Raw genomic sequence first — 72089 nt, forward strand, 5'->3', positions numbered from 1 at the left:
ATGCCCAGTAGAAAAAGGAGATGCAAGAGCAGAAGTGGGGAATCAGCAAAAGGAGGCTCTAGTCTCTGTCTATCGCAAAGAAATCAAGCGACAAAGGATTCGGTACATACAATCAGAAGAAGAGGTCGTGGCTCTAAGGAAGGAAAGACGAAGACTTCGAGCAGCACTTGGACAGAAATCTCAAATGTTAGAAGATGCCCATACCGAAGTTAAAAAGAAATCGCTCTACATACAAGAGTTGGAGAGGCAGGGGGATGAGCAGAGAAGCAAGTATAATCAAGTACTGGAAAAGATTGAGCCGTGCATAATGAAAGCGGGCTACTGGGAGGCCAAGTTTCGGGCTTTGCATAAAAAGTCGACACAGCAAAATGCAGAGATTGTGCAATCATGAGCAGATTTTGATTTAATATTCAGTTGGATTTGTTATTGTATGAAAGGATTCTATTAATGAAAAGCAGATTTTATTTTCTAAAAATGATGATGATCTCTTCCATGAACCTTGATTGGAGTGCATTAGGTTGCATACATATGTTTCATATTTGTGAAATTTACACGTCTTGAAAAGACCATTGCATTTCATGCATTCATATCTATGCATTCACGATTCTAAAAAGGGAAAGTTTTGGTTTGCAGTGCCTAGCGACAGAATTTGTCTAAGCAAGCAACATTGAGACTGTCACGCATCAATACAATACCAGGAGAAGGGCAAAAGAAATGAGTGAACAATTGGAAGGTAGAGTCCTGGGCATAGAGCAAGGACAAGAAGAATTAAATGAAAAAATGAGCAAGATCCTGGAATTGTTAACGAACAAAGGAAAAGCAGTGCAGAATGATCCGGAGACAGATATGGATCCTACTCATCCTCCAGGGTTTACCCCAGTACATGGGCAAACGTAAGTTCCACTACCTGGCGTCATGGAGGGTTCAATGCCAAGTATACCCCCGTTCATCCCTAATATACCAGCACAGGGGTTTCCAGTAGTGGGGACTCCCCCATTAGTAGCTTCTGATTTGGGGGTGAACAGATCTGAAACTGAACGTCGATACGATGTACTAGAGGAACGTCTGAAAGCTATTGAAGGATCCAATACATTCGATTCTGTAGATCCCAATGATTTGTGCCTCGTGCCAAAGGTCACCCTGCCACCAAAATTCAAAGTACCAGATTTTGAAAAATTTAATGGAACTAATTGTCCTCGAACTCACCTGCGCCTGTATTGCCAAAAAATGGCTGCCCATTCCGATAATGAGAGACTAATGATGCATTGCTTTCAAGACAGCTTGACAGGGGCAGCTATCAGGTGGTATATTCAACAAGATCGGACTCGGATCCGCACATGGAAAGATCTGGCTAATTCTTTTATAGCTCAATACCGCCATGTTATAGAAATGGCACCCGATCGTATAACCTTGCAGAGTATGCAAATGAAGCCCACCGAAACATTTAGAGAATATGCATATAGGTGGAGGGACATGTCTGTCCAGGTCAATCCTCCGGTGGAAGATAGGGAGGCTATTTCCCTATTTGTGAATACCTTGAAAGATCCTTACTTCGGGCATCTCCTAGGGGCAACCCCCCATGACTTCATGGACATTGTTTCTACCGGAGAGAGGATTGAGACGGCCATCAAAGTCGGGAGAACTAAAAGTATTAGTACAGAGACTGGTCTAGGCAAGAAGTGGACAAGCAAGAAAAAGGAAGAAGAGGTCCAGATGGTTCAAAGACAACAATATCAAAGAGAGCATGGCCAAGGGGCTAGGAGGAATTTTGTTTTCGAGCCCTCTATCAATCAGATAGTTCATACGGGAGGTAGACCCCAAGTTGTTCCTTCCGGGGCCATGCCCGCCCAACCGAATATGCGAACTCATGATAGAGGCATCCAAAGAAATATGAGAAGGATAGATCCTATTCCAATGAAATACTCAGAATTATTCCCACAATTGATGGAGAGGAACTTAGTTTCAGTCATTCCTGGAACGGTCGTTACGGCACCTTTTCCACAATGGTATGACCCCGAAGCCAAGTGTGCATATCATGCTAACACTCCCGGGCACACTATTGAACGTTGTTGGGCATTCAAAAATAAGGTTCAAACACTAAGAGAAGCCGGATGGCTAGCATTTGATGATAAACAACCAGGAATTCAAGGGAACCCTTTGCCCAATCATGGGGGTAACAATGTCGGAATGATAGAAGAAGGGAGGAATGAGGTGGATTTTGAACCAATGTCTTTAGATTGGGTGTTCAATGAACTTATTGCGGCAGGTCGGATAGGGCAAGAGGCTGTTTGCCCCACTAATGCACTTTGTTTATGTCAGAGTAAAGAAGGAAGATCTGTGAAAAAGTGTGTAACTTTTAGAATGTTTTTGCAAAAGATGGTGGATAACAAGTTTATAGAGATTGGTTGTACCCGCAAAAGTGGAGAGATTGCAGTCATTGGGGAAAACAGGCCGGTATATCATCAGTGCACTAATCAACCATTTATACCTACCATGAACAAGGCTCTTCCCACACAGGAAGCGCCAGCTCGCTTGGTGATCTCTACTCCCAGGCCATTCCCATACAAGAGTAACCAAGCAGTACCCTGGAAATATGAATGTGAAGCGTATGTCGAAGGAAGCACCAGCAATATAGCAGGGGTGAAAGGGATAACTCGAAGTGGTAGGGTGTATATGCCAGATTCTTCTAAAACAAATCGACAGAATGCAGGGGAACCAGACAGGGCAGTGAAAAGTCCAATATCTAATGGAGAGGCCGAAGAATTCCTGAAGATAATAAAGCATAGCGAGTACAACATCGTGGACCAACTAAAGAAAATGCCGGCTCACATATCTGTTTTGTCACTTCTACTAAATTCAGAAACCCATCGGGAGGCGTTACTTAAAGTCCTAAATCAAGCCTACATTCCCCAAGATATCAGCGTTGATAAATTCAATCATGTGATCGGAAGTCTAGCAGCCTCCAATTACATCACTTTTACTGATGAAGAAATTCCGCCAGAAGGCCAGGGGCACAACAAGGCGCTGCATATATCCACCAAATGTAAGGATCATATGATGTCTCGAGTCCTGATAGATAATGGATCATCCCTCAATGTTATGCCAATGACTACACTGCAAAGGTTACCCATTGACCCTTCTTATGTGACACCAAACAATTTGGTGGTGCGTGCCTTCGATGGGACACGAAGAGAGTCAGTAGGGTCGCTTGACATCCCTATTCAGATTGGACCCGTAACCTTCAATATCACTTTTCAAGTCATGGATATTACGCCTTCATACAGTTGTCTCTTGGGAAGGCCTTGGATACATAATACTGGGGCAGTTCCCTCCTCTTTGCATCAGCGAGTGAAATTTATAGTAGGGGGATAAACTGGTATGTGTTTATGGAGAAACCGATATAATGGTTACTAAACCTTCTTCCACTCCCTATGTGGAAGCAGCTGAAGAAGCCCATGAAGATTCATTCCGAGCATTTGAGATCATCAACGTCATTACTATAATGGAGGGATCTTTTATCCCTCAACCTCGGATCTCTTCTTCCACGCGCATGGTGGCCGTTGAAATGATTAAATCAAGGTTTTGCCCGGGAAAAGGGTTGGGGAAGTATCTTCAGGGCATCGCAATGCCTTTGTTACCAGAAGGCATGAATGAGAGATACGGCATCGGATATACTCCTACTTTAGCTGACCATAAGAAGAAGGCAGAAGAGAAAAGAATAATCCGAATCGAGAGGCGCACAGGAAGAGTAAGTACCAAGTGGGGGGTAGAAGTCCCGCCAATGAATCAGACCTTTCGAAAGGGCAATCAAGTCACTCTTGAGGAAGAAATGAAACAGATGAGCATATTGGCCTTAGAATCAGGGGACCACATGAATGACTCGAGTAGATGGATCTACCCATTGACAGGAGCAGAAATTCAGAACTGGACATCTTTTGATTACCCAATTCACTTCATGTAATGGCTTTTGCTCATTTTGCTTTCTTTTTGTAATCCGTGGACATTATTGCCTCGGACCGTTTGTCTTTTTCATCAATAAAACCAGTATGCATTTCTTTCGCATTTATTGCATCATTGGGTCATTTGTCAAAGAATTGTTTACCTTTGTTTTATGCAGGGATAGGGAAAATAATCGTACCAGTATTCAGGAGCCAGAAATTGATGTTAACTTTGAAAACTTAATCCTAAAAGCTGAAATAGAAGAGGAGACTGACTTATCACCTGAAATGCAAAGGATGTTGAAATCAGATGAAAAACCAACTTTAACCAGTAGTGACCCCACGGTCACAATAAATTTGGGGACTAATGAGGAACCAAAAGAAGTAAAAATCGGGGCACTGTTGGGAGGAAAAGAAAGATGCGAAATGATAAACCTTTTGAAGGAATACCAAGATGTTTTCGCATGGTCCTATCAGGACATGTCGGGTTTGGATACGGACTTAGTAACACATAAAATACCCATTTACCCAGATAGCAAACCGGTAAAACAGAAACTGAGGAGAATGCGCCCAGATATGTGGATCAAAATAAAAGAAGAGGTACAGAAGCAGTTTGAGGCTGGTTTTTTAGAAGTAGCCAAATATCCAGAGTGGATGGCCAATGTAGTTCCAATAATGAAGAAAAATGGAAAAGTGAGAGTCTGTGTTGACTATCGAGACTTGAATAAAGCTAGCCCTAAAGATAATTTCCCACTTCCACACATAGATGTGCTGGTAGACAATACCACGGGACATGCCCTGTTTTCATTCATGGATGGGTTTTCTGGATATAATCAAATTAAGATGGCCCCAGAAGATAAAGAGAAGACCACGTTCATCACCTTATGGGGGACCTTTTGCTACAAGGTTATGCCCTTTGGTTTAAAGAATGCAGGGACAACCTATCAGAGAGCCATGGTAACGTTATTCCATGACTTGATGCATAAGGAGATAGAAGTATATGTGGACGACATGATTGTTAAGTCTCGAGATGAGTATAGCCATGTGATGAACTTAAGGAAGCTATTTAGAAGGCTACGAAAATGTCAACTGAAATTAAATCCAGAAAAATGTACATTCGGAGCTTCTTCAGAGAAAATTGTTGGGATTTATCGTAAGTGAGAAAAGGGATTGAAGTAGACCCAGATAAAATAAAAGCTATTCGAGAAATGCCTAGTCCCAAAACCTGAAAAAGAAGTCAGGAGCTTCCTAGGCCAATTGACCACATAGCTCGATTTATATCTCAGTTGACTGCTACTTGTGAGCCCATATTAGAGCTGCTGAAGAAGGATAACCCCGAAAAATGGGAGTGAAGAATGTCAGAAAGCTTTTGAAGAAAATAAAGAATATCTATTGAACCCTCCAGTTTTGGTTCCCCCTGTACCTAGGAAGGCCTCTTATATTGTACTTAGTAGTATCAGAGAATTCCCATGGGGTGTGTGTTAGGACAACACGATGAGTCTGGAAGAAAGGAGCGCGCCATCTATTATTTAAGCAAAAAAGTTCACGGAATAACGAATCTAGGTACTCTAACCTGGAGAAGACGTGTTGCGCTGTGTATGGGTGGTTAGTAAGATTAAGGCAATACACCCTGTATTACACAACATGGCTTCTTTCTAAAAGGGATCCGATTAGTATGTTTTCAGAAACCTGAGTACAGGACGATGGCTTCGTTGGCCAATGCTGTGACTGAATATATATTACATATGTGACGGAAAGCCATCAAGGGAAGCAGTAGTAGCACTATTCTTGGCATGATATGGCGTTAAATGATTACCAATCCATGGAGTTTGACTTTCCCGGATCAAGATATTGATTCAATATGCTCAAGAAAAGGGAAGGTAATGTTTTGGGTGGTATGATGCTATTTGATGGGGCAACCAACGATAGGCATGGAAAGGGGCTGTACTCATATCAACCATAGGGTAAACTATTTACCCAGTCACAGCCAAACTCCCTTTCTGTGTACCAATAATATAGCTGAGTATGAAGCGTGCGTATTGGGCTTACAGGCGGCTATTGACCGAGGCATTAAAAAATTGATTGTAAAAGGAGATTCTGCTTTGGTAATTTATCAGTTGACTGGAAAGTGGGAAACCCAGGATTCCAAATTAATACCATATCAGGAGTTCATTCAGGAAATGATGCAGGAATTCGATACTATCAGTTTTTCGCATTTACCGAGAGAGAGTAACTTAATCCCTGATGCGCTAGCAACATTGGCGGCTTTATTTAAGGTTGAGTCCGGAATAGAGATTGAACCCATTCGAATAAGAATGCATAGGGAACCTGCATATTGTATAATGACGGAAGAAGCCGATGGGAAGCCATGGTTTCATGATATCAAAACATACATTCAATGGAAGGAGTATCCCATAGGAGCCTCTAATAATGATCGAAAGACAATTTGGAGGCTAGCTATGGGATTCTTCTTAGATGGGGAGATATTGTATAAAAGGAACCATGACTTGACCCTCCTACGGTACATGGAGTTGCAAGAGGCAAGACAAATCATTCAGGAAGTACACGACGGAGTTTGTGGGACCCATGCGGGAGGACACTCGTTGGCCCGAAAAATCCTAAGGAGTGGATACTATTGGATAACCATGGAACGGGATTGCATAGAGTATGTTCGAAAGTGCCATAAGTGTCAAATCTATGGAGATCGCATACAAGTCCCACCCACTCAACTCCAGGTTTTATCTGCACCTTGGCCTTTCTCAGCATGGGGGATGGATGTGATCGGACCGATAATCCCGAAGGCTAGTAATGGGCATCGATTCATTTTCGTGGCCATTGACTACTTCACAAAATGGGTAGAAGCAGCATCATACTCTAATGTCACTCAAAATGTAATCAATCGTTTTATCAGGAAAGAATTAATTTGCAGGTATGGGATCCCGGAAAGGATAATATCAGACAATGCTAAAAACTTGAACAACGAGGTCATGACAAAATTATGTAGTCAGTTCAAGGTCAAGCATCATAATTCAGCCCCCTATCGACCTCAAATGAATGGAGCAGTGGAAGCAGCCAATAAGAACATCAAGAGCATCTTGGAAAAAATGACAAAGACCTATAGAGATTGGCATGAGAAGTTACCTTTCGCTTTATTGGCCTATCGGACCACTGTTCGAACATCTACAGGGGCTACCCCTTTCTCTTTGGTATATGGAATGGAGGCCGTAATTCCGATAGAAGTTGAGATTCCATCGTTACGAGTCTTAAAAGAAGCAGAGTTAACCGAAGCAGAATGGGTGCAATCTAGATATGACCAGTTGAATCTAATTGAAGAAAAAAGATTGACAGCTATAGTTCATGGGCAGTTATACCAAAGGAGAATGATGAGAGCTTTTAACAAGAAAGTGCGTATTCGACGGTTTCAAGAAGGAGATCTAGTTTTGAAAAAGATTTTACCAATTCATAATGACCCCAGAGGTAAGTGGACCCCAAATTATGAAGGGCCGTATGTGGTAAAGAAAGCATTTTCAGGAGGTGCCTTATTGTTATCAGACATGGATGGAGCCGATCTGGTGCACCCCACAAACTCAGATGCGGTAAAGAAATATTTTTCTTAGAAACCCTGTAAACTCTCAAGGAAATTCAATAAAATGACGATTTGCTTCATAAATCTAATGACTGTTCATTATTCATGTTTTGATCAAATGATAGATGGCCATCGTTGGCTGATCTGCTTTCCTACAAAAAGCCAAATAACAATTTACCATTTGATAACCAAATTGAGCCTAAATGATAAACCAGTATTTTTTTTCAAAAGTCAGTTTACAAAATTTAACCTGGGTATGGGTCCTTTAGGGTCTGGCAAGTCATATGAGACAACAATTGGCTACTCGAAATGATGGCAGGCCATCTTTCTGCTACCCAAAAGAAACAAAAAGAGATCCCTTGCAAGCCTTTCTTGAGCCTGGAAAATTCAATTTTTGATTAACCCGTCAAAGGATCACACCCCACATTGGGGCAATTTCAAAGGATTAGTCCCAAATGAAGTCCAAACAAAAATGACCGAATCCCTTCATGAAAGAGAAAAACAAAAGGGAGCAGCAAAAGCAAATGGAAAAAGAAGAAAAGAGAAAGAAAATAAGGGACATACTACGCATGTGATCTTTGACCAAGTTACCCTTAATGAAAGTGCTGATTTTGAGCCTTATTTAACTCTTTCTTTCTTTAACCCGTACCCCTAGCCTATATTACAGTCCAAATAAAAGACCTGACCAAATTGGTATACATTGTTGTCTCTAATGATTTGTCAGACTCAATGATTGAGTCTGAACTACGTAATGACCTGATCCTGAAAAGGTACGTAGGCAGCTTGTTCAAAAGACAAGTTCGGTCAAAGCCAAAACAAAGTGCCTTAACTTAAACTGGGGCAGAGAATGTCATTATGGGTTGGGATTTTTGAGCCATAGTTTCCCTCTTCTTCAGAAAACCTATATCCCCAAGCCTACGTTTCGTCCCGAGTCTTAAAGACCATCTTGAGATCAAAACATGAACTGAACCTGAGGCAATAGTTTAACTTGAGAATTATAGGGGTTCGCAACAGAATAAGGCGAAAGGAGGGGGAAATGTTTGGGGTCATCGACGAAAAAGAAAAAAAAATCAGTCAAAGGGGAATTAAGCTTGACAACTTAACATTCATGTGCTTCGACTTTTTGAATACTGGTATAAAGTTTTTCCTTTGAACTGACATTTAAGTCTGGTAAACTAGTCATCTTGCATATATGATCTTTTGATATAGCAAAGGGATGTTACAATTACATGGTTGGATATTTCTCAAAAAAAAAAAAAAGAAAAAAAAAAGACCTTTTTCATTGTCTCAAGAATAGGGTAATCAAAAGAGTTCGCTAGTATGCTTCCTGTTTCAGGCATGATCAGCAAATATGACTTAGAGCTTTGGAAATGTGGTGTACAACCGATGAATAAGGCAGAATCTGAGGAGGTTGTGGCCTTCATATGAAACTGAGAGCTTTTACTGATGCATTTGCAATGAGGCAATTGTCGTGTCAAAACTTGTCTCCCTATCCAATTGCATTAAGCAAACAGGGTTAATATTGGTTGTAGATCCATTCAACTGAGGCAAATTTTTTTAGTGAGTTTCCTTTTAGCCAAGTCAATCGTCTCCATGACTGGGTGAATTAAGAAAATTGAGCCAAGATCAGTTACAGATGTGGCAAGTATCAAAAGCATGGCCAAGATGAAAGATGAGGTTATTGATCACAGACGCACCAGGGGAAAAGATTCAGGCATTTCCTTCATTCATTGCATGTAGCAACATATCCCCATGTTTTGGCACCACAGTAGACAGCATACATGCACTACTGCATTCCAGTCATACCCCTCTTGTCATGCATCTCTTTTGATCATTATCCAAACGACCTTTGTCTCACTAATGTTTGAGTTATTACTCCATGAACTATAACTCGGATTCCTACACCCAATGCAAGTCACCCCTCATGAACTATAGCTCGGGTTCCTACACCCGGTGCAATTCATCCTCCGTGAACTATAGCTCGGGTTCCTACACCCGATGCAAGTCATCCTCCGTGAACTATAGCTCGGGTTCCTACACCCGATGCAAGTCACCCCTCATGAACTATAGCTCGGGTTCCTACACCCGGTGCAAGTCATCCTCCGTGAACTATAGCTCGGGTTCCTACACCCGGTGCAAGTCACCCTTCGTGAACTATAGCTCGGGTTCCTACACCCGGTGCAAGTCACCCTTCGTGAACTATAGCTCGGGTTCCTACACCCGGTGCAAGTCACCCTTCCGTGAGCTATAGCTCGGGTTCCTACACCCGGTGCAAGTCACCCTTCCGAGAACTATAGCTCGGGTTCCTACACCCGGTGCACGTCATCCTCCGTGAACTATAGCTCGGGTTCCTACACCTGATGCAAGTCACCCCTAATGAACTATAGCTCGGGTTCCTACACCCGGTGCAAGTCATCCTCCGTGAACTATAGCTCGGGTTCCTACACCCGGTGCGAGTCTCCCTCCGTGAACTACAGCTCGGGTTCCTACACTCGACGCGAGTCGTTCTCATGCGCTCTCAAGCATACATGCAAATCGATTTTCACAAATCATTTTGGTCTCTTTTGTTATAATGGGCCTGGTCCAAAATCACCGTCTTTTATCTTTGCAGGCTTGTTGCCACAAATAACGTAGGAGAGATCTTACTTTTACTTTGAAGCAACGAATCCTACAAAGAGGGGCAGCTGTAGACACCCCATTTTTACCCAGGCCCAATATATTTATTACTATTATTATTATTATTGTTATTTTATTATTATTATTACTATTTTTATTATTTTATTTATTCTTATTATTATTAATTTTCATTAATCTTATTATTATTATTATTATTATTTTCTTTATTATTATTATTATTATTATTTTTCATTAGTATTATTATTATTACCTTTATTTTTATTTTTTTATTTTTACTTCTATTTATATTGTTTATTATTATTATTATTTATTATTTTCATTATTATTAATATTATTTTTAATTATTATTATCATTATTATTAGTATTTTTATCCTTATTATTACTATTATTATTATTATTATTATTTTTATTATTATTATTATATTATTATTTTTATTATTGTTATTTATTTTTTTTATTACTATTATTCTTATTTTGCTATTTTTACCTTATTATTATTATTATTATTATTATTTCCTTATTACCATAATAAGTAGTTATACTCATATATATTGTTTCCAAAAAAAAAATACCAATATATTTATTATCATTATTATTATTATTAGTATTTTTATTATTTTATTTATTCTTATTATTATTATTAATTTTCATTAGTTGTATTATTTATTATTATTTTTCATTAGTATTATTATTATTACTTTTATTTTTATTTTTACTTCTATATTATTTATTATTATTTTTATTTTTATTTTTAATTCACTTTAGTATTATTATTATCATTATTTTTACCTTATTATTGTTATTATTATTATTATTATTATTATTATTATTATTATTATTATTATTATTACCATATTAATAATTATTTTCATATATATTATTTCCCAAAGAAAAAAATACCATAAACTAAAAAGGAAAGGGGAGATGTAGGGTTTCTAATTTTTGCTCATAAAAACTTTTTCTTCTCTTCAAACAGGGGGGGGGGGGGGCAGCGCACACACACACAGCCGGGGTGGCGCTGCGCACAGCTCTACAACTCCTCTACAGCCTCCTCCATATCTTTCTCCACGACCACTCAACCCCACAGTGAGGTGCAACCATCCGCAAAGACTCTCTGCAACTCTCCTGCCGCCGCTGTCCAGCCATCCTCCGGGTCCTCCGCAACTCCGGCCGGCCACTACAGCCGAGAACTCCCTCAGCAAATCCCCCATCATCTGCAACCTCTCCAGTCTCCGGCAACACCATCACAACCCAGCTCCGGCACGGTATCTCCACGGCATCTAAGCTTCACGGCTAGCCTCCAGGATCTCCAGCGCCACCGACCACGGCCTCTCTGCTCCATCACACCGGCAGCAGGCCAGCAAACCCCGGCCACCCTTCCTCACCGCCGCAGCACCACCTCACTCCGGCAGCCCCTCACTCGCCCAGACTCTCTCCAGACTGCTGCGACAAAACCATCACTGCCAACCTGCTGCGGAACTCCCTTGCTGCCACGACTTCAGCCTCCTCACCAGCACTCACCCACGGACAGCCACCCCCGAGAAGACCAGCCGTAGCCGAAGACCACCGCCCAGTAACTCCATAGTCCCTTCGACACCCTCACGCACGTCATCTCGTCGGCAACCACAAGCACCATCACCTTTCCCCTTAGGTCGCGGCTCCGGCGATAGCAGCAACAGCTTCAACCATCACCGGCGTTCTCCATCAACACTGGACTGAGCCCCAACCCCAGCTGTCTCCTCTGCTCCATGACCCAGAACTCCGGCTTCTCCCAGGTAATCCTCTGCATGCTAGCCACAACGCACAGTGCACAAGTCTTGTTTATTTTGGTTTCACTTTATTGATTTTTTTTGCTATCACCTCCTCTGTTTTGTTTTTCTATTATTATTAAAGTTAATGCTAATTTGTTTGTTCTCTGTTTTGTAGGATTCTTGTTAGGGGCTTATTTCAATGTTCAAAGATTAAATCTTGTGGTCATGACTTTATTGTATATATATATATATATATTAAATAAGTTAATTTTATGATACTTGTTAATGTCTATTTATTCATTCATTTAGTCTTAAATATTAGACATAGTTGTAGAATCTTTATTGTGGAAACTCATTTAAATAGTTGAAGTTTGAAATCTTGTCGCATGAATCATATTGACATAAAAGTTTTGAAGTTATAATATGAATTTTGGTATTTAAATGTTGTATTTATTTGAGTATATAATATTCAAGTTACATACCTAATATTAGGGCTGTGGTTGTATTCGTTAAAATATTAATGTTCATGTTATAACGTGTATGTTGTTCATAATGTTTGATATTCGTTTCTAGGGTTTTCGTTTCTGTGTGTCCGTTATGTGTTTAATATTCTTATTGTCATAATACTTTTTTTTTTAAAAGGATGTTATTGTTTATTTAGGTACATATGTAGGGTTCCAGTTTACCATTGTGTTATGGTCCTCATTATTAATATGATGTTATATTACTATGATATTTGTTTGTGTTTTAGTATTTTAGTACATATATGATATTATGGTATTCTTAGTATTATGTATTGCGTATATATTGGTATACTCACATGATAGTAGTTATTATAATATTGTTTTTTTTTTGTATATATTTTTATTGATATTTTAGTATACGTAACTCATTATAGTATTTTAGGTATATATATGGTATTATTACTACATTTACATTTAGTATCACTTATCAGGATATTTTTAGAATTTTAACATATAGGGAGCTATTTAATATGGTATATTTAGGACATCTAATATTACCTATTAGGGTATTTTTAGCCTTTTAATATATAAAGTATTACTTTTTATAGTATCCTTAGCATATTAATATATATAGTATTATGGTATCTAGCTACTTATTTTGACATTCATAATATTGTAGTTATGTGTTGCTTATTACTTTATTACCATATATTAAACCTCCCATATTAGTATTTTCCTGTAAAAAAATTCAATATATTTTCAAAATATGGGAGTGTATTTTATTAAATATTTTTTTTTTATTATTTTTTATCCCTATGATTTTATTGCGAGGGTATGAGCCTTCGGGCATCACGTACCCTAAGCTCTGAGGGAATATATATATGTGTATATTATCTTTATTTATTTATTATTTTATTCATAAAAAGGAGTAATTTAAAGAATTATTAGATTAACTTAGGGATAATTTCAAATTAATTAGGTACCGTTCGTAAGAACGGGCGCGTAGGGGGTGCTCGTACCTTCCCCTCGCGTAACCGAACTCCCGGCCCCAACTCTGGTAATGTAGACCGATTCTACCCCTAACGGGGTAGTAATCACGTGTTCTAACCGCACTAAAGGATAGTGGCGACTCCAATATCCATGTTTTTTCATGAAAATATTAAATTGATTTTTTTAGTTCGCCGCCCAGGGCACACACGCTCCCGGGACGTCGCGACACCATTCATATGACCCGACCCGCATTGAGTACCAGGTTAAAAATTATTTCATTATACAACCTAACAGCAGAAAATAGTATATACATAACAGTCAGAATATAATACCCAGAGTATCAATATACAACTATATACATCACCATAATAGACTAAAAAACAACTCAACTCTAGGGGAATTACACCTCCCCTAGTCCAGAAACTCGCCCTGTGTGTGAGGGTGCCAGCTCCCTATGGTCCTGGAGCTTTATCACCTGGCCTATCCATATTCCCTGAAAAATTTAGATAATTGGGTGAGACATATCTCAGTAAGAAGGAATAAATTATTTACAGTGTGTGGCCAGATGAGTTTAGTTATAACATGCTTTAATTTTCAAAACAACATTTCATCTGAGAAAATATACTGATAAATATATTCTCATAATCGTATAGATATACAACACAAGCTTTTATAAGCTTTAAAACCATTTATCAAGTTTATTCATTTGCAACAACACACATAATTACCCGTGAAGTTTCTGAGAATAGGGAAGATTGCCCACCCATACAGGTAGCTTCCCTCTGCCCTAACATGTTATGCAGCTAGGAATGACCACATCTGATACCTATTAGGGCACTCACCTTACTCAGTAAGCCCTCAGGCGGAGAGTTTCACTTCGCCTCAATTATTTATTTTATAAAACACACACTCTTTCATTTCTTATAGTCATTTCCCATTTTAACTCATTACATATCTATGTATACATAAATTCACATTTATGTACTTTACATAATACATTAAATCACGTAATTCCAATTCTCAACACATTCACGATTTCCATACTGAGCATACCTCCCCAACGACATCAGTAGGAATCTCACAACACAATTTTCATACTGAGCATACCTCCCCAACGACATCAGTAGGAACTTCACAACACAATTTCCATACTGAGCATACCTCCCCAACGACATCAATAGGAACTTCACCACACAATTTCTATATTGAGCATGCCTCCCCAACAGCATCAGTAGGAACTTCACACACACACACAGTCTCCATACTGAGCATAACTCCCCAACGGCATCAGTAGGAACTTCGCACACACACACACAATCTCCATACTAAGCATACCTCCTCAACGACATTAGTAGGAACTTCACACACACACACACACACACACACACACAGTCTCTATACTGAGCATACCTCCCCAACAACATTAATAGGAACTTCACACACACACACACATACACAGTTTACATACTGAGCATACCTCCCCAATGGCATCAGTAGGAACTTTGCACACACACACAGTCTCCATACTGAGCATACATCCCCAACGGTATCAGTAGGAACTTCGCACGCACGCACACAATCTCCATACTGAGCATACCTCCTCAACGACATCAGTAGGAAAGGAATACCACCCACCCGCAATTATTGTACGGTATTAACATATCATCAATCATATTTCAATATATCTCAATTCAATTTAATATAAATATTCTCATCATTTTCTGTGCACATTTCATCATCTCATAATAATATATATCATATTTCACATATTTCCTCATTTCCTAAAATACTCATATCAGTAATTTGTACAAACTCATTTTTCACAAAAATAATTTCTACTCACGTATAAATATCACATTAATCATTCTCATTTCAATATTTTCTTAGAAAATACACATCATTATATTTCACATTTTTCAACACTTCTCATGTGCCACACAATTTTTATCCAATATTCATAATATGTTAATTTCACACTGCAAAGCATCACAATTTAATATTACTCAAATGCCACACAATTTATCTAATATTTATATCATAATAATTTTCAGGTAAAATACCATATGTTCATTTTCACATATTAATTTACACAGTAATTCTAAAAATACTGTTATAATTTATTCTCCTTACCTGACTTACTGAGAGTCTCGCTAGAACCCCAAATCTTACGCCCTTGGCACCCAAAATTCAACTCTTGCAATTTACATTTTCTCCAGATTAATTAATCTATTTCTCCAAAATAATACTCATATAACCTTTCCTAGGCTCCATATACCTCAAATTAATATTTAAACTAACATTTAACAGTCCCACTTAATTTTCTAAATTTGCCTGCGAGTCCCAAAATTACACCCGCGGCGCTCACTTGGGCCCTAAATTTTAGAAATCCTACTTCAACCCTAGATGCTCAATATTTTAGTATTTTCAAATTAATCCTAATTAATTAAAAATAAGCTCCTTAATAACCCTCGTACCCCAAATTTGGGATTTTGCCCACGACGACCCCACGAGAATTTCGTTTAGCTAGACTTGTAGAGAATCATTCCTAGATTTTCGTGGTGGTGTCCGTTCATCAATCAGACTTATAATTTGCAAAAAATTAAAGAAAAAAGGGAAAATTGGCTTACCCTCGGAGATACGTCTACGCCGCTCCTACCACCGATCCGCTCCGGTAGAAATGACGGTAGAGGAGAATGAAGTTCAACGGTATCTTTTGATTCTCGATCGGGCGAGAATCTGCCACGTAACTAAGGAGAGAGAGAGAGAGGGAAGAGAGAGAGAGAGAGAGAGAGAGAGAGAGAGAGAGAGAGAGGCGTGCAATTCACAGAATTCACCTGAAGCTTCAAAGAAGCTTCAGGTGAATAATAATAATAATAATAATAATAATAATAAATTAAAATTAAATTAAATAATATTAATAAAAATATATTTTTATTAATAAAAATAAAAATAAATTTTAATTATTATTATTTTTCTTTTTTTATAAATCATATTAATTAATTATTATTATTTTTTTTGGAATCACTCCACTAATCTTCTATATCCCTTTTTGGGGTTATTACAACTACCTCGTCCAATCGCACCCCTCAACCCAACGAACTGGGGAGTTGCATACTATCCGAGCACGATTGACGATATCTACACACTATCTAAGATATGTGGTTGCACTCTATCTGCATATAGCAACGATACCGTGCTCTAAATTCTGTATTTGTACTATATATGTCTATAATCTTTTCTCAGGGATCTAATACTATATATATACATATATACTCTTTTACTGTTTTCATCATGTTTCCAAAATTACCATAACGCTATCTTTTGTACTGTAAATACTGTAATCTTTGTATTCTATATCTTTAGCATCTTGATGCTATCTCTGTATATTTTTGTCTGTATACTCTATCTATATATTCTATCTACATACTCTGAATGCTATGATAATAAGAAACATGACATACTGTAAATACTGTATATATTGTTATGAATGAAGCTGTAATATATTGATCTTAGTAAAACTGTAATATGCTATTCTGGATAAATATTTATGATATACTAATCTATATAACATACTGATCTGAGTAAAACTGTAATATATTATTCTGGATAAATATCTGTAATATAATGTCTATATCTGTGTATTCAGTATAGTATGATTATTGTAAAAACTATATAAGTTCTTCATCACATAAATATCTACTCAGACCACACAAGCATTTAAAACTCATATTCTATAAAACTGGGTAATAAGCTGGTATATTCATATGTGTAAAATCTCTGATAACATTATAATAATTTCTAGCATAGCATATTTCCCTTACCTTAAATCTGAAAAGCCTCTCACTGAACTCTAGCCCTACACCTGCAGGGTTCTCCACTCAATATCCTGAAACAAACATCTCCTAGAACAAAATATCAGTATTTTTTTACCTATAACATTTCTTATAACTACAAGGAAGGCATAATCTGAATAAAATATCTTACCCTGGATTTGGGATGAATTCCATACCAACTTCTCCCACGATCAGCTCCTGCAGACTTGTAGAGAACTTCGCTAGGAGCGTCGTGGTGGCCTCGGATTTTCGATTCGGCAAGAAAAGGACCAGGATCGAAGAGAGAAGGAGGAAGAGGCGTTTTAGAAAGAGAGAGAGAGCCTTTTTGTGCCAAAATTCTGCTGAAAAATCTAGGTTTTGGCAATTTATAGCCCCAGATTCGTCGACGAGACATGTCATCTCGTTGACAAGTCTTTAAGGAACTTCGTCGATGAACTTCCTCCCTCGTCGATGAATTTTAGACTGCCCCCAAAACCTCTCTCGGTATTTTCTTGTTGACAAAACCTGTCCTCGTCGACGAGCTCCTTTTATATCCTCATCGATGAATCCCCTGTGTTCATCGACGAGATGCTGAAAATTCTTCAAGTTATTACATGAAAAATGAAAGGTCATTTTGTTCCTATAAATAGACCCTTGAGGCATTAGCACAAGATAAACCGATTATCTTCATTCTCATCTTATCATTCTTCTTTTGAGTCTAGAGAGTTTGATAAACAAAGAAAGGTGTTTTTTTTGTGGAGCTTTGGACTTTTCTGTTTGTGCATAGTTGGAGAGAGTCATACGATTCAGATCGGGCTGTTGTATCCTGAAGGAGACAAGTCTTGAGGAGTTCTGCTACACCGGTTTGTGGGTTAAGCCAATAAACTGCAGAAGACTTGAATCTCCTTAAAGAAAACTAGATATTCGTGTCTCAGCCTATCTGTGAATTGTGATTTATTTTTTTTATTTTTTATTTGTAAATTTATCATTTTATATTATTAGTTTTTCTAACACAATGTAGTACTAATACGCGCGCGCGCACACACACACACACACACACACACACACACACATATATATATATATATATGTGTGTGTGTGTGTGTGTGTGTGTGTGTGTGTGTTGTTGGATTTGTGGCTTATACTGAGTGGAACATATGTATTGGAAAAAAATGGTGAAGTAAAGAACAAGGAAGTAGGCAACAGGAAGAAACCGTCGACAATATTGTTCGGCGCTAAACACGAATTTTAAATCAGGAAGATCAGTAGGTTGGGGAATTTAAAGGATTTCCCTCCGGAATTTATTACAGGAGCATTTTAGATAGTTTATAAGTCTCGAGTACGTAAAAGGTTAATATACAAACAATATTTGTAACCCTTGATTGTAGTTTTTGACAATTGATAGTGAAAATCAGTCGTTTGCTCCTATGGATGTAGGCACATTGCCGAACCACATAAATTCTTGTAACGTATGTTTTCATTGCTTTCCTCTATTCTCTTTGTGATTGATTGTTTACGTATTGTTCATCGTTGGTTGCTGCATTTCATGTTTTGATTCAATTTGTGTTTCCGATGCGCATTGGTGTATACTTTGCACAACATATATATAAATAAGGGTGAGAAAAGGCTACAATGCATTTTTTTTATTTGGGTTTTCAATAATATTATGTTTACTTAGCATACCATAAAACATTTACAAAAATAAAATTTTCACCGTATTAAGTAAGCATATATCAAGTATATTACTTCTTATCGTTTATATCATAAGTTCTACTCGAATACACTTTTAATAATGAGACTTATTAAATGAATTGTCCTGACATATTATGCTCATATATACGAAAATATAAATAAATTTTTCTGTTACGGAGCAATGATTTTTCAACCATTTGTTATTTTTGAGTAAACATTTCTTGTTCTTAGTGCCCTAACTATGTATCATTGAAAAATGTTCTCTTGTTAGATATTTATAAGTATTTTTTATTTGCATTTAATTTTAGACAAAAAATAAAAAATAAAAAATAGTGCTTTTAGTTTGCTTTACTCAAATACAAAGTGATGTAAAATGATAGTGTGTGTCATCATACATGATTGAACTATAAGATGATGAATAAGTTTGGTTGACATTTTCTGTAATCATACAAATTAGGGTTAGGTTTTCCACTATACTTGTTTTGAAAGAAAAATGTGAAGTTGGAGAAAAGCATGTAAAGAAAAGGTGCATTTTATTCATATAGGAAAGAAAAAGTTGGCCGGAGGGAAAAACTAATAAATTAAAAAAAGAAAAAGAAAAAAAGCATGATGGTCATTTTTCAAAGCCCATCCTTTTAAGTTGATTTAATAAGAAAAAGAACTAAGAATTTTAAATATATATATATATATATATATATATTCAATTATTATTTTATCAGAATACTTGCCACGTCATTATTTTATAAAATTGCCGAAAGATGTTTTAGAATTTTTGCATAGTTTATCTCCATTTCTTTCTAATTCAACAAGCAAAAATATGCCGCTAGAAGCTCATCCATTTTTTCTTTCACTAATCTCTAAATTTTCTTTAGTTAAACAGACCTCATAAAAACAAACATAATTTTGTAGCACTAATCAATAAACGAAAAGACAATCGGAATAAAATTATACAAAATTTAAAACATATTATAACTATATTAAAAGTAAAAATTATACAAAATTTAAAACATATTATAACTATATTAAAAGTGTTCTTTAATATTTCATCATTTATACGAAATCATGATATGTGGTCTCCTTTTCTCACAATAATTTTTTTTTCCTTTTTTTATTATAAAAAAAGGGTAAAAGGGTCAATGGAAGTTGCTTCCTATGGAAGCTGGCAGTCCTTTAAAATCACGTGGCCACTACTCACAAAAATGGAGGAAAGCTCCATTCATATGCATCATACCCCTATTGTCCTTTTCATAAGTAATTGTCACAGCCCCACTACCAATTCATAAATAATTAATAGAATGAAAGAATGATTATTGCATTGCGTAATTCCTACCAAGGATGAGGAACCAAACAGATCCAACAATGACTTGTTTGGGGGGTTTTTGCTGGTGAGTTCAGATTTTAGGGTTTAGATTTATAATCATGTGAATTTATTAATCTTATATTTAGGACGAGTCTTAAATTTTATTATAGTATGTGACTCATATCGAGTGGAACTAATGTATAGAGAAAGCAAGTCGAGGAAAATAAGGAAGTTAGTCTGAAGAAAAGTCGTGGACAATTTGCGGAGTACATCGACGGTTTCTTCCAGTAGCCAACTAGGAAGAAAACGATCAACGGTTTGATGTTGGTACATCGACGGTTTCTTTTAGTGAAGGAAAACTGTCGACGGTTTGTTTGGCGTTATTTTTGAAATTTAAATTAGTAAGATCAATAGGTTAAGGATACAGAGGCAAATCCTCCGCAGATTGATACATGGGTATTTGAGGGATTCTCTAAAACCTTTGTACGTCTAGGGGTTAGTATAAATACAATGTTATAATCATGATTTTGATTGATAGTGAATTTCAGTCATCGCTTGCTCCCGTAGATGTAGATATTCTTTCGAATCACATTAAATTCTTGTGTATCTTTTTATTGCTTTCATTATCTGTGTGTTTTTGTATTATTTATCGTGATTGCTGCACGACACGATCATTTCTGCGCTTTATTGCACAATAGATTTGAATTTGTATAAATTTGGATAAAATATTTATAAATTTGTATTGAATTTTATCTAAAGCTACACAAATTTAAATTTAAGATCCAAAATTCATACTCTCAAATTCAATTTAAATTTTTAAGCTTCCAAATGTTAGATTAGAGTTTGATATTTTTGTTTTTTTTATTTTTTTTACCCTATGTTTGGCGAGATCTTATATTTGAATAAGTTATAATATAAAATTATATTAAAATTTCTTTAAATCAATCCAAATTCAAGCACAATTTAAGAGGATTTTTTTTTGTACAATTTGTTGAGAAAAGTCTACTTGTAGGGTTATTTCTCGTGAAAAAGTTTAAGTGAAGAATGAGTGGTTGTGTTGAGAATTTCACTTATGAATTTGTTCCACATTGAAAAATTTGAATGAATGATGGGTGCTTATATACATGGTTGGGTCCAAGACCCAATAAGCTTAAGCTTTTGGATCAAGTTAATACTCACCAATGTGTGTCAAGCCTACCTAGGGACTCCTCTGGTGTTAACAAGTGGTATCAGAGCCGACAATTCGTAACTCTTGGTGAGCGACATTGTAAAAGTCGAGACGTGGGAGGTAGGTTTGGTTCGGAGGCACGTGAAATGCAACCCGAGACATGTAAGACACCAGTAGTAAGGTCCACTTGAGCAACTATTGGGAAATTGAACTTACTCTCATAAAGAAGATGATTTCCGTTCAAGGGGTCAAGTTGGTGGTTACCCATGGACTCCTCCGGTGTTAACATGTTGTGTATGTGGTTTTGGTTTAAGCTTTCGGATAAAAGTTCAAACAAGTATTCACTCACATATATATACTCTCAATATTTTATTTTATTTTATTATTATTTTTTTAGTAAAAGAGGGCGGCACATCCATTTATTTATTAATATACCCTCACTTTTGGCGGAAGAATACCATGATTACAAGATAAAACAAAAGAGAGAGTACAGAAAAACCCTCCCAAAAAAACTAACACCGGCAAGCCAACCAAATTAAAACAACAAAACTAAAACATAACTAACAAAGAAGATAAAAACATAAACACAACCAAAATCAACACCAAGCGAAACTCTAAAGATGAACTAACGATGAACGAAAACGAGACCCTACCTATCCATCCGAAGAATACCTTTCAAATAACGTGGTAAAAGATGTTGTTTTTCGTAAGTTACATTATTTCCCATTTCTCATTCTTTAGCAAGAAAATTGGCCGCACTATTGCCTTCCCTATATTGATGCATAACCATGACATTCACTCCTTCTAGCTCCACCATGAGCTCCTCCCAGAATTCCCAAAGATACTACAAGGTACATCTACCTTTTCGAAGCCAATCAACTGCAATTCGCGAGTCACTTTCAATAATCACATTAAAATAATGCAAACTTTTACACAAACGAATTCCTTCCCTAATTGCTTTTAATTTCGCACTATTATTCGTACCATTGCTAAAATAACTTGAAAAAACCGCTTTTACCATGTCATGGCAATCCCAAATGATTCCTCCACCTCTTGAAGTACCTGGATTGCCCCTACAACTCCCGTCACAATTAAGTTTTATCCACCCTACTAGAGGTTTAACCCATAAACAATTTTTCCAGGCCTGTCGCAAATTCATTTATGCTTAATTTGAAACTCATTCAAAATCTTAATGTCCGACTTCTTCAATTTTTGAAAAGAATTGTTGCTCTCAGCAATAAAACTAACCCATAATCAAACATTTTTCCACATATGATCTGCACTTTGATAAATTCATTTCATTCTCGCTTTACATTTTCAATTCCAGAGGCACCACTTAATCAAACACGGAATCAACCCGATTAAAATACCTTTAATAGACGATTTTTTAGCATAGTGGAACCAATTTGCAATTTTGTTTTTCCATGGAAGGGATCATTGGAAAGGAATCCCCAACACTACACTAGCCTGACGCCAAACCTCTGAAACCACCTCACCTAAAGAAAGAATATGATCAATGTTTTCCTGACTTCTCTAAACGCAACAATCAAAAGTCGAAACCATCTGTAATAACCCCAAAAAGGGATATAGAAGATTAGTGGAGTGATTCCCAAAAAAAATTAATTAATTAATTAATTATTTGGATTTAAAAAAGAAAAAAAAAGAAAAAAAATTCAAATTTATTTTTTATTTTTATTAATAAAATATATTATTATTAATATTAATTAAATATATTATTATTATTATAACTCTCCTGAAGCTAGAAGCTTTAGGAGGTTTGTTTTTTTATTTATTTTCTTTAGTTTTCTTCTTCTTCTTCTTCTTCTTCTTCTTCTTTTCTTCTGCGAGACAAACTCTCTCTCTCTCTCTCTCTCCTCTCATTCTCTCCCTCTCTCCTCGATTTCGTGACGGATTTTCGTCCGATCGAAAATCGAAAGATACTACTGGACTCCATTCTCCGCTATCATCATTTCCACCGGAGCGGATCGGTGGTAGGAGTGGCGTAAACCCATCTCCTGGGGTAAGTCAATTTACTTTTTTTCTTTAATTTCTTGCAAATTATAAGCCCAATTGATGAACGGACACCACAACAAGAATCTAGGGATGATTCTCTACAAATCTAGCGGGACGAAATTCTCATGGGGTTGTCATGGGCAAAACCCCAAATTTAGGGTAGGGGGTTATTAAAAGGCTTATTTTTAATTAATTAGTATTAATTTAGAAATGCTAAAATATTGAGCATTTGGGGTTAAAGTAGGATTTCTAAAATTTAGGACCCGGGTGCGCGCCGTAGGTATAATTTTGGGACCCACAGGTAAAATTCAGAAAATTAAATGGGGGTATTAAATAATAGTTTAAATGATAATTTGGGGTCTATGGAGCTTAGGAAATGTTAGTTGAGTATTGTTTTGGGGGAAATGAGTTAATTAATTTAGGAAAAATGTGAATTTCAGGATTTGAATTTCAAGCGCCAAGGGCGGAAAATCTGGGTGTTAACGAGTCTCTCAGTAAGTCAGGTAAGGGGAATAAATTATAGAAGTATTTTTAAAATTACTGTTTAAATTTATATGTGAAAATGTGCTTATGGTATTTTGTCTGAAAATTATTATGATAAAAATATCAGATAAATTGTGTGGCATTTGAGTGATTTTAAATTGTGATATTTTGGAGTGTGAAAATAATATGTTATGAACATTAGATGAAAACTGTGTGGCACATGACATGTATTGAAAAATGTGAAATATAACGATGAGTATTTTCTGAGAAAATACTAAAATGAGAATGATTGATGTGATTAGTGGAAAATAATGAAATGTGACATTTATTTGTGAGTGAAAATTATTTGCATGAAAAATGAGTTTATACAAATTATTGATATGAGTATTTTTGGAAAATGTGAAAAATATGTGAAATATAATATATGTTATTACAAGATGAAATGTGCACAAAAAATGATGAAAATATTTATATTGAACTGAATTGTCATATATTGGAATATGATTGATGGAATGTCAATACCGCATAATGATTGCGAGTATGTGGTAGTAAATCATATTGGATAGTTATGATATTGAGTACGGTACCATTACTAGTGGTGTTAGTGCAACCACACGGACTCTTGGAGCGTGTGGCGTGATAGTCGACTAAGCCATTTTTTAGGGTTGTTGGGCCCCTTGAGTCCGGATCAGGGTTATAGACCGGTCAGTCGTACTACAGACGCGATATGTGATATGATACTTTTATTTAACAGGGTCGATCGACCGCGGTTAGGTCTAGCCTCCGGGCCGCACAACCTTGACTATGGGGGAAACATGATGTGGATAGAAAGATCCTCAAGGTGGTCATGAGTTACAAACACGATGTTGGTATTTGATACCGAAGATACTCATGAGCCAGAAAGTAAAATGAAAATGAAAAGTGAAAGAATGATAAAATTGGCTAAAATGAGAAATGAAAGAAAGAATGGAAATTAAGAAATAAAGAATGATAAAATTGAGAAATGGAACTGTGTGAGTTAATAATATAAATAATTGAGGCGAAGTGAAACTCTCTGCCTGAGGACTTACTGAGTAAGGTGAATGCCCTGATAGGTATCAGATATGGTCATACCCGACTGCATAACATGTTGGGGCAAAGGGAAACTACTTATATGGGCGGGTAATCTTCCCTATTCTCATGAACTTTGCGGATAATTATGTGTTAGAAATCATTGAATTTGAAAAATGATTTTACAGCTTATAAAAGCTTGTGTTGTATATCTATATGACTATGAGAATATATTTGTTAATGTATTTTCTCAGGTGAAATGATGATTTGAAAAGTAAAGTGTATTATAATTATACTCATATGACCACACACTGTAAATAATTTATTCATTCTTATTGAAATGTGTCTCACCCAAATTATCTAAATATTTTAGGAAACATGGATAGACCAGGTGATAGAGCTCTATGATCATAGGGAGCTGGGACCCTGACACACAGAGTGAGTTTTTGGATTAAGGAATGTGTAATTTTCCCTAGAGTTGAGTAGTTTTTGAGTTTGCGATAATGATGTATATGTGTGTATGTAGATACTCTGAATATTGTATTCTGAATGATATAAATACAATGTCTTCCGCTGTTAGGTTTTATAAATAAAATAACTTTTTATCCACCCAATGCGAGTCGGGTCATATGAATGGTAATATGGTGGTTGACGTGACCGATTTATGGATGTTGTTTATGACGAATGAATATTTATTTATTATTGAAAAAAAAATCGTACGAAGATCGAGGCGTCATAACATCGATATTCCTTTGGCCTAAATTCTATCATCTACAGCCAAACATCTAAACCAGACTCTCCATAAACACATTGAGATTCTTTTGGATAATAAAGAATGTCAAAACCAGTCATTCCACACAAAATTAACACTTTTACTCCTTACTACCTCCCAACCCATTTTTGTAGAGAAATTACCGTCAGAGGCAGGTTTCTAGACAAAAATATCCTAGCCACTTTTACCCGCCGGCACTTGGTATTAATAAGTGGTATCAAAGTCAAAGCACCGTTGGATTTAAAATTCATTTTTTTCTAATGAAAGAAAGATAAAACTAGGTTTTGAATCTTTAGCAAATCTATATATTTGTAATATATTCATAACTTAACCAAACAAATGTATCTAGGGATTTGTTCTTTCTTCAATAAAATCTTTAATTAAAATAGAAAAAAAAATTATTATTTCTCCCGCTAAGAAGGTGGTATCTTGCTTAATTTTTCTTTTAATAATATCCTCTTTCCTTGAATTAGTATGGGGACACATTCACCAAAAGTTTAGTGTGCAATTTTTTTTGTTTCAACAGGCTGATATTATGTCAGCATTGGAAGAGTTCTCCAAGACCCAAAATATCTAGAATAAGATTTACTCCTTTTTGTCCTTTATGTTCTTTGAGAGGACATATCTCTTGATAAGTTTGAAATAAATTTGGGACCAAATTAAAATTGCAGATATTATGTACATACCTACCAATTTCAACTTCTACACATCTTGTTGAACATATACATACATATATGTATATAAATTATTGTAGTATGTGGCTTGTATCGAGTTAAACACATGTAAATAGGTTAAAGAAAACAAAAAAATTGATTTAAAGAAAAATAGTTGACGATTTTCATAAGCACATCGATTTACATCGACGGTTTTCCTAAACGTGTCGACGATTTCTTCTAGTAGCCAATTAGGAAAAAAATTGTCAACAATTTGATATAAGTACATTGACTATTTCTTTCAATGAAGGAAAACCGTTGACAGTTTTGTTAGACATTATTTTTGAAATTTAAATTGAGAAGATCAATAAGTTGGGGATGCGGGGACAAATCCTCCGCGGATTGATACATGGGTATTTGATAAATTCTCTAATATCTTTATACGTTTAGGATTAGTATAAATACAATTATGTAACCCTCTTTTTTGTGATAGTAAATTTCACTCGCCGCTTGCTCTTGTAGACGTAGGTATACTATCGAATAATGTTAAATCATATGTGTGTTGTTTTCTTACTTTCCTTATCTGTGTGTGTTTCCGCATTATTCACCGTGATTGCTGCACCACACATTTCTTGCACAACATAAATCATATTTTCAGATATCGAACTCGAAAAGTTAAACATTATTTTGAAAAATTATGCACCGAAACTATTGAATTTTGTTTATTGCTCTCTTTATACCATTTAGCATTTAAATTAAATATTGATAGCCATAAATGTAACTATTATACATATATTTTTACTTAATAGACACCTAATTTAAAATACTTCTTGGTTTAATATATAAGTGCTTTTGCATGCGTGTGCATATATATATATATATATATATATATATATATATATATATATATATATATATACATACATTTTTATTTTTACTAGGGGATTCAAGTGCCACACAAAGAATTACTTATTTAAATATTTTCTTAGCAAAATGTTTTAATAAGAGAAGCTTATATCACTAAAAAGGAGTATTCTTTTATTTGTATTAGTGACTTATTAGAAATTATATGGTCAAGAAAGTTAAAGGAATGTTGTTTTTAGTTTCTTTCAACTAGTTTGATAATGTAATTATTTTAGGGAGTTATTTTTAAATTTAGTTTAGTTTAGAAGCTAATTATTTATTTTTAAAAATAATTATTTAGCAAAAAATTAGATAATGTTATCAAATGACAGAAAGATAATATCGCTAAAATCTTGACTATTAATGTTTTATATAATAGAGATACATTTTCATAAATTCAACAGAGTTAAATTAAAAACTTAAAATATAAATTGATTAAAACTAATTAATAATTCGATAGAATGTCTGAGTTTTCTTTAAAATTCAAGAAATTGTTATCTATCTTCTTTGCTTTTATTAAAAATTCAACCATTAATTATTCTGATTTTTCATTAAATTAAAATTTAATTATTAATAACCATTAAAAATACTAAATTATAAATCTAGATGCACAAAATCATATTACATATAAATTACAGAGAAGGGTTCATTTTGATGATTTAGAACAAATAAATAAAATAATAATAACTTTTTTTACATTAGATGACATGATTTTTTTAGGGCAAAAAATCAATTATTTTTTGACAATTTGAGTTTGGTGCCGCATACAAAAGTCTTGAGTTTGCTCATGACTTTTTCTTTCATTTTGGATAGACATCTCCACCTCCATCTAGAATTTAAAGCAGTGAACAGAAATGGAAATTATTTTAATTCACTTGTAGTTGGTGATACTCTCTCTCTCTCTCTCTCTTCCACTGAAGCTCTCGAAGAGTCGACCCCAAAAAGACGCAAAACAGCTCGAAGCACAGCAATCCTAATTTTCACTCATTGCATCCCATTTGTGACCTCCAACTTTCCCATCATATACGTTTCCCGGAAAATTCCCACAAACCCATTTGGATTCTCCCCCGTTTTCTGCCCGGATTCGAATTCTTTGCGTTTATATTCGTGATATTTGAACAGTCCATGATACAGGCTACGAAGAAGCCATGCCGATTAGAAGCATAATTCAGGACATGAAGGGCGAGATCAACAACATTTCCCGGAGAGGTGGCGATGGGAAACTGGGTCATTTCCATGGATTGGCGTCGAGGTCGCTGCGCGGGGTTCAGGATGGTTCGGCGGTGGTTTATCTCGAAGATGGTTTGAAGCAGAGCTTTTGGGCGCAGATGCCGCAAGAACTCTTGAGAGAGGTGCTTCTGCGGATAGAGGCGTCGGAGAATGTTTGGCCTTTGAGGAAGAATGCGGTGGCCTGCGCTGGGGTTTGCAGAAGTTGGAGGCAGCTTATGAAGGAAATTGTGAAGACCCCTGAAATTTCTGGCAAGTTGACGTTCCCAATATCGGTTAAGCAGGTCTCGTTTATCAAACCCTTTTGTTGATTTTGCTTCTGGTTTGTGTTTGTCTGTTTGGATTAGGACCAATTCTTCGTTGGTAGTATGATCTCAAGTTTTTTTTGCTCGAAATATTGAAGTTCTGGAAAAGTTCATCCACAGAACGGTCTGAGTTGAACTGCTTCTGGTGATTTGATTGTTTTGTGCGTTGTTTGCTGATTTATCATCCTTGAAGTTGGTTTTTTTTTTTTTTTTAGCGGACTTGTTTAGCGAAATGAAATGGGAAATTTGATGAAATGGCATACTATTTGCCTAAGCCCTGCGGTAGAGAAACCTTTGTTTAGTGATATTTGGAGCCAAGTGAGAATTGTTCTGTACACATGTTTATGACATGATAACTGTAGAGCACTCAGAATACTTGGAAGATGCCACTGGAACTAGTAGTCTAGAAGTAGTGCAGGTTGTGCTTGTGCAAGTGTTTGTTGTTGGCTCCAATGGTAGAAGACTCCCTGTTTTAGCATTCTTGTTTTTTTGGAAGTGTTCATTATTTTTCTTCAACCCATCTTTTAGTATTATTTGACGAATACATTAATATCATTGTAATTCAGGAAAACTAAATTGTCATTTGGCCGGATTTTCCAAGGACATTTGACAAGCAAAAGAAGCAATCTAGAGGCTTGCTTTAATAGCTAAGAAAGTGTCAAAAAGTATATTTGGTTAATTGTTCTGCAAGAAGGAATGTTCTGTTAGAAATGAAAGACCATCAATTGAGGTATTAATGGCAATGAAAATGGTGGTGGTGATAGAGGTGAGGGAGTGGCCATGGTGGTGTGGGTTGATGGCGCTGACAGAGATTGTAGTGGTGGTAACGGTGAAGGAGGAAGTGATGTTTGCTGCAATGGTATAATGATAGATTGCTAGCTGTGTTGTTGATGCAGTTTAGTCGATTGTTGTGGGAGAGGATATGATTTGTGTAGTTGTGTAATAAAAACAAGTGGTATTGTGACAAAAGTGGTGATTGCTTTTGCTGTCTTTAAACTTTTTGCTTCCATTAAAAGGCTTACTTGTTGCTTCTTTGGTTTTTTTTATAAAAATACTTAAGTCTACTGCAATACAAGCAATGTTGCCCCCATTAACGAAAAAAAGAGCCCCTACTTTATCTTTTTGGTTAGGGCAAAAGATACTCACCTCTCCTTAGGTTTGACAAAAAGACAATGACTTTCACAAATTCCAAAGACCTGCCCCTAAAATTTTAAAAATTCCAAGGATCTCCCATGAGATTTGTCAAAAAGACACAAACCTCTTCTTATATTTTGCAAAAAGACAAGTTTTTTTAGGAAATGTCTGTATCTTTTTGACAAATTTCAAATAAGATCTATAGCATTTTGAAACTCATGAGAGGTTTGTATCATTTTTGACAAATCTCAAGGAGATTCTTGGGATTTTTGAAATCTCAAGGAAGGTCTCTGTCTTTTTGTCAAACCTCAAGGTAGTTAAGTGTCTTTTACCCTTCCTGTTATTTTGCACTTTTTTAAAAGCATAAAAAGGGTAATGTTTAAATTCTAACCAAACAGTGCGTGAGACTTTATTCTGATGCTATGCATTACATGATGGATTAATTTTAACTATAACAGGCTAGCAGTTATGTAAACCTTCTATTTATTTATTATTTTAATTAAGCATATTTTGTAGGTAGCAACTTTATGATCAATTAGTTGCTCTATATTCATTTGTTTCTCATTACAAATTGTCAAAATCTGTGGTTATTCTGCACAGCCTGGTGCAAGAGAGTCCCTTCTCAAATGTTTCATAAAACGGAACCGGTCTAACCAAACATATCATCTCTACCTCAGTTTAACTCAAGGTGAGCATCTCCTATTGTAGCTGCATGTCACTTAACATTTCATTAATTGACTTAATGCCCTGTTGTTTTAATTGGAATACTTTTTTGGTGATTTTTTACGCATGCACTGATCTTATTCATTTGGTTTCTTGGGTCAGATCAAGTTCTCTGAATTTGGCAAGTTTTATGCCCCTAAAATTCTTGAAAGAGAAGCCTCACTCCCTCCCTCCCCCTGGCAGGGGCGGGGGGGCACATTTGATTCATATTTTTTTGGGTTTTTTTTTTTTTAACTTTGTCTGATATTTGAGGCAGCTTTAGCTGAAGATGGGAAGTTTCTTCTTGCTGCCCGTAAGTGTAGACGCCCCACCTACACAGATTATATCATCTCTTTGCATGCTGATGACATTTCAAGGGGGACCAGCACCTATATTGGGAAATTGAGGTACTGTCTAACTGGCATAAAAATGGTGGATTATATTTCTAATGTGGGCTTAACTAACCCCCTTTTGTTGCACTTTTTTGGCAAGATCAAACTTTTTGGGGACCAAGTTCACAATTTATGATGGGCAACCACCTCATGCTGGTGCCAAATTTACAAAAAGTCGATCCACTAGGCTGGTGGGTTTGAAAAAAATCTCCCCTCGAATCCCGGCTGGCAACTATCCAGTGGCTCACATCTCATATGAGTTGAATGTGTTGGGTTCAAGGTAAGAACAAGGCTTATGTAACTACTTGTAGATTATTCTATCCTAAATAAATAAATAAATCCATCTTTACTTTGTGCAATATTTTGCACTTTATTGTTTTTGCTTGTTACTCTTTTTTGTGCAAATCTCTATAGAGCTACACACCGATTGATGATCATTATTTGAGTGTAATACCTTATGTTGAGTGCCTCCAAAATAAAGTAGTTTGTTTGACAAGCACAGGGGTCCTAGGAGAATGCAGTGTATCATGGATGGCATTCCTGCCTCTGCTATTGAAAATGGAGGAGAGGCCCCTACTCAGACCGAGTTTCTACCGACCAACATAGATTTCTTTCCATCGCTCCCATTTTTCCGTTCAAAATCAACCCGTTTGGAGAATTTCTTATCGGTACCCTCAGCTGACCAGAAGGATGGGGCCTTGGTGTTAAAAAACAAAGCTCCAAGGTGGCACGAACAGCTGCAGTGCTGGTGTTTGAATTTCCATGGACGAGTGACAGTTGCATCAGTGAAGAACTTTCAGCTGGTGGCTTCTCCGGAGAATAGAATGGCTGGACAGGAACACGAGACGGTCATCCTCCAGTTTGGAAAAGTGGGGAAGGATGTGTTTACTATGGACTACCAGTACCCAATCTCAGCATTCCAAGCTTTTGCCATCTGCCTCAGCAGCTTTGACACCAAGATTGCTTGCGAATGATGCATGACGGAACAGGTTTGCTATAAGGATGGGCAAATTTTCACTCAGAAACCAATAAAAATCTTATTATTACTGACTCAGTTTCCTTTTCGTCCCAGTGCAGCTAAATCTGTTAATCTTATTATTACTGACTCAGTTTCCTTTTCGTCCCAGTGCAGCTAAATCTGTTTTAAAGGTTGAGTGGTGCATTGCGATAATACAACCCAAAACAGAAATGTTGGGTGAAGCTATTGGATTACTGAGCTAACCAAGGCAGATGAAATGTACAGGAGCTCTTGGAACTGGGTAGCTCAAATTGCATGAAAAATGAAGGGAATTCAAGTAGATTATGAAACCAAGAACTTATTTCTTCCCATGCTTTGTATATTTTGTTTTTTTTTTTTCATGTAAATAATATTATTTCTACAGAAATCTGCCCAACCTTGTGACTTATTTGTTATATTTTACCCCTTCTCAATCTCTTGAGATATGGAAACCTAAAATGATTCACTAATATATAGAACATAAATTTGCTCCTGATCTTTTGTCATAGTTTTGAGCTCAGACTTAGCTTCATATTTTCATCAGTGTCGGCTACTCCTGAAACACCAACCTCGGTGGTTGTAGGGCAGGAAACAGGAGCTGCAGCTGCAGAAGTATTCGGTTCCTGGCTAGGCTTCATAGGAAAATTAAATAATATGTTTGTAAGAAGCTAATGATAGGGAAAATTTTAGAGATTAAAAACAAAAGATGTAAAGTCGCAAATGTACAAGTTAAATAGGTATCACTATAAACAAAATCACAAGAAAATAAGTTATGTTTAGTTTGTCAGTTTTAGTAAGTTAGTTACTATTAATTATATAAAAATTATATTATTATTGTGAAGCAAATAATAATGTATAACATTTTGAATCTATAATAAAGAATAGACAAAGAATACCTATTCTCAAATTTTATCAGAGTTACTATTCCTTTCTTATTATATGTTGAATGAAATAATTAAAAATATATTAGGAATAACTATTCTCTTAATTGTCATGTATTCTATCTTATTTCAATAAATAGTTATTCCATTGAACTAAATTGTTTGACACTTCGTTGAGAGTAGAGTAAAAAAATTAATATCAGTTTAAGAAAAGAGAATAAATATCAAAAAATCTAAAGATAATTTTGAGAACACATGGACAATATCATTAAGAGAAAAAAAATTTTAAAGTACAGGTTTTGACGGTCATATTGAAAACGATAACGAAAAAAAAAAAAAAAAACAAATGGGATGATACATTTGTTATGAGGAACAAATGAGTCTTCTTAAGAGTTTGTTACTTATTATTTGTTGATATTTAGTGTGTATTTTAAGAAAGGATATGAACACCTCATAACCTTTGACTATAAGCAAACCGAGAGTAAAATACAATTTCTCTTAATTAAGAATGTAAATTAACTCAAAAAAATTATCAAGGTGAAAATCTAACCATATGACTTGTAGTATTTGAGTAATGCATGGGCCAATAAAAGAGAGAAGGCAAAATAAATGTGTCAAAGAACTAGGTTAAAGAACTTTTGGGGGAAAATATTATATTATTTAATAAGATGACTGATTCTATTCGAATTCTAGAAAGAGAAGTATTAGGTGAATCAAAATGAATTGGCATAATTGGGTAAAGGAGAATGTTAAAAATTAGCACAACAAAACCTGACATTCCTTGATCAATTAACAAAAAGCTAATGACTTCTCCAGAAGTTTTCATACCTCTCCTTAAATTTGTCAAAAATAAAAATAAAAATACTAACCTACTCTTGTATTTTGTCTTCACTTTCCAGAGTGAAGAAATAAAAACCGCAATTGCCAATGACACAATCTGTGCTTTGTATCACAAAGAGAGGCAGAAAGGCCAGAGCTATAGGGATAAAACCTCACAACGAGAGAGAGAGAGAGAGAGAGAGAGAGAGAGAGAGGCCTGGCCCCCTTAAGGAGGAGCAAGGTTACTGAATCTGCCAAGTAAATACAAGTATTGTTTCTTTGATGGTAAACCAGAAAGGGCTTACCTAGAATCTGTTTTATATATATTTGATCCAGTACAATCTCATCAAATCCAACGGAAACATTGTGTACAATGCAACCTCTTCGAATCCAACACATACATTGTGTACAATGCAATCTCTTCCAATCCAACAGAACCATGTGATACAAACCTCTTCAAATCCACGATAACTATGTGTATATCACGATTCCATATTTACATTGAACATAAATATGAAAATATCTTTACTAAGCTGCTTGCATCCTCAGACTCTTGCCTGATTCTGGATTCACACAAGGAGATTTGAGGGGTTCTTCCTCGTCCGCAGGCAGATCATCCGAATGAAGTCCCGGTTGATTAAAATTGCGGGCAAACTCGGTGAATGAAGGAAAATGCTTTGGGGAGAAGAAATAAGCTCCCATCCTTTGGTAAGTGAACAAGTCCATCACTGCATTTTCTCCTACCAAATTCTTCTTAATCTGCTCAAAACCCCCGGGGGCTCCCGAAACAGATGAATTTTGCCCAGAAACTTCCACACCGTGCTTTCGGCAGGCTTTCTTGATCTGTGCCAGTAATAACTCAGGACTTGAAAGGGATTCAGATGGCTGGTGTTCATCTGCAAGGTCCATTCCTGGTAAGATCATTTTGCATGAACTCCTTGCAAACATCTCAGCAGTTGCTTCGTAACCATCTCTGTTGCCCGTGTTATAATAACCGGCTGTCAGCTCAGAAGCATGTGGCCGGGTTTTATACCACGAGTGCATCAGTGGAACTTTCCCAGAAATCTTCACCGGACAGTCGCTGAAAACTGTGGAGGCAACAGAAAGGAGGCGGTTTCCATGAGAAATGAGCTGGTTTGAGTACCAGGAAAGGAAGAAGTCACCATAGGGAGTCTCCCATGATCCTGCATGCTCCTTAAAGAAATTGTTCAAGTTTGGTGACTGATCATAGTTAGGCGTATCATGGGGGCCGCCAAGGCCCCAATAAGGGTTTCCAGTGGCATCAGCATGTTGCTTGAGAATGTGAAGCATGTTTTTATCATAACACTGGAATTCTCCAACTCCAGGTATTCTACTACCCTTTGCTAGCCTGTGGTGAGAAGGATATCGAAGTTCACCGTCTGGTCCTAGACCCATTGAAATGCCCTGCAGAAAATCAATACAAGGAACAGTAAGACCGTCGCTCACCATATGGAACACAATGACTGTTATGCAATAGAATTCTAGAATCAGAACTTCTTACCGTGATTGTGGAACCCATAAACTGCGAGAATGAAGACTTAAAACTCTCGCAGAACTCTTCATATGCTTGGACTGGAGTCTTCCCATTTAGAACAGGAAGGTCATCAACAGCCAAAGACAAACAATCTTTATACTGCTTTCCAGACCGATCTGTAAAGAAGATGCTAGGCTCGGTTTCTCCGATCCTAGACACCCATTCAGGGAGTGGAATTTTCGGATCTTTGGATGCATGGAAACAGAGCGACACATGAAGCTTAAGACCCACTTTTTGGACCATCTCAGCAAGAGAAAGGTAGCCAGACCACTCATACTTCCCCATGGCTTCTTTCTCAGCTATTCCCCACCAGACAGGGAGCTCCACACCATCCACACCCAACAGCTTCAAAGCCTTTAAACCTGCTGCGATTGCTCTCGCATGATTTAGTGTATTGCAATCTGATACAGAATCCAGGGGCAGCCCCACATACAGTCTCACACCATCAATCTGCAGATGTATGCAAAAAGAATACCTATAAATAATAAAGTCAGAGAACACATACAAGCACAAATGCTAATTCTTAGTCCCAAATTATTCATCTCTAATGATTTCATTAGAGATGCACAAAAAGGGTAACCCAACAGTGCTGAGTGCTCTTTGATAAAGAATAAACCAGTTACGATATAGGACTGGTTCAAACTGCTGAAAAGAATAAACGCTAGGATTGATGCAGTTGATGAACTGGCCAACCATCTAATTTAATTAGTAATTAGTAATTGCACTTGGATTCGTCAATCCATCCATCCATCCATCCATCCATCCATCTAACTTGCCCCCTTCTCCCCTCAACCTTGGTGAGTAATATAAAAAATATTTGACTAGCATCTACTCAACCGTGTTAAATCATAGAGAGCAGAATTATTTTCAAACGGCCAGTAAAGAAAGCGTTGATCCCAGATAGTTTGATATTGGGTTTTCAAAAAATTTTAGAATCTTTCGTGGATTACAGAAATTCAAACATGGAATATAGCTTTTACCCAAATATTATCATGCTGCTGAAGAAAAGTAAGATGATGGAACTTCAATATATATATATATATATTTCACTATCCCACCCACCCCCCACCCACCAAAAAAAAAGAAAAAAAGAAAGAAAAAGAGAGAGAGAGAGAGAATCGATATCTTTAAATTCGATTTCACGCCCAAATTATTTAGGTCAGTTGAGCTGATTTCTCATCTTCAAGAGAAGAGGGGGAAAAAAGAAAAAAATTATGTCTTTAATTTCGTTTCTTTTCCCCAATTTTCGAAGGAGCCAAACAAATTATGTGCAGAGAAAGATTATAAAGAACTCACTGCTTTGGATCTGGTAGCCAACGTAGACGTATTGCCTCTCACAACTTTCTCCGATTTGAGCGCTTCTGTTTGGACGGCGTTCAAAGTGAATCGAATCCCAGCCGCCCTTCTCCATCTAGTGCTCTGACCGAAACAGATCTGGTTCCTCCGACCGAAAAACTTGGCCGACGGATTACCAAACCTCAGTTCCCAAAATCCCAAACTGGTCCTCCCGCTCTTTGCCTGAGAACTTCCAATCACAGAGACCTCCATACCGGGAAAAAAAACAGCCCAAGAATCGAGCTCTTCACAAACAAAGAAACTTGAAATGAAGGCTAATTAAACCCTTAAAAAAAAAAAAAAAAAACGCCGAAAACTTCACAAGAAATGAAAACAACAATCAGCGGAAAAAGAGCTAGGCAGCACAACTAGACCTAAAAGAAAGAATTAATGGAAATAATTAAGGAAGAACAAAAATTAAAGATGGTTTGAAATTTGAGTGGAGGTTGAAGAAGAAAATGGGAAGAAGAGGAAGGGGTGATGACCGTGTGAGAGACAGAGGAGTCCATACGCCGTTATATAGAAAAAGGGCATAGGAGATGAGACGTGGCATTGTTAGGGCAAAGTCAGAAAAGAACAAAAAATAATGTGCCACGTGTCCATCCGCCAAACAAAGGTCAGCCGCATATATATATTCTAGGTCCAAAATTAGGGCTTCCCTCATCTCTCCCACCGGCCTTTAAAAAAAAAAAAATTCCTTTCTCTCTCCTTTTTTTAAAGAGTTTTTTCTTTTAATATTTATAATTTGTTAGATTAATCTAATGTCGAACATAGAAAAATATATCGCGTAAAATATAATCTATTGCCCATATTTTTTCTCAACCCTAACAAGATTCAAACTCTAGATCTCAAATGAGAATATCTCAAATTTTGACTACTAAAATTTTTCTTACAAATATTTTATATATATATATATATATTAATTTTTTACATATTAATAAATTATAATCTCTTTAAATATTACATTAATAAATCATTCATCTTTAGTTTGAAAAATTAACACAATAAAATTTGACCCTCTTTTTATTTCTTTTAAAATTTAAAAATTTTCAGTTTTATAGCGTTTATATGATGATAATAACTACAAGTTCATAAAGCATTTTAAAATCTATTTTACAATGACTAAAATGTTAACATTTAATGAATTTTTTGAAATGATATATTTTTAAATAGTTTGTTTTTGAGAATTAATTTATTTTACATTAATAAAAAAATAAGGTTATATTTAAAAAGGAAAAAGGTAAATTCTTTAATAACTTGCCTTAAAAGTAGTCAAAAATTTTTTTACTTTCATTAGGAGTGAACATTTTGCACATATATTATCATTATAGAAGTTTCATAGAAAGAATGGAGACAAATTTGTTCTATGCGCAAAGAAAAAATTTTATAATAAATGCTCTTTCGGGTGTTCAACATCAGTACTTATAATCTTTTAAAGTATAATTTTTCATGTCTTTTCGCTTTTAAATAAATTTCAAAATCAAATCAATCATAGTTTAGGTAATTAAAAACATAAAAAAAAACGGTTCACTTGTACGCTATGGAGTGACCATGAAAAATCAAATATTTAATTTAGAAGATTCATAAAAAACTCAAAAGCACTATTTGACATTTTACAATGATTTTTTATTTTTTTTAATTACTTTATTTATTCATATAATATATTATATATAAAATATATATTTCTTTGTTAATCATACTAAATTGAGCAATATTTTATCAACTCATTTTGAATCAATTAATTAAAACTTATAATTCACAATTTATCAATTTTTTAGTGTCTTATGTACATGCAAAAATACGAAGGCCCGTTTAAATGTAAATTGTATTGTATTGTTATCGATTTTTTTTTGGGAGTACAAATTTGAAAGAGCCGTGAATAATAAATTAAGTATTAAACATTTTTCCTCCCTGAATTTTTTAAACTCAAGGACCACTGTCTTTGATAATAATAATAATATTAAATATATATTATTTTGAAGGGAGTTGAAATGATTGATGAGGTAGGTTTGGATTGGAGTGACACGTGGTGGGAGTTTCTAGTAAGAGTGATGACAAATTCTCCTCCTGTTTGCTGAGTCACCTCCAGGGTGGAATGGAGTACTTCCATTGCATTCTATTTCCCACCACACGATGGGCGTATTGCGTCCCTTTGTCGGTGATTTAATTTTTGCCTTGCAATTAGGCAGTGTTACATGTTAATTAATTAATTCCCTTGACAAGTATGAATTTAATGGGATGTTATCTAAATTATAGTCTATTAATCTAATTTTATTTCATTATAAGATATGTCATTTTGAAACGTAATTAATAACATCTTATATATTCAAATTCTCTTTAATAACTCCAATCCAATTATGTCACATATTGTTAATGTCTCTTCACATTATACAAATGTCTATTTTTCTAAATATAAAATATTTGAATAATGGATGGAATCCGATCCTTCTAAAAAAGATTAAGTTTTTGTTTAGATCAACAATTTTACTTGAAAAAAGAGAATTAAGAAAAATAAGGAGGAAATTTATTTTCCATTGTATTATAATTCCTTTTATATTTAATACTATTAGAAATGAAGTTTGTTTTTATATGATTAAAAATTAGGAGAAAAATAAATATTAATGGTGTGTGAATTCAAAAAATTTTGCTTATGAAATTTGTGTTTATTTTTTATTTTTTATTTTGTTGACTTTTCTTGACATATTCTAAACATGAAAATGTGGAATCCTTGGTATTTTTTTTTTCCTATCTTTAATATTTTTCTAGTTTTAAAGGGGGCCTAACAAACTAAGAAAAAATATTTAATTATATAATTTTTGTGGGTAAGAATTAAATGACGAGAAATGGTAATTTGGGATTTTGCATGCATATATGATCGATCATAAGGGGAAACTATACAAGAGATCTCCCCTTCCAAGTATCTGTTTTTGGAATTGGTATGATCCTAAGAAAGGGATGAATTGAGTATTTAAAAATTTTTCCTAAATTTAATCAAACAATCAGTATTTCGCAACCTAAGATCTGTCTAAAACATATACCAATTCTATATATAAACTACTGAGCAAATATATAAGCAATCAAAGTAATCTCAGTATATCAAACATTCAGAGCAATAAAAATTAACATACAGGTGCAGAAAATAAATTGCGGAGAATAAAATTGACACCAGATATGTTATTGAGGTTCAACCAAAATTGTCTACATCCCCGCCTTAAGCTTACAAGCAAGATGATTCTACTAGTTGCTTACTTCATGGGTGGGTGATACTGATTACAACACCTTACCAGGATGGTGCACCTATGTTGACCCTATAGGTCACACCCTTGTTTTGATTGGGACAAATACTATGGTATTTAATGGTTGCCAAGTTTGTGTGCAGGTTCTTATTGACAAGTTCATATGATGGCATACGGCAACCTGAAGAGAAGCAAAGACCCAACATATTTATTGTTGTATTTTTTATCATTGGGTCTGTAATAATTTTAGTTTAAATGAGTCTATAATAATCTCTGCATGTCATGCATGTAGGAAGTAAGTTCAACAAATGATCATACACATACCATAGAAAGACCTTAGGAATCGGTCGATCGATTCCTAATTTTTTCGGTAAGTAAAACGACTTTAGAAAGACCCTAGGTCCTTACGCTTACACTTTGGGTTGTTCCCATCATCACATATATTATCTAAGGAATCTTATATTTTGAAATTTAGCTTAATATACAAAATCTTGTGACTTCAGGCGACTGAATTTGGCAGTGTATTTTGCCTCAGTCAACCGAATGTTGGATTAGTCAAAAAGTTTACCTGAGTTCGGCAAACCGAACAAAAATGAACATATCTTACTCAGTCAACCGAACGTCCATTCTGACCTTTCCCAACAACTCGGGTGCCCGAACACTTACGTTCAAAATATCCTTATGCGACCGAATTGACAAGTTCAGGCTACCGAACTTAGGGACAGGCGATCGAATCACTGACCTTTTGGAAATCGCCTTGTTCAGCCACCCGAACATTCATTCGGGCTACCGAACAATGAAAACGTGTGTTTTTCAATGTGTCTGTTCGGGCGACCGAACCATAAGTTCAGTCAACCGAAACTCTCGGGTTGGTGAATTTTTACCCAAGAAAATTAAGGAAAATTATGGGATTAATTTTCTAAGCCTGATTAGAACAATTTTAAAAAGAAAAGTGTGTCCCTTAACGTTTATTTTTTCCCTTCCTCTATATATATCCATTCATTTGGAAAAATTAAACATGGACTAGTAATTAGGATTAAGCTAAAATTCTCTCTATTTTTCAAAACCCTATTTTGCTCATACCACTCCCATACACTCTCTTAATCTGATTTTCGTGATTAAACCAAGCTTAGTGAGAGTGCCTTGTGTAACGCCCCAACCTGGTTCTGCCTAGGAGCACTGCGTCTCTCCTCCTCCACTTGGACCAGGCAACAGGGGCGGGCCTTATCGGACTAATAACTGGCCCCACAAATCAACACATGTCATTTTCAGTGTGTTTTATCCTCACTCACACATTTCCTAAGAAAACTTTTCAGAATGTCACCCATCCCACGATTACTCCAAGCCAAGCACGCTTAACCGTAGAGTTCTTATGAGAAGACTCCTGAAAAAAAATATGCACCTTGTTGATATGGGTAGTAACATCAATCCTTTTTAAGCCTTTCTTCCACGGGGTATCACACCTTGAGTGCTGGAGATCCATCCTATATTGCTTAATACTTTCATTGTTGTTTGTTTATTGTATTTAATTTTTAGAGAGCTAAGCAAGAGTCACCCACGGATTTAATTTGATAAATTTTGTGTGGGGTAAACTCAGAGGCTTTAGGGTCTTTGCATTGTTATTGTAAGATTCCTTAAGCAATCTTTTTGTGTGCAAAAATATTTTCACAAGCTCATTTTCAAACATCTTTTGTGCTAGCATCTTGAGAAAACATTGGTTGAGATTGTTTGATTATACTAGCTAAAAATCTTTGAAACCCTAACTTGAGATTGAGGTATTCTATACATAGTTTCAAAGATAGGCTTGTTGAAATACTCTTGTGCTTGATTGAACATATATAGACATTACATTGAGAGTTGATTACACACATATACATCACTGAGCTTACAATTCCTATATCATTTATGTGCATTGATTGATTGTTAGTGGTACATGTCTGCTTAGTTAAGAAGCATTTATTTGTACGTAAAAATTATATTGTTTGTTGTATTCCAGGCATAGGCCTGAAGAGGGAGACTAGCCCTGTTAAATAGTCCCGGATTGGCTTAGACCTGGTTAAGAAAGTTAGGTGCACCATCCTGATAAGGTGTAGGTTGAGGTCAGCCCCATGAATTGACCTAATTGTAATCGGTGCTGCTTCACCCATTAAGTGAGCATTAGTGAAATCATCGGGCTTGTGAGCTAGAGGCGGGGACGTAGGCACAATTGGCCGAACCCCAATAACATATCTAGTGTTGATTTTATTTTTCGCAATTTACTTTCTTCACCTTTATGTTTATGTTTATTGTTTAAATATTTGATTGGAATTTTGAATACATAGAAAGACCCTAGGTTTGTGAAACACCGCCTGCTGAATTAGTTAAACCTAGGAGGAAATTTTTAATTTCCAATTCACCCCCCTCTTGGGGATACACTAAAGCTAACAACCTAATTCTCTTAACCGGGTATGAACCAGTCTGGTGCTCTCCTAACCGAGTAAGAGCAATTTAAGACTATTCACAGGGCTAGTCTCCCTCTTCCGACTACCCGTCGGGAATACAATAGATAATCAAATAAAATATTGCATACAACCATATGCTTCTTACACTAAGCAGATATGTACCAGCAATAAGCACAGTATGATCAATGCACTCAAGTATGATAGAGAATCAATGCTCAAGTGAGATTTAGTTAAACAAGTATATCAGGTCACACCAAGATGTGCATCTATATGCATATGTGTGAGTGAGTGAGATCCTTGATTGTTGATTCTAGAAGGTATATTCACAATATGAACAATCAAAGAATCTAAAGAACCCAAATCAAATATCTCAAATATATTTTTAAATAACAACCACAATAGATATCTTGGGTTAAAAGCTTGCGAAGAAAATATCAAAGATAATATGTAAGCTATCAAGTCTTGCAATTAGGATGTGAAGAATCAGAAGCAAAGAAATGATTTTCCCAATCAATATTTATATATGAAATACTATAGGAATAATCACACTAGCAAAACTCTCAAAAAAGATTTTATCAAATATGCATTTGTGTGAGAGTATATGCCAAGGGAAATGATGTAAGATAACAAACACAATTACAACAATCAATTTCCCTACAACTTGCAATTGATTTGTAAGTGAGGAGTTTTAAAAAAATGATACTCACTATTTCAAAATGGTTTTAGCAAAGAATATGAGAGAGAGAGTATGAAACATTAGGCTTGAAAAAATAGAGTATGGGCAAAGAGAGTATAAAAAATTTGAGAGGATTTTTGTTAATCAATTTGCTAATCTTATACTAATCAAAACAAATGAGGGGTATATATAGAATACTTTCAAAAAATAGTCGTTGGGGACACATTAGGTATTTTGAAAAAGTTTAATTACATTTTTAACCCTAATTACCACAATTAATTTTCATGAACCCGAGAGGTTCGGTCGCCCAGTTCATAGGGTCAGTCGCCCGAATAGACACAAAGATCATATTGGATTTGGTTGGCTGAGAACAGGACCGGTTGGCCGAGCCAAGGAGAAAAACCAAACCTTCGTAGGTTCGGTCGCCTGGTCTAGGATTTGGTCTACCAATTCTTGCTATTCGGTCGCTCGGGGTGATTTTGACCTAGAGGTTCGGTCGGCCGGGGCTGGTAAAAAGAGACATTTCTAAGGTTCGGTAGACCGTGGACATTTAGTTCAAATATGGGTCGGTCACCCTAGCCAAGTCAAAGAATTGACTTTTGACCAGTTCGGTCGATCGGGGCATTTATAACACCCTCTAGTCGGTCGCCCAAAGATCTTTCAAAGTGAAGTTAGGTCCTTCTTTTGATTAGAAAGACACCCTTGTTCACATAGGTATTACTTTTGAGTTTATAGGGGATTTTTCATGAAGTGCTTGGGGACCTAAAGTTAGTCTAAGGCCTAGGCTTTTAAATTAAGTCCAAAAAATCTAGCGTCGGCCGACTGAAGTCTTTGTTAAATCCATTTTGGCCCTTGAACTTTTTCAACCCTGTGTGAATAAGTTGTGACATTTTATTTTAAGGGTATTGGTTCCTATTAGTCAATCTATGGTCATTAAGCATTCATACTTATCATGTATGCAGAGCATTATTACAAACCATTTAAATTATTACTGTAACAACCTGGAGAATTTTTAATTATTTAAAATAATAAGAAAGATAATAAAAGGAAAAGAGAAAATAGAAGAAAGGGAAAAATAAATATTAAAAGGGATAATAAGCAGGTGCTCGTTGACGAGCAGGATTTTCTCATCGACAAGAGATGTTGTGAGCCTCGTCGACGAGGATTAACCGAGAGGGTTTGATAAGTTGTGAAACTCATCAACAAGATCACAGCCTTGTCGACGAGTGTTCTTCAATGGTTCGTCGACGAGTCCTATCTTCTTGTCGACGAGTTCACGTGGCAAGGACGAGTATATAAAGATCTAAGGTTACTTTCTTTCGAAGGAAACTAATTTTCCGTTAGCTCTCTCTCTCTCTCTAAAGTCGTCTCTCTCCCTTCCTTCTAAGAATCCGGCTTGGATTCAGCCCGAATCGACGATCGAAGGTCGCTACGGTGTTCTAAGGAAGATTCTCTACACATCTAGCGAATCAGTTTTCTAAACTGGGCTTTTTGGGAATGCTCTTAAGTTGAGGTAAGGGTCTGGATTCTCAATTTTGGGTTTTTAAAAGGTTATTTAAGGTTTATAAATTGAGAAAATTGCTGAAATAGTAGTTTATTTGGGATTATTTAATTAAACTAGAGATTTTGAACCAGGGTCCCGATGAGCATCACATGCATCGATTTGGGATACCTGTTAGTGTAGTTTGAGAATTCAGGTAAAGGGGAAATTTATATATTAAATCAGGTTTTCATGAATTAAATGAAAATGGGTTATGTTATATATATGTATATATTTTCATGTGGGTATAAAATGTTAACCTTTTAAATTATGTTTCTGAGCTTAGGGTTGCTTATTTAACTATGTATATGTGAAAATGAATTGATGAAAGTGGAATATATTACAGGATAATTATGCAAGAAATGAAAGTATATTTTCAGTATATAAGCATTAAATGTTGGTTTGCTTATTTTACAGGTAATGTATGAATTTTATTGCTAAAATGTGTGGCATGAGTGGATGGTAAAGCTGTTTGAACATATGTTATATGTTTGAGATGCAGGCTATGTAAGAAATACACTATTAATAAAATGTTATAAGGACCATGTTGCTTGTGTTTGATAATGCAACCATGTATGTAATGATAGTTAAAAGGAGATGTGTTAGCAAAGTCTAACTCTTATCTATGTGGACTAACTGATGTACAGCTAAAAGGAGTTGTAGTACGAAAAAATGAAATGAAAATGTAATGAAATGGAAATGTGAAAGAAATGGATATAAAATGTGAAATGTGAACGATATAAAATGTGAAAGGTTACGTAAAGTGAAATGTTATGAAATGCTAAAGTTATGAACATAAACAGTTATGGATGGTTGAATAATGACAGACAGAATAATGTATTATGGTATTATCAAGTATTTATGCTAGTAGAACATGTTATGCTAGGGCGGGGCAAACTCTTCGTTTGAAAGCTTGCTGAAAAAGGCAAGTGCATTAGTAGTATTAGATGAAGCAATAGGCTGCATAACGCACTAGGACAGAGAAAAACTACTTATATGGGCAGGTAGATTTCCTTATTCTCGGGGGCCTTTGCTGGTAAACTTTGTATGAATTGTGTGAGTACGAGATTAATTTATCACTTGAGAGCTTATTGAGTAAGGTGAATGTATTAGTATGCTTCAATTGTGACCTTTGGGTTGCCTAATGCATCAGGGCAAAGGGGTGCTACTTGTATGGGCGGGTAATCACCCCTATCCTTGGGTAGTCTCGTGGGTAAATACTTTACATGTCTTTGAATAGGATCAGAAAATGATTTTAAGAATTTATGTTAGTGGTTTGCAAATGATATTAAAATGTTGATTATATTCTCATGTTAACCACACGCTGTTTTAATATATATATTGTTTCTTCCCTTACTTGTAAGAAAATTTTCATAAATATATTGCAACCAAGGATCTTCAATTATCATGAACTTCACATCAATTACTTTATGCCGAAAATAAATAAATCATAAACTGTAAACTTTACATACCGGAATCGGTCATATCGAACCTATCAAGAATAACACCCAGAGAATCCGAAGAAATCGTTTCTCCCACTTCTCCTCTTTCTCTTTCCTTCCTTCACCAGATCTATAGGATCTCCTGATGATTAGAGAAGTAAAGGCAGAGAGAGGACAATTCCTTTCTTCCTATGCCCTTATAGCTACACCCATAATAGTAGCTAATATATAGTTTATATATATATATTATATACATATATATCTATAATATTTTTGTTTAGGAATCTCTTCAAACTTCCACCATTAATTTCTCATATTAAATAAGCTAACCTTTTAGTTAACCCATACAACCATTAATTCATATTTTTATCATATGGGACACATTCCATATATGTGGGACCCACATCATTCATATGGGACCCACATCATTTATGTGGGACATATCCTTTGGGATATAAATCCTACATTCTCCCACTTGGCCCATATGAATGATATTAATATGGATTAACAAATATCTATAGTGTGCACAAAACATTAGCTTATTTATACTTTTCAATGAGATTAACTTAATATCATAATCAAGCAACCCATTAGTACGAGTCATGGCGGTAAATATCATTAGAGCGACATCTTCCCTTCCATGTACCACAAAACTAATAAACCACTTAACTATGATCTATAATAGGAAGTTACCATATTGTCCCTTTAATGTCTTTGTCAAAGACCATTTCTGTTTAACAGTGAACCATCTCTATAATCACGTGATTTATGGTAAACAGAAATAATGTTCAGAAACACTTTTATTGATATCATTATACATATTATAGAACAAAACATAAAGATCCACTATTATACATCAAGGATTACAACAAAGACCCATGTGATCAACATGTTCTTTAAATGCCTTTGGTGTCAATCCTTTCGTTAAAGGATCTGCTATCATGAGCTCAGTCCTTATATGTTCTATAAGTACTGTCTGTTTCCGAACTTCCTCCTTAACAGCCAAATACTTAAGCTGCATATGCTTAGCGCCATTAGAGTATTTGTTGTTTTTGGAGAAAAAGACTGCTGCGGAATTATCACAATAAATTCTCAACAACCTAGCTATGCTGTCGACAACCCCAAGTCCTGAGATAAAGTTCCGCAACCACAAAGCCTGAATCGTGGCCTCAAAGCACGCCACAAATTCAGCTTCCATAGTAGATGCTGCTATGATAGTCTGTTTGGCGCTCTTCTATGATATTGCTCCTTCAGCTAACAGGAACAAATAGCCATACGTTGACTTACGACTATCAACGCATCCAGCAAAATCTGAGTCAGAGTAGCCAATCACCTCCAACTGATCTGTTCTCCTATATGTGAGCATACAATATCTGGTTCCTTTTAAGTACCTCAAGACTTTCTTTGCAGCTTTCCAATGCTCCATTCCGGGATTACTTTGGTACCTCCCGAGCATCCCAACTGCAAAACTAATATTTGGTCTCGTACAAGTCTGCACATACATTAAACTCCCAACAATAAATGCAAAAGGAATATTTTCCATACTTTTCTTTTCAAATTCATTCTGCGGACAATCTTTTAGACTGAACTTGTCCCCTTTACAAATAGGAGCAGGAGTTGGTTTACAATCAGCCATATGAAATCTTTCTAGAACTTTATTAATATATCCTTTCTGAGACAACCCTAACAATCCAAGTGATCTGTCCCGGAATATTTCAATTCCAATCACATAAGTTGCCTCACCCATATCTTTCATTTCAAAGTTCATAGAAAGAAATCTCTTGGTATCATTCAATAAGCAAGATCATTACTGGCAAGTAAAATATCATCAACATATAGAATCAGAAAGATAAACTTGCTCCACTGACCTTTAGATATATATACCGATCAACAATGTTTTCTTTAAAACCAAAGATCGTGATGGTATCATGAAACTTAAAATACCATTGCCTGGAAGCTTGTTTAAGTCCATATGTTGATTTCTTCAATTTGCAAATCATGTGCTCTTTTCCTTTAATCATTAAACCTTCAGGAAGATCCATATATACCTCTTCATCTAAATTCTCATTTAAAAAAGTAGTTTTCACATCCATTTGGTGTAACTCTAAATCAAAATGAGCCACCAAAGCCATAATGATTCTAAGAGATTCTTTTTTAGACACAGGAGAAAACATCTCTTTATAATCAACACCTTCCCTCTGAGTGAAACCCTTTACTACAAGTCTAGCTTTATATCGTTCAATGTTGCCATTACAGTCGTGTTTGGTTTTAAAGATCCAATTACACCCAACTATTTTAAACCTTTCAGGAAAATCAACGATGTCCCAGACTTTATTCTGTTCCATAGATTTCAACTCATCATTTATGGCATTGATCCACTTTTCAGAATCATCACTTTCAATGGCTCGTGAAAACGTAACCGAATCCTTACTAGTTCCTAAATCATAATCAGCCTCTTGCAAATATACTGAATAATCATTAGAAATAGCTGGTTTCCTTACTCTTTGAGATCTCCTTAATGCTATTTCTTGTGATTGTTCTGCAATTGGCTCAATGGTGACATTTTCATTATCAAGTAATATATCATTAGACTGTTGTTCAGTGTTATCATGCCTTTCAACAACTAAAGGAACAACAATGTCTGTTAAAGGTCTAGATATCTGTATAGGAACCTGAATTTCTTTAATGACCACATTTCGCGATATATCACTCCCACTGATTTCACCATTTTCAATGAACTTTGCATTAGCAGATTCAACTATTCTCATACTATGATTAGGACAGTAAAACCTATACCCTTTATACTTTTCTGGGTATCCAATAAAATACCCACTCACAGTCCTTGAATCCAATTTCCTTTCATTTGGATTAAAGACTCTAATCTCTGCTGGACAACCCCAAACATGAAAGTGCCTTAAACTCGGTTTCCTTCCCATCCACAGTTCAAAAGGAGTTTTATGAACTGCCTTACTAGGAACCCGATTAAGCACATACACTGCTGTTTTAAGGGCTTCCATCCATAATGAAATGGGTACTGAAGAATTACTCAACATACTCCTAACCATTTCTATAAGAGTACGATTCCGCCTTTCAGCCACACCATTTTGCTGAGGCGTACCAGGCATTGTGTATTGAGCACAAATACCATGTTGTTCTAGGAATTTAGCAAATGGTCCTGGACATTATTTTATGCCATCATACCTACCATAATACTCACCACCTCTGTCAGATCTAATGATTTTCACTTTCCTATCTAATTGTCGCTCCACTTCAGCAACATATGCCTTTAAAGCATCTATTGCTTGAGACTTTTCATGCAACAAATAGATGTAGCCATATTGTGAAAAATCATCAATAAAGGTGATAAAATACTTTTCTCCACCTAAATATGGTGAGTCAAAAGGCACACATACATCAGTATGAACAATTTCCAGTAGATTCTTACTTCTTGTGGCTCCTTTCTTTGTATGTTTAGTTTGCTTTCCTTTAATGCAATTAATACATACATCAAAATCAGTAAAATCAAGGTTCGTGAGAACCCCATCCTTTACCAATCTCTCCATTATTTCTCGGGATATATGACCCAGTCTTTTATGCCACAAGAAAGAGGAATTCTCGTTTATTCTACTACGCTTAGTTCCAATATTATGATGTAGAGTGAGGAGTGTTTCAGCAAACTTGTCATTAAGATTAAATTTATACAACCCCTTATACAAAATACCAGAACCAACACATAAGTCACCTTTCATAATACGGAAACCTTTATATTAAAAATACAAACCATAACCGTCATTGTCTAATCTAGACATGGAAATTAAGTTTCTAGAAATATTTGGAACATACAAAGTATCAAACAGGTCTAAACAATGACCCGATTCAAGATACAACTGAACAGTTCCAACACCCATAACTGGCACTTGATTTCCATTCCCCAAGACTATCATGTGTTCATTTTCCTTTACGCTCTGGATCGTAAGGTATCCCTGCATCGAATTGGAAACATGAACAGTAGAACCAGAGTCAATCCACCAAGTGTTAGAAGGAACTTGTGTCATGTTTGATTCGAAACATACATAAGCTAAAGGCTTGCCTTTCTTTTCGAACCATGCTTTACATTTCGGGCAATTTTTCTTTAAATGCCCATAGCCACGACAAAAGTAACACTTGGGACCATAATGTTCCTTCCTGCGAGCCTCACCACCATACGAAGTACTCGCCACCTTCAATGGATCTTTCTTTAACGACCTCCAAAATTGAGGGAGTGTAACGACCTCCAAAAGTAACATATTCCCTCGCGTTATCTAGTTGAGGGAGTGTAACGACCTCCAAAATTGTTATCATTTTTTTTTAATATATACAATAAACATTCCAACGCAGTAGAAACACAAATCATAAAATCATTTATACATAAACTGTACAATACCAGAATCCAAAATATACAGACCATACAAAATGTTTCTCCAGTGTCATCTATCCAAAAACATACACCACTTTGACAAAAACTCACCCTATCACCAAGGTGATCTGAGCTACACTCTATTCGCGAGCCTGATCTGCTCGCCTCACTGGCTCACCTGAAAAATATTAGAGTAATGGGATGAGTCGATGCTCAGTAAGTGGAAATATGTTATTGCTAGTGTGTGGCAACTAAGTTAAGAATACTTAAAAATAGCAACTGAACTGTAATGCAATAAATAATCTGTAAAAACATATCTTTCTTTCTCAATTTAAAATGTACTGTATCGTCTATGTTTTCTACTTTTCATACTGATAATATCATACTATACTCATCATATACTATAAAACTGTATACATATAGATATAACTGTACTTATTCCATGGGACTCTGTACGTCATGATTTGACCCCTTATGACAGGGTTGTGCGGCCTATAGGCGGGACTCTATCTGGTCGGCCCTCCAGATAAGTCATCATACTCTACACTACCTCAGCTCGGCCAAACTGCATTCTCTCCTAAGCTCGGGACTGGCTACTATCTCGTCAAACCGGCCCCCTCAACCTAGTGTACTGGGGAGCTGCATACTCTCCGAGCACGGCTAACGGTACCCACATACTATCTGAGATATGTGGTTGCACTCTATCTGTATCTAGCAACGGTACCGTGCTCTATAATCTGTATCTGTCTGTGTATCTTTCCTCAGGGATCTGATACTATATACATATATACTATTTTACTGTTTTCATCATGTTTCCAAAATTACCATAACTCTATCTTTCTGTACTATAAATACTATATCTGTAGCATCTTGATGCTACCTCTGTATATCTATCTGTGTATTCTATATATATACTCTATCTGTATGTTCTGTATGTTATGGTACTAGGAAAACATGGCGTGCTATAACACTGTATATATATATATATATATATATATATATATATATATATATATATATGCTGTTCTGAGTATCTGTATACATGTATATGGATATATGTATATATATGTTTCATGAAACCATTCATATAAAAGCTGTATAAGCTTTCTCTGTGAATATAAATCTATATCTATATATTCTGTGTAAACCCATATACTGGAAAAACTATGTAAATTGTATGTACTGTCAATAACTGTGTATTCAGTATAGTATGATACATCACAAAACTATATAAATTCTTTATCTCATGAAAATCTACTCAGGCCACACAAGCATTTAACTCATATTCTGTATAAACTATATAATAAACTAATATGAATATATGTTTATAAATTCTTTAATAACTTTATAAAAATTCCTAGCATAGTATATTTCCCTTACCTCAACTTTGAAAAGCCCCTATAAAAAATCTGGCTCTATACTCGCAGGATTCCTAACTCAACATCCTGAAAACACAATGTCCCAGAATAAAACATCAGTATTTCTTAGTCTACATCATTTCCTATAACTGCCAGAAAGTCAAAAACTCAATAAAAGACCTTACCCTGAATTTGGGATGAAATCCAACTTCGTTTTCTCAACGATCCGCTTTGGCAAACTCGTAGAGAATTCACCAAGAGCGTCGTGGTAGCTTCGGATCGTCGATCCAGCGATTGTTGGGGCCGAAAATGAAGAGAGAAGGGAGAGAGAGTCGTAGAGAGAGAGAGACACTTCTCAAAATGAAATAATTCCCGGATTCCGTATATATAAACCAGGGGATTTCATCGATGAGCCCGTTCTTCGTCGACGAGTCCTTCACAAATTTCGTCGACGAGACCCTGTATTCGTCCACGAAATTCAGGCTGCCTCAGAATCCCTCTCGGTATTTTCTCGTCGACGAAGCCTGTGTTCATCGATGAAATCTTTAAAGCCTTCATCGATGAAACCCTGTGTTCGTCGACGAAGTTTACGGCCTCCTTCTATTTCTATATCTATTTTCTCTCCCTCTTATTATTAAAATGTTATTATTCTTCGGTCACTACAGGGAGTGTTGATTTAATATTATTTGCTATACACAGTCGCATAAACATCATACTTAATCTGTTCGACCTTTCCCATGACTTATACAATGCTTGTTGCTCCAAACTGCTAGTTTCAGTAATAGTAGCCGGTTTATCCATTCGCAGAGTTAAGTCCAGATCCAGAACACCAAGGTGAAACTAAATCAATTCATTCCAGTCAGAGAAATTTGTCCCATTAAAGATTGGAACAAAAGAAGCCAGCGAATGCAATGAAACAGGAACAGACATTGCAATAACACAAAATGCTCACTACATTAATGCTTTGAGTTTAGAACATTTCATTAGTAAATTGCGTTCAATCTTTGGATCAACTTATGTAATATACTAATCCTTACACTTAATGGTAATTTTGATTCATCAAGACATAATTGATAACTTTTATAAAGTTTTATTGGTCTGTCACCTTTGGGCAGGCATCCCAATCTCACTATCATTCATTAATTATCCTGATTAAATCAATGACTATTTGAAAGTTGGTGCACCTTTGGGCCAGCCATAATATTCAAATAATCATTCTGTAATAATTTTTGCAAGATTATATCTCAATACAATGTTTATAATTTTTCTTAACGAAATCACTTTAGTAATAACAAGCTAATCATAATATAAACATTGAATAACTCCATACTCAGCAAAATTAATCCAAGTTTAAAGCAGATAATTAATTTCTCATAATGACAATTTTAATTGGATTAATATTTTATTTTATTTTATTTTATTTTATGTAAAATCTGGCAGCCCATGAATTAAAAACACTGCAGCCCGTATATTTAAAAACTGGCAGCCCATATATTTAAAACTAGCAACCCATACATTTAAAAACTGCAACCCATGTATTAAAAACAACAGCCCATGTATTAAAAAACTGCAACCCATGTATTAAAAAACTGCAACCCAATATTCATCTCAAAATACCAATCCATAATATACAACAGATAATCAATTCCTCAATATAAAAATTTTACTAACTTACTTTCATGTAAAATTCTCTAACTTATGCATGTATAATATGTGAGTACTACATTATTAATAAAATTATTTGCATGTTTTTCATTCAGCAGCCCTACTTTAATATCACTATATAGGGGAAAACCGTCAACGATCCACATGAAAGAAAATTTTCAAACCAACAAAAACCCCATAAATCCATCAAAGGAATCATTTATCATATGAATTCTTCAGTTCGATTCCAGAAAATATCAAGAACACAAATTTTCACACGAACCCATAACAAGATTGTAAGGGGTTAAAAGAAACGATCTTTATGATGAAAGGAAGATCATGATAATTTCAAACTTGACTCTGATACCACGTCTAAGAAAATTTTCATAAATATACTGCAACCAAGGATCTTCAATTATCATGAACTTCACATCAATTACTTTATGCGGAAAATAAATAAATCATAAACTATAAACTTTACATACCAGAATCGGTCATATCGAACCTATCGAGAAGAACACCCGGAGAATCCGAAGAAATCGTTTCTCCCACTTCTCCTCTTTCTCTTTCCTTCCTTCACCAACTCTATGGGATCTCCTGATGATTAGAGAAGTAGAGGCAAAGAGAGGACAATTCCTTTCTTCCTATGCCCTTATAGCTACACCCATAATAGTAGCTAATATATATTTTATATATGTGTATATATATATATATATATATATATATATATATTATATACATATATATATCTATAATATTTATGTTTAGGAATCTCTTCAAACTTCCACCATTAATTTCTCATATTAAATAAGTTAACCTTTTAGTTAACCCATACAACCATTAATTCATATCCTTATCATATAGGACACATACCCTATATGTGGGACCCACATCATTCATGTGGGACATATCCTTTGGGATATAAATCCTACATTACTGAGATGTGTCTCACCCAAATACGAATTTATCTTTTCAGGATGACCATGAGATCGAGCTTAGAGAAGCTCGAGGTTGATTGCATTTTTGTGGGTTCTAGATAGAGAAAAGGGTATAAATATTTTTGATGATATTTGGGATATATAAGTATGTTTTATGTTTTAAGTCTTTTGGATTTTATGGATGGTTGAGGAACATATTGGTGTTTGTGAATACCAAATATTTTTGGAGATGTGTATATATTATAATACATGTGATGAATGGTTGTTATGGATTATGGATTATGGATAGAAGTAGTAAACTCTGATATTTATTTTTATGATTGAGGATCATAGTTATGTTTTCCGCTACATACATGGTATTTATTTATGGATTTTCAGGATTTTCAGGAATAACGCACCGTACTGGGTTTATGGGTTCGAGGCGTTACAATTACAGACCCAAAGATTAAATGCAATACAAATAAAGATTAACACGTCTTCTTCTTTGTTCTTTATATTCCCCATGGAATACGCCAGGAGTATGTGCTCTTTAAGTTCCTTCTGGCTTTCATTCCCTTTATCTCATGTGCATGTTAAGGTATAGACCTATTCAAACACTAAATGCACACATGAGATACATGTGTTTTTTTCAGCATCAAAACAAGGATCGGATTCAAAAAGTCAACATATGTGTGTCTATTTCCTAAATTCTACACATATTGAAAACGAGTCCCCCTCTTTACATGTCTAATATTGATGAACGTAACACTAATTTATCACATATCTAATATCTAAAATACAAAAACATAAACACGTAAGGAGAAGGTCCCCTGTATAATTCTCAATTATGAAAGATTGGTAGACGTGTGGCGATAATTAAAGAAGTTCAAAATTACTTAATTCGGTATTGGGATTTTTTTATTTTTTATTTTGATGACTCGGGGGACTCCAGCCACCATCGCATCACATTGGACACTATGGTGCAGCACCAAATCCAAATTGAAATCCGTTGATTGATGAAAGATACATATGAGTACGTATATAAAAGCATGCATGCATGCATGGATCTCTACATATCCACACACACACATAAATATATAAATATATATATATCAATATATAAATATATATATATATATATTTATATATTTTTTATTAATATACTTGATGCGTACCTAGCTGGGACTGTTCCAAGTTCATGGGACGTCGATCTCCAAACATATCCAGGTCTAGATAAGATAAGATAAGATAAATACGTATATATACCTAAGACAGACAGAGATGGATATATACCAAGCTCCTTTTAATTGTGCCTTTGTTTCTGTGGACAGGAAGCTTAAAACGTACGCTATATTTATGAATATATGAAGACAAGCTAATTGGTCATTGGGTAATACAGAGGCGTACAAGGCAGATCTTCCTAATAAAAGAGGAGAGATAGCTCATATCCCTCCAGAAGCTGCCTAGCTTGCGTGCATGATTAGCATGGATGATAGTTAGAATTTCTCAATTTGAAATAGCTTAAATTTTTAAATTTTGGAATTAACTGTTTATTTATCCATAATAATTTTTATTTAAAAATTTAAAATATTTATATTTATATTTAAATTTAAATTTAAATTGGCCCTCCGTGTGTGTGTGTTTCTTGTTTTGATGTGAAACACGTGCTATGTGGATCTCACTCGTTAGGTTTTAACATTTTTGATTTTTTTTTTTGGATAATTTGGGGACTCCAATCGTCATCGCATCACTTTGGACACTATAGTGTGACACCAAACCCGAAATGGTGAAAACCGTCCACCCATTATCTAAGTGGATCATCTAGATAATGTTTGGAAAAATATAATATATACAAACTGATTCCCACAAGTAAATCAATGGAGTAATGCAAACAATAAAAAAATTGAGATACAAGAAATTTAACGTGGTTCCCTCAAATGTTGAGGTACGTCCACGAGGCACGGCGGTCCAAATCCACTATCACCAAATATGTTGTACAAAGTGGATACAAAAGGCATATGTCTTACAAATACACAAGAGTGTATAAACAAATGTAGTAAAATGGAAATGTCTCACCAAATATTCTGAACAAAGTTCCAAAGAACCAACCAAAAGACCACAATAAAAGAAATCCCAATATGCTGTAAATAATATGCAACTGGAGACACACAAAGAAGAAGCAGCAGTAGCTTGCTGCAATGAAGAAGATGACCAGTGCTGGTGCGTGGGCGTGCTGCAGGTGATGGCTGCAGGCGCTGGGAGCTGGAGAGGAGAAAACAGAATGGAGATCGCAGCACTCTAAGAGAACCAAAAATCTAAATAAATAAAAAAATATTGGGGCAGCCACAATTTTGCAGATCTATGCGCATGAAGCGCTGCTTGGGAGAAGCCTAGAAGAAGCTAGGCATGGCAGACAAGCTTCTTGAGAAGCCAAACAACATTAAATAAAAAAAGCTTTCCAATCTCTTGAGCCCCACAAGGAGGGAAAACCCAGCAAATCTCCCCCTCCCGACTTATGGGAACGACTCCACCAATCTGGCCAAAACTCAACTTCACATGCTTGTCTCTTGACAATGCTTTAGTCATCATATTCGAACCATTATCATAAGTGTGAATTTTTTCAAGCTGCAACGCTTTCTTATCCAACACATCCTGAATCCAATGATATCTAACATCAATATGTTTTGACTTTGAATGGAAGATAGAATTCTTACTCAAATGAAGCGCACTTTGGCTCTCACAATAAAAAACATACCTTTCTTGTCCCATGCCCAACTCTTTTAAGAATCTCTTCAACCAAAGCAATTCTTTGCAACCTTCTATAATGGCAATAAACTCGGCTTCCGTAGTAGATAGAGCAACACATTTCTGTAATTTAGATTGTCATGCCACAGCTCCTCCTGCAAAAGTCATCAAATAACCTGAAGTGGACTTTCTAGAATCAACATCACCGGCCATGTTGGCATCCGTGAATCCATGGAGCGTAGATTTACCATTTCCAAAATACAAGCACACCTTTGAAGTGGCTCTAAGGTATCGGAAAATCCATTTTACCGCTAACCAATACTCTTTTCCTAGATTAGAGAGAAACCGACTAACAACTCCAACAGCATAAGCTAAATCCGGTCTTGTGCAAACCATTGCATACATTAAGGAAGCAACGGCCGAAGCATAAGGAATTTTCTTCATCTCTTCCTTATCTTTCTCACTTGTAGGACTTTGTTTTGAACTAAACTTGAAGTGACTAGCAAGTGGGCAACCAACGGGTTTTGCTTTATCCATATTGAACTTCTCAAGCACTTTTTCAATGTAATTATCTTGAGACAACCAAATTTGCCCTTTTTCACAATCACGAACAATTCTCATGCCAAGAATTTGTTTTGCTGGTCCCAAGTCTTTCATAGAAAAAGACTTGCTCAACTCCAACTTCAATTTGTCAATCTTAGAGAAGTCCTGTCCTACAATGAGCATATCATCAACATAGAGTAAGAGAATAATATAAGTGCCATTTGAAAATTTTTTCACAAACACACAATCATCCGAAGAGGTTTTTGAGTAACCATGATCAATCATGAAAAAATCAAATTTCTTGTACCATCTCCGTGGTGCTTGCTTCAACCCATACAAACTTTTCTTTAATTTGCACACTAAATTCTCTTTCCCTTTTTGTTTGAAGTCTTCCGGTTGTTCCATGTAAATTTCATTTTCCAAGTCACCATGTAAGAAAGCGGTTTTCACATCTAGTTGCTCAACTTCTAAATTCAAGTATGCTGTCATGCCAAGAACAACCCGAATAGATGACATCTTCACAACCGGTGAGAATATTTCATCAAAGTCAATTCTCTTTTTCTGACCAAAGCCTTTTACCACAAGCCTAGCCTTGTACCGAAGATTCTTTCCATCATTTTTTAGCCTAAACACCCATTTATTTTTCAAAGCTTTCTCTCCAGGATGAAGTTTAACCAAATCATAAGTGTGATTGTCAACTATGGAGTTCATTTCCTCTTGCATAGCCTCCATCCATTCAACTTTATTTTCATGGTTCATGGCTTCTTGATAGCTTTCGGGTTCCCCTAGATCCGTTAGAGTAACATAGTCACTTGATGGATATTTATATGAAGGTTTTGTCTCTCTTGAAGACCTTCTCAATTGAGCTTGCTCTTGAACTTGTTGCTCCCCCTCATTTTCATCTTCAACATCATTAGGAATTTCATCATTTCCAACATCTTCAAGAGGTGGAAGAACATCTTCCATATTTTCATCATGTGCCAAAAGTGGAGAAGGTAAGTCTAAGTCAACAAAACCATTCCCATTAGATTGTGGTTGTTTAACCGTGCCAAAATCTTCAATTGTTTGATCTTCAAAAAATACAACATCTCGGCTTCTAACAATTTTCTTGTCAACCGAATCCCATAATCTGTATCCAAATTCATCATACCCATAGCCAAGAAAAATACATTGCATTGTCTTGTCATCAAGTTTGGATCTTTCATCTTTTGGAATGTGAACAAATGTACGACAACCAAACACTTTCAAGTGATCATAAGTAACATCCTTACCTTTCCAAATTTTTTCAGGAACTTCACCAAGTAAAGGAGTTGAAGGGGACAAATTAATCAAGTCCACCGCCATCCTCATTGCTTCACCCCAAAATGATTTTGGCAACTTCGCATGAGAGAGCATACATCTCATTCTCTCCAGTATAGTGCGGTTCATCCTTTCAGCAATACCATTTTGTTGAGGGGTTTTCTTAACAGTCTTTTGATGTCTAATTCCTTGGCTGTAACAATATGCATCAAATGGGCCAATGTACTCTCCACCATCATCCGAGCGCACACATTTCACCTTCTTTCCAGTCTCCCTTTCAACTTTAACCTGAAAATGCTTAAACACATCTAAGATTTGATCTTTAGTCTTCAAAGTGTAAGCCCAAACTTTTCTTGAACAATCATCAATAAAGGTAACAAAATAAAGTGCACCACCATGAGATTTAACTTTCAAAGGACCACATACATCTGAATGTATCAAATCTAAAACATTAGATTTTTTGGTAACAAACTTTGTACGAAAAGGAGCTCTATGTTGCTTACCGAACAAACAATGAACACAAGCTTTAAGAGAGGTACCTTTCATCCCGGGTAGGAGCTTCTTTTTGAACAAAAACTGCATTCCTTTTTCACCCATGTGCCCAAGCCGCTTATGCCACAAATCGGTGGAAGAGTGACTTTCAATTACATTCACAACACCATTACCAATTTTACCTTGCATCATATAAAGTGTACCGATTTTCTTGCCTTTAGCCACCACCAAATTACCCTTTGTGAGCTTCCATTTTCCATCACCAAAATGGTTGTCAAACCCTTCATCATCAAGCTTTCCGGTAGATATCAAATTTTGTCGAATATCGGGTACATGTCTCACATCTTTGAGCACCAACTTACATCCCAAATTTGTTTCCAAACAAACATTTCCAATGCCAACAATTTTTGATAGACCTTCATTTCCCATCCGAACAACTCCATAATCTCCTTTGGAATAAGAAGTGAAGAAATCTCCCCGAGAAGTGACATGGAATGACGCACCGGAATCAATAACCCAATCAGTCTCTTGACTTGTCAAATTAATGCAGCTTTCATCACAAACAACCATGAGATCACCATCAGATGCAATTGAAGTTGTGTCTTCATGCTTTTTCTCAAAAATTTTCTCTTTGTTTTGCTCCTTAAATTTCAATTTTCTACACTCTCGCTTCATATGCCCCTTTTTTTGACAATAGTGGCACTGAATATCTTTTTTCGAAACTGAGTTGGACCGACCTCTTGATTTATCATTATGGTGAGAATATCTGCTTTTACTTCTGCCTCTCCCCCGGTTTTCTGTCACAAATGCTTCTAAATGAGAAGAGCCAACTGATTTTCTTCTAATTTCTTCATTCAACAAGCTGCTAATTACTTGGTTCAAAGTAACAATTCCATCAAGAGCCGAATTACTAGCAGTCACAACCAAAATCTCCCAACTTTCCGGCAAAGAGTTAAGAAGCATTAAGGCCTGCAATTCATCATCAAAAACTATTTTCATGGTAGCAAGCTGATTGATAATATTTTTCATCTCATTCAAATGTTCGGTAATAAGACCACCATCTTTATATTTCAAATTGACCAATTTTTGGAAAAGAAAGGCTTTATTTGTAGCCGATTTTCTATCATAAAGACCCTCTAATTTTTTCCACAATTCATGTACCGAAGTTTCAGTAGAAATATGATGAAAAACACTATCATCAATCCATTGTTGGATAACACCAACGGTTTTCCTATTAAGCCTATTCCACTCATCATCACTCATGTCTTTAGGCTTTCAGCTATCACCCTCAATAGGCCCATCCAAATCTTTGCAAAATAAAAGATCTTGCATTTTTGTTTTCCAAGTTACCCAATTGCTTCCATTGAAGCTAATCATACGGCCAATATTACCATCCATGATTCACACAAATTTAATGCGTACAAATAATACGGTTCTGATGCCACTTGTTGGAAAAATATAATATATATGAACTAATTCCCACAAGTAAATCAATGGAGTAATGCAAATAATTAAAAAATTGAGATATAAGAAATTTAACGTGATTCCCTCAAATGGTGAGGTACGTATTGTACAAAGTGGATATAGTGGATTTGGGCACGGCGGTCCAAATCCACTATCACCAAATATGTTGTACAAAGTGGATACAAAAGGCATATGCCTTACAAATACACAAGAGTATATAAACAAATGTAGTAAGATAGAAATGTCTCACCAAATATTCTGAACAAAGTTCTAAAGAACCAATTAAAAGACCACAATAAAAGAAATCTCAATATGCTGTAAATAATATGCAGCTGGAGACACACAAAGAAGAAGCAACAGTAGCTTGCTGCAATGAAGAAGATGACCAGCTATGGTGCGTGGGCGTGCTGAAGGCGCTGGCTGCAGGCGCTGGGAGGTGGTGAGGAGAAAACAGAATGGAGATCGCAGCCCTCTAAGAGAATCGAAAATCTGAATAAAAAAAAATATTGGGGCGGCCACAATTTTGCAGATCTGCGCGCATGGGAGAAGCCTAGAAGAAGCTAGGCATGGCAGACAAGCTTCTTGAGAAGCCAAACAGCATTAAATAAAAAATGGTTTCCAATCTCTTGAGCCCCACAAGGAGTGAAAACCCAACAGATAACACATATTTGACATAAACAATAAGTGTACACACGTGGAGGAACGAACCCTTTCTATAATATATCTCCGTGAAAATTGAAAAGAAGTATTAAATGGGAGATAATGGGGTCCTCCCTCCTATTAATCTATTGAACCCAAGCTTATTGTGATCTCTCTCTCTCTCTCTCACACACACACACACACAATTATAGAGGGAGGACTGGACAGATACCAAAATCTTAAAATAAATATGCATATGTTCAGATAGAAATTTAAATTTTTGGAATTTAAAAGGAAGATCAATTAAAATGTTTAAAAAGGAAGATATTAAGTTAATAAAATTTCTCATTCATCTTATATGAATTGATAGGCTTTTAATGAAGCAAATATGTTTCTCCTAAGTCATGCCAAAAAAACATATCATAATTTACTCTTTGGAGAATAAAATCTTACAAGATAAAAGGTTAAACTTGTTAGGAAGAAATGTGTAGATAATTAGAAGGTGATTAAAGTATTGAATTCAAATTACATCTTTGGGAATAGAATAAAAATTTAAATTCAAGAAGGGAGGGAGAGAGAGATTAGATGACAAAGATTAAAGATGAGGAATTATGATAGTATTGATTAAACGATCTCTCTCTCTCTCTCTCTCTCTCTCTCTCTCTCTCTCTCTCTCTCTCTCTCACACACATTTTCCACCCTTTCTTATAACTTTCTTTCTCTTTTCTTGAAATTTTAATGCAAAGTGTAGTTGTTTGTGCTTATCTATTCTTTACGTCAAATGAGTTTTCAAATGCAAGGGGTGTGTTTAAAGATATTAAATTATTGTTAGACCTCGTATAACAAGCTTAACTGAACTGATTCATTGGCATTTTTTTAGTTTAATTATCAGAAGTAAATATTAATCAAATCACGCATTTAAAAATAAAACAAGAACCTAAGTTAAGATGAGAAAGAAAGTAAGAAATGATGAGAGAGAGAGAGAGAGAGAGAGAGAGAGAGAGAGAGAGAGAGAGAGATCAAATGAAGATCAAAGATGAGCAAACAATTATGGTACTATTGGTGGGCTAAATATAAATCATGAATGTGAAATTAGCAAGTGAGTGAAATTGGATAAGGGCTAAAGATAGTATTTTACTTAAAATTTGGCTAAATCCTCTTTAATATTGTTCCGATCCACATGCACTATTTGTGGATATAAAAGAGTTTTGTTGAGATAAGAACAAAAGATAACACGTAATAAAAAAGATCATGATAATTATGTCAGCACTTAAAATAAATGTCAGTAAATATTGGTATTGTTCATCCAAACACATTACTACTAGGGCCAGTGCCGGCCTGATCATAAGGCCATTGAGCACTTTGGCCTTGGGGCCCCCGAGTTTATTTTTTAATATTAACATTATTTATGATGTCATCTCTTCCCAGTTCCCATACATTGATTTTCCCATTATCTCAAAAGTTTTGGCTCCCAAATTTTTTTTTAATGTTAACAATTATAATGTCATTTCTTCCTATACATTGACTTTCCCATTATCTCAAAAGTAAATGAAATTATATTTTGAAAAGTAAAGTAAATGTAATTTAATTCTTTCTTTTTTGATTTTACATCTCAAAAAGTTAGAAAAATTATTTTAAATAAAAATAAAAATTAAACAAAATATTAAGCTCCCCTAATTAAATCATTCGCCTAAAACCTCATATTATAAAGATTCGGTCCTGACCAGGGCATAGTCGTTCTTCTAACCCTTATCTATCTAATCGATCGTGCCATACATTCAAAGAAGAGCCGATCGATCGCAACTTTAACTCTTGTCTTGTTTGTAATCAGCCAAATACTTGTCCTTACTATTACTGGCTACACAATAAGTTTCAACACATTTATATTTTTGTTCGGCCAACATTTTTCGCATAAATTACCCTTTATCGCCAAATACACATTTACGTATCCATAAAAACCTAAAAAGAAAAAACTTAGAGAATATTTCATGATTGAGGGAATTGCTTGATTGCAGAAACAAAATAGGGTAGCATTGACGTAGGAATTGCATGATTGAGGGGGCATGCCTTTTAATACCAATCCAATAAATGAATACATATGACAATAATTGGGGAAGGACCAAAGGACCATTATCCATTATCCATTAACCAAAATGACCAAGACCCTGCATGTGAGTATGACGTGGTCCTGCATTATGTTTGTGGGTTGGCCTCGTTGGAGGGCACCTCCATTGATTACTTACCCTACCTAGCTTGACTGTATGACTTTCAATTTTTGGGGTACCCTATAAACTGGAAATTGATTAATGTGCCAAATGGGCCCTTCACACCTACATTTGCTCTCTACAATTAATTGGCCTTAATTGGATGGATGTGCTCTGCCATGTGCACATATATATATATATATATATATATATATATATATATATATATATATATATATGCTTGACTAGATGGTAAGGTGGGGATCATATCAATGCCAGTTTGAGTTGTGTTGGAAAGAGCTAACTTTAATTGATCTTAAGCAATTTGTTTAATTTAAGTGTTTAATTTGTTTGAAAAAGAAAAATGAGAAGAGAAGTTATTTTTATTTATTTGTACAGTAAGTAGTATTAAAAATAAAATTATTTAAACATGATTAAAAAATTAAGAAAAATAGAGTGTTAATTATATGCAATCTCATTTTCTTTAGTTGATTTGCTGTATTTTTTTTTTCTTTGTTTGGTAAACAAAAATGTAAAAATGAATTTTTTTATTTTTTTTTTCTTTCTTCAATGTTTTTCATTTTTTTTTTAAATAAAAGAGGGTGGCACCTCCTTTTTTTATTAGAAAACCTCTCACTTATGACGGAAGAACACCGTGGTTCCAGCAAATCAAGTTACAAACAGATAAAAACGAAACGTAACGAAAACGAAACGAAGACAAAACGACACATTAGACTCTTAAATTAGGAAGACCAATTTTGTCAAGTTGTATCATGCCTCTAATTAGACGAGATAAAGAAGCAAACTCCAGATATCTTATAGTGACGTCTTCCTCTCCCTGACATATTATCATACCAGAGTCTATACAACATCAAGATCTAGTCCCATAATACAAAACATAATCCTCGGGTATCCACATAACTCAAAATGACACCCCGACCACGGTTTAGCACTTACACAAGTACCTAGATAGTGCTAACCAATACCCACGCTCCTGAAACACTAGAACGCTAGGGTCGACTACTCGAAGGACCTGAAAAACATTTGTATGATAGGGGTGAGACACCTCTCAGTAAGGGAAAAATAGGTTATATCAGTGTGTGGATACATGAGTGTTATTTCAACAGTAAAACATAAACATTTCACAATTCCGATATTTTCACAAAACAGTTCCAGTATACATCTCACGAAACACCTCGGTCTAGTGTCGTCACACTCTTCGGCCTAAGCCAGCCGCATGACACGGCACCTCTGGTAACCTAGCGTAGCTTAAGCCCCACAACTTTCAATCAGTACAAACATGGTACAAACTTATACCCTTCGGTGACCAACCAGAATCATAGGCAGTATTGCACACCCTCAGTCTCAAGCTGGATATCTGAGCCTACGGTAGTTAACTGACTCAGCCGCCTACGATATTATTCTGGCATGCCTCATATCTCAACCTTCGATTTTTAACCGACACGCTTTGATTGTCTTAGGCCTTCATTTTATCCTGACTCGAAAATTTCAGAAAACTTGGAACAATTTTGGAACTCATGTTCCTATATCTCATTTCAATTACTCATAGCTTACGTTAGTTAATCGGCACGCTTTCCACAAAATACATCATTCACAGCCTACGGTAGTTAACTGGCACGCTTTTCCATAAAACATATCATTCAATATATATAAGCTCATTCCACACTTATTTGGGAAACAAACAATCTCATATCAGATATTCCGAAAATACAATTTTAAATAATTAAAGGTACGGTCATCTCTATATTACAGTTTAACCAAATATATAGTTTCCCAACATAAACGAAGATGATGCCTGAAACCCCCAATTTTTCCAAAAATTGTAACTCGAAAATCCCGTCATTTCACCTAATAGATTTTCCCAAATAAGTAACCAAATCATCCGCAAAATCATAAAGCATAGTTTTACCGATTTAGATTACAAAAATAACTGATATAAATAGAAACCCCTTATCTTTCCTCGAAAACTAAAACACGAACTAAATGGTTCCAAAACAGTAAACCGAGTTCCCAAAACCTAAGAATCGAAGAACAACACTTCAATACAATCCTACCTACTACAGATCTACCGAACCAAAAATGAAATCGGACCCTTACCTCGATTTTGGAGTAAAACCCGAAAATCCTCAAAATGAAGATCTGATCCGCTATAACTGTAGAGATTTCTCCCCTGATCCACGTAATAACGTCGAATCGTCAATTCGGGTAACAGATAGCCCGAATCTTAGAGAAAAAGAGAGTTGGTTCGAGTTCTAGAGAGAGAAAGAGAGAGAATTTTGGTTTCTTAGCAAAGAAGCAATGAGAAATGATATTTATAACTTAGTTGACCCGACCAGCCTCGTCGACGAGACGGCGTCCTCATCGACGAGCATAAGAAGGGAGTTTTCAACAACGAAGTTACCTCACCGATGAGCTTGAGATTTTAGAATTCCAAAAATCTCTAGGTATTCACTCATCGAGAAACCTCTGAATTTCATCATCGAGCTGTAGAAGGGACTTCATTGACGAGAGAAGGAACCTCGTCAACGAGCCCTGCTGTTTTCACCTTTTTAATTTCCCTTCTATTTTCTTATTTATTTAATTCAAAATTCTTAGGTCGGGTTCTTACAACCTCCCCTCCTTACAAAACTTTCATCCTCGAAATTTGCAATCTCTCACTAACTAACTCGTCATAAGGAAGGAATATCGTGGTTACATACATAGGGTCTTGGGAGTTCACATTTATCACAAAACCCTCCCAGAGACTAACCACACATTAACACTCTATATAACAAATACATCACATACTTACCTAAACCGTTCCTGTAAACATTACTCCTCGGAATAGTTGTGGATATTTCCGACATATTTCCATCTCTAATTCCCAAAAAGCTTCTTCAACCCCGTGATTTCGCGACAACACTTTCACTAACGATGTCTCCTTGGTACGTAGCTTCTGAACTTTCTGGTCCAGAATCTAAATGGGTACCTCCTCATACACCAAAGCATCCCTAGTCTCTAAGGATTCGTAACTAATCATATGTGATGGATCCGGAATGTACCTTCTCAACATGGATACATGGAATACATCGTGGATCCGAGAGAGCGCTGGGGGTAGTGCAATCCTGTAGGCTACCGGACCCACTCATTCCAGTACCTCAAATGGTCCGATAAATCGCGGGCTCAACTTGCTCTTCTTCTCGAATCTCATCACTCCTTTTATCAGAGCGATTCTCAAGAATATCTTACCCCCCACCTCGAATTCCAACTCATGACAACGCACATCCACATAACTCTTCTGCCGACTCTGAGCTAATTTAATTCTATCCCTGATCAATCTAACCTTCTAAAAAACATGTTGTACAAGTTTAGGACCCAATATCTACCGTTCACCGACCTCATCCCAGTATAGAGAAGACCGACACCTCTGACCATACAATGCCTCGAACGGTGTTATCCCAATACTAGCTTGGAAGCTATTGTTATATGCAAATTCTACTAACAGTAGAAACTGAATCCAACTACCACCGAAATCTAACACGCAAGTCCGTAACATATCCTCCAAAATCTGTATCGTCCTCTTAGACTGTCCATTAGTCTAAGGGTGGAATGCTATACTGAAAGTAAGCTTCATCCCCAGTGCCTCATGTAAGCTCTTCCAGAATTGAGAAGTAAATTTCGGGTCTCGATTTGAAACGTTGGACACCAGTACTCCGTGCATTCTAACTATCTCCTACACGTATATGTTTGCTAGCTTACTCAAGGAGTAGCTAACCTTCATTGGTACAAAATGACGAATTTGGTTAACCTGTCCACGATCACCTAGATTGCATTCTACCCGTGAACTGCTAGTGGCAACTCGGTGACAAAGTCCATGGAGATATGTTCTCATTTCCACTCTAGGATGCTCAATGGCTACAACGGCCCCATCGGCCTCTGATGTTCAACCTTTACCTGCTGACACGTCAGACATTACTCCAAAAATCGAACAATCTCCCTTTTCATGCCACTTCACCAGAATGATTCGCGCAGATCTCGATACATCTTCGTGCTAACCGAATGTACCATATACAAAGAACGATGCACCTTCTCCAGAATCGTCCTCTTTATCCCCTCGTCGTTTGGAACACACAATCTGGTTCCAAACCTCAATACACCTCCCTCAGAGATGTTAAAATATGTAGCCAACCCCTGCTGCACCTTCTCTACAACCTCAACTAACTCCTCATCATTAGCCTGCACGACTTTAATCCTCTCAAATAATGTCAACTAGATCACCAAACTAGCAATGAAAGTCTGATGATTACCATCCACCAACTCTACGCTATGCCCCTCCATATCTCATCTGATATGATGCTGACCTACCACTGCAGATACTGACGCATGCTTTGACTTCCAACTCAATGCATCAGCTACCACATTAGCTTTCCCCGAATGATAGCTAATGGTGCAATCGTAGTCTTTGATCAATTCCAACCACCTCCTCTGCCTCATGTTCGACTCCTTCTATGTGAAAAAGTATTTGAGGCTCTTGTGGTCCATGAAGATCTCACATTATTCATCGTATAAGTAATGTCTCCAGATCTTTAGCGCATATACTACTACCGCTAACTCCAGATCATGCGTAGGGTAATTCTTCTTGTACTCCTTGAGTTACTGAGAAGCATAAGTAATTACTTTCCCCTGTTGCATCAGCACACATCCCAAACCCTTAAGAGATGCGTTGCTATAAATCATAAAGCCACTATCCCCAGATGGGATGGTTAAAACTAGAGCTGTGACTAATTGGTGTTTCAACTCCTAGAAACACTGCTTGTACTCGTCAGTCTAATCAAATCTCACATCCTTCCTCGTCAACCGTGTTAGAGGGCTAGATAACTTAGAGAATCCCTCCATGAACCTCTGGTAATACCCAACCAGTCCTACGAAACTCTGAACATCCTGCACGATCTTCAGTTTCACCCAGTCAACCACTGCTTAAATCTTACCTGGATCAACTGAGATACCACCTCCTGACACGACATGACCAAGAAATGTGACCCGCTTCAACCAGAACTCACATTTCTTCAACTTGGCATACAACTTCTTTTCCTGTAGTACCTGAAGTACTAGCCTCAGATGGTTTTCGTGCTCTTCCGAACTTTTAAAATATACCAGAATATCGTCGATGAATACCACTACAAACTGGTACAGGTACTCATGGAAAACCCTGTTCATTAGGTCCATAAATACCGTCAGAGGTTTAGTTAACCCAAATGGCATGACCAGGAACTCGTAATGACCATACCTGGTTCGAAAAGCATTCTTCGCAACATCCTCAGTCTTAACTTTCACCTGATGATACCTTGACCATAAATCAATCTTTGAAAAGACTTGCGTTCCTCGCAGCTGGTCAATAGTTCATCTATACGAGGCAACGGGTATCTGTTTTTCACTGTTACCTTATTGATATCGTAGTAATCAATGCACATTCTCATTGACCTGTCCTTCTTTTTCACGAACAATACTGGAGCTCCCCAGGGTGAAACACTAGGTCTGATAAAGCCCTTATCCAGTAGTTCCTGTAGATGCTCCTTCAACTCTCTAAGTTCAGCTGGAGTCATTCGGTATATAGCTTTAGAAATCGGTGCTTTGCCTGGCAGCAATTCAATTGCGAGCTCCACCTTTCGATCAGGAGGTAATCTGGGCAAGTCTTCCGAGAATACATTCAAAAATTCGTTAACCACTCGGATATCTTCAAGTTTCATATCATCACAAGGTGGTTCCTTCACACAAGCTAGGTACCCCTGACTACCGTCCAAGAGTAACCTCCTCGCCTGCATAGCCGACAAAACCTGTGGCATCGAACACACACACGATCCTACAAACTCATATTATTGCTCCCCAGGAGGTCTGAACACCACCACTTTCCTACGACAGTCAATCACAGCAAAATTGGAGGATAACCAATCCATCCCTAGTATAACATCAAACCTATACATGTCAGATACTACCAAATTCATCGGTAGCGACCTTCCCTGAATTACCACTAGGCAGTTCTCTAACATCTTCCTACAGATCATCACACTCCTAGATGGTATAACCACAGACAACCCCTCATCCATCACTTGGGTTTCAACCCCACACAGTTTCACAAAATTTGCAGATATAAAAGAGTGGGTTGCTCCTTAATCGAATAAGACAACATCTTTATTTAAAAGCAATAACATGGTACCTATCACCACATTGCCAACATACTTTGCATCGGCTGGAATAAGTGAGTACACCCTCACCTGAGCTGTGTTTCCCCAAGGCACCTGGTAACTTCCCCGATTCTGACTCGGTGTAGGCGTACCAATCATCTACGTACGATAGTCTAAGGCTTTATGGCCTGATTTGCCACAGTTGTAATAGTTACCCGCAAACGGCTGGCATTCACCATCATGCTATTTATAGCACTTGGCACAACACTCGTGAGATTGGTCCCCTTGTGGACCCCGTAGTTCCGTACTCTGACAATTACCCGAACCTTAGTTCTTTTTCTTCCACTGCCCTTGATGAGAACTAGAATGTACCGGCCTCTTCTTCTGATCCTGTGCCACCTCATCCTCCGGGAGACCAGCCTTAACTACGGTGGCTTTATCCACCAGAACAGGAAACTCCCGAATCTACAGCATTCCCACCAGCCTACGTATGTCCTTCCTTAGGCCCTTCTCGAACCTTTGAGCCTTTTCGTACTTGTTCGAGATAATACACGGTGCAAAGCAAGACAGCTCGATGTATCTAGCTGCGTAATTTTGTACTATTAGGGTCCCCTAAGTCAGACTCAAGAATTCGTCTGCCTCTGCATCACAGACAGAAGCCGGGAAGTATCTCTCGAAGAATACCTCCTTAAAATGGCCCCACGTCATCCCTAATGAATCAGTTCACTGCTCCTAAAGCAGACTCACCGCCATCCACCACCTCTCAGCTTCTCCTACCAGCTGGAATGTAGCATAGGGAACCTTCTGCTCATTGGTGCAGTGCAGAACTTTCAGTATATTTTCTGTCTTCTGCACCCAGTTCTTCGCTACAATTAGGTCAGATCCTCCAATAAACGTCGAAGGATGCATGCAAGTGAACTTCTCAATGGTGCAACCCGCAGCCGTAGGTAAACACTCCCGTCTCCTAACACTTCTCTCGATCTCTCACATAATATGCCTAGTCAAACCCCGAGACATGGAAGGAGACCCTTCACTCACAGTCCCTACTGAGTTATTATCCCAATTGCTATCCTATGGCTGCATTCTGAAAATAGTGTAGGAATAGATTAGCATTCCTATAACATAGCACAGTTAACACAATCATTGCAGAATAATCATGTTAAACTCTAGACTCTCAGGCCTAGGTCTACCCTACCGCACAAACACGAAATCATCAATGGTTTGTTGTGATTTTACTGAAATCTTCTTTCCAAAAAAAACACAAAACACCGTCAATGAATCCCTATCTAGCTACAAGACAACTCTCAACTTACTCTACCCATTCCCTACATCCTATACTCTGGTAGGTTCACCTAATCAAGCCTAACCAAGTCTACAAGACCTAACTATAACGTCCCCCTTAATTTATCACATAATAAAAATAAATAATAATAATGTCAACCCGAACTCGTAGGTAATGAGGACACCTGTCAATCACAGCGGAAACCTAAGCAGCAGTAAGTATAAAATCTCAATCATCCAACCATAAAACATAATACCAGAGTCTATTTACACCAAAATAGCATACATATATTTTCAATCTCCCATAACGTTCCAAATACAACTAGGACCTCACAACAAAATAATCCTGATCCTAGAACAAAATCTTACCCTCCTAGTAGGGTAACTTAATAAGCTCAACAGCAGCCACAACTCGCTAGTCTCTCAGGGTCTCCTTCAAAATATATTAAGTTTGGGGGTGAGACACTTCTCAGTAAGGGAAAATAAACTAAATGCAGCTGTGTGGCAACATGAATAAATAATGCAGTTATACATATACAATACATTTCATATATCTGTAAACATTCATCATAACATACTGAATCATCATATACTTTCATCTTTTCTAGTAACTCATATCATTCATAAATCGTCTATTATATCTGATAATACTGAAAACTAACCCAGGATGAATAGCAAGCTGATGTCATGTATTACCCCCCATGACGGGTTGTGTAGCCCGAAGGCGGGGCCCGACAATGGCTGGCCGACCACTGCCGAGTCAAAAATGTCTGTAAGTACGATGGGCCCGTCGCACCCTAGTCTGGACTGCCAGGTGGACATCTACAACTCTACACTGAAAGCCACTTCAACTATCCATCTTCCACCCCCTCGTGGGGCGGTTAGCACAAGTCTGAACATAAATATCCGATCTATATAGTTACAGTACCGAGCTCCTGAAACTGAACTAAACTAACATCCAGGTTCTGATAACATATAATACATGATATTATAGCAACCTCGTGCCGATCATTTCATAAATACGGCCTCA

At 36.2% G+C, this 72089-nt stretch overlaps 4 protein-coding genes across 6 annotated transcripts in view; 3 read left to right on the plus strand and 1 right to left on the minus strand.

Annotated features, from left to right (window-relative positions):
- The window catches only part of LOC131151193 (uncharacterized), a 1713-nt gene extending 1322 nt beyond the window's left edge, over nt 1-391 (plus strand). Inside the window, exon 1 of the mRNA XM_058102441.1 lies at nt 1-391. This exon is cut by the window's left edge and continues 1322 nt beyond it. Within this exon, the coding sequence (XP_057958424.1) occupies nt 1-391 (391 nt within the window).
- A 1796-nt stretch (nt 392-2187) lies between these two features.
- On the plus strand, nt 2188-3372 carry LOC131151194 (uncharacterized). The gene has a single exon (XM_058102442.1). It carries the CDS (start codon nt 2188-2190, stop codon nt 3370-3372), a length of 1185 nt encoding a protein of 394 aa, XP_057958425.1.
- Nucleotides 3373-27977: 24605 nt separating this feature from the next.
- On the plus strand, nt 27978-32463 carry LOC131151945 (tubby-like F-box protein 3). 3 transcript variants are annotated; one of them, XM_058103469.1, is made up of 6 exons: nt 27978-28724; nt 30480-30567; nt 30859-30988; nt 31074-31253; nt 31476-31962; nt 32101-32463. In XM_058103469.1, the coding sequence occupies exons 1-5, from the start codon at nt 28362-28364 to the stop codon at nt 31945-31947; spliced, it is 1233 nt and encodes a 410-aa protein (XP_057959452.1). In that variant the 5' UTR covers nt 27978-28361; the 3' UTR covers nt 31948-31962; nt 32101-32463. The 3 variants fall into 3 exon arrangements, with proteins under 3 accessions (XP_057959452.1, XP_057959453.1, XP_057959451.1); XM_058103470.1 differs by having other exon boundaries at nt 32106-32463; XM_058103468.1 differs by having other exon boundaries at nt 28070-28724; nt 31476-32463.
- A 1478-nt stretch (nt 32464-33941) lies between these two features.
- LOC131151946 (inactive beta-amylase 9) lies at nt 33942-37081 on the minus strand. The gene is made up of 3 exons (XM_058103471.1): nt 36522-37081; nt 35193-35675; nt 33942-35095 (listed from the first exon to the last, which is right to left on the minus strand). The coding sequence occupies exons 1-3, from the start codon at nt 36771-36773 to the stop codon at nt 34199-34201; spliced, it is 1632 nt and encodes a 543-aa protein (XP_057959454.1). The 5' UTR covers nt 36774-37081; the 3' UTR covers nt 33942-34198.
- Nucleotides 37082-72089: the final 35008 nt, after the last annotated feature.

Source organism: Malania oleifera, chromosome 3 (assembly GCF_029873635.1).
Source record: "Malania oleifera isolate guangnan ecotype guangnan chromosome 3, ASM2987363v1, whole genome shotgun sequence".
NCBI lineage: Eukaryota > Viridiplantae > Streptophyta > Magnoliopsida > Santalales > Ximeniaceae > Malania > Malania oleifera.

Coding starts and splice junctions, on each gene's coding strand:
- LOC131151194 (XM_058102442.1), top strand. CDS start 2,188: ATGATAGAAGAAGGGAGGAATGAGGTGGATTTTGAACCAATGTCTTTA.
- LOC131151945 (XM_058103469.1), top strand. CDS start 28,362: ATGCCGATTAGAAGCATAATTCAGGACATGAAGGGCGAGATCAACAAC. Junction 30,568..30,858: donor CTACCTCAGTTTAACTCAAG/GTGAGCATCTCC, acceptor TATTTGAGGCAG/CTTTAGCTGAAGATGGGAAG. Junction 30,989..31,073: donor ACCTATATTGGGAAATTGAG/GTACTGTCTAAC, acceptor TTTTTTGGCAAG/ATCAAACTTTTTGGGGACCA.
- LOC131151946 (XM_058103471.1), bottom strand. CDS start 36,773: ATGGAGGTCTCTGTGATTGGAAGTTCTCAGGCAAAGAGCGGGAGGACC. Junction 35,676..36,521: donor TGGCTACCAGATCCAAAGCA/GTGAGTTCTTTA, acceptor ATACATCTGCAG/ATTGATGGTGTGAGACTGTA. Junction 35,096..35,192: donor TTATGGGTTCCACAATCACG/GTAAGAAGTTCT, acceptor GATTTTCTGCAG/GGCATTTCAATGGGTCTAGG.